We start from the raw sequence: 72,089 nt of genomic DNA on the forward strand, positions 1-72,089 counted from the left end.
TCTGTAGGTATTACGAGAAAACGAAGAGTTGAAGGGAGAGACCTTCCAGATGCAGGTGCAGGAGAGACAGACCGAGGAAGGAGTACAGAGAGAGGGAGGGAGGGAAGGAAGGAAGGAAGGAAGGAGAGAGAGAGAAGGAAACTGAGAGGATGGGAGACAGATTGACAGTGAGAGACGGATGAGAGAGAAGGATGGAGAGACAGACAGGTAGATAGATAGAAGTCCAGACTCAACAGACAGACAGATACGGAAATAGGGTAACAAAAAGAGACAGACAAACAGACAGACATCACGAAATCCCGTCCACATAACCACTTGGTCTTGGGTCTGTCACCAGGTGTGTGTGTGTGTGTGTGTGTGTCCGGGGTATGCTGTGTTAGGAGCCGCTACGTTGGCACATACATACATACATACATACATACATACATGCATACATACATATACTCTACACGCACATAAGGGTTAATAATAATAATAATAATAATAATAATAATAATAATAATAATAATAATAATAAAAGCCAAACAATAGAAATAACAACAGTAACATCAGAACAATTAAAAATAAATAATTCAGAAACAATACTACATCACATCCTTACTTATTTACTTACAAATATAACATACATATAGTGACCCTCTTAAGTAAACTAAAAGAGAAAATATAGAACTGTACTCATAGAAATGTACTCATAAACTGTACTCAGAAATGTACTCATAAACTGTACTCATAGAAATGTACTCATAAACTGTACTCATAGAAATATACTCATAAACTGTACTCAGAAATGTATTCATAAACTGTACTTATAGAAATGTACTCATAAACTGTACTCATAGAAATATACTCATAAACTGTACTCATAGAAATATACTCATAAACTGTACTCATATAAATATACTCATAAACTGTACTCATATAAATATACTCATAAAATGTACTCATAGAAATGTACTAAACTTCCACCACATAGTAAACAAAAGCTCAGTTCACATCGTCAAAGATATATAAAGTGTGTGAGCGGCGAACCTTATCCTTCCTTGTGTGACGACAACCTCTCTTAAGGTAGAAAGAGATGACGTCATTGTGGACCATCGTAAACATTACCTTAAGATGAATATAAACACCATGAATAAACTTTAACTACTTCCTTCATTCACGGCTTATTCATCATTATTATACACAGCCTCTGAATCACTAACCATACATTTAGCTGAGTGGTTTTTTGTTGAAGATGAGATCATATACCTGTAGAATACAAGTATTTCTCGGAATATTTAACGAGGGAGTGTTGCTAAGTGTTTATTAGAGTTTTTCATCTGTTTAATGACAGCGGGAAGAGTTAAATTACCACGTCATGTCTTCTACCATTAAATACGAGACACTTTTCTTAATTTTTCGGACATCTTTCAAAAACTTTTAACACTACAACTACTAGCTTAACAGACACCATCAGATAGTTATGATATAGCAAAATATAGAAATGATATATAACTCTTTATGTCTTGTTATAATGTGATATAGAATGTGGTTAAAAGAGTTTATAGTTGTTTAAGTGGAGTAAAAATTGTCAATAATATCACCACCACGACAAGTAAACTGACCCATGATCTCAGACTGTTGTTGTTTGAGGATAAAAATAGACAAGAAATAGCAGAGGACCAAAGACAACACCTTGTTTAACACCACACAAGTAACAAATGACTTCAACATTACATTCTTATTATTATTACTTTACAACATTACTTATGCCTCATATGATAGGAACAGGTAACTAGCAATTACTCGTCTAACAACACCTGCTCGATACGCGTTGTGGACAAAAAAATGCGGGTTTTTTTCGTATCAAGAGATGTTAAGAAATAGATAGTAACAGTGTAGTCAAGATCTTGTAAAGAAAGTGAAGCTATGTTGCTAAGTTTATTTTGTAAGTTTTGTTGTTGTTGAGAATTTCACTTAATTGGTTAACTTAAGCTACGGTACAAAGCTGACTATCGAAATGGCTTAAAAAATTACACCAAGACTACCGCAAGGAGGTGAATTATCTTAAAAAAATCAGTAATAAGTAAAAAACATATTAAAAAAAATGTTAGGTGTCTTTGAGAATATGAACACCATCTCCCCAGGACATTAGGAGGTTCACCCCTACACGTCCGGTTTATGAAAGATTCCGACGTCATTTTTTCTTTCTTTTTCGTGACTTGAAGTTTAAAAAAAAATGATAAAACGGAACCGAATTTATCCTCAGAGTAATTTTGGAACAATTTAAGCCATCACCATTATGTGTGTGTCCTGAACGAGGCGGACGAACACGTTCCCACAACACGCCTCTTACACAGGTGTAATATGAGAATGATTACACTACACTCACACTTGACTCCCGGTTCACTCCACTCCCAGTTTTCCTCACACCCGGTTCTCCTGATTCCCGGTTTTACCTACTTCTGGTTTTTCTCCACTCCCGGTTCCCTCCACTCCCGGTTCACCCCATTCCTGGTTCTCTCCATTCCCAGTTCACCCTACTCCCGGTTCTCTCCACTCCCGGTATAGGTCTCACAGAACCGGTGTGTCGGGAAGAGTCAGTCATCGCGGATCTCAACACTGGAGGCGAAATCCGGTTGTTATTAGTAAACAATGTGTTGACCAATGAGGTTCATTGTTGGGGGGCGCGGAGGAGGAAGGGGGAGAGGGAGAAGGAGGGTGGTGGGGACAAGTTAGGGAGAGGGAGAAGAAGTAGAGGAAGATAAAGGGGGAAAGGAATTGAAGACGAAGAACAGTGAGGACAAGGAGGGGAGGAAATATACTGGGGACAAGATAAGAGAAGCGACGGAGAGGAAGAAGAGGAGAGGAAGAAGAGGAGAGTGATGGAGGCAGGGAGGGTTAGGGGAGGAGAGAGGTAGAGGGGCGCTACATGGACCAAAGGGATGGTGTTATAATGTAGGATTGTCGTCATTACCGCCCACTGTGGTCAACTCAGCCATTGTCATGTACCGTGGTTCTGATCTGACAGCTGCTGAGGGTTTGTGAGTGTAAACAACAGAAATATAAGAGTTGTTATTGTATTTTTTTTTTGTTTTTTTAGGTTTGTGTGTGTCTCTCTCTCTCTTCATCACACCTATATAACACCCACCAACAATACTCCATCTCCAACACGCACACACACACACACACACACACACACACACACACACACACACACACACACACACACACACACACACACACACACACCTTCACCCTCCAACACCCACGTACACACACACACCATCACTACCTACACACAGCTCGCCGCCACAGACACGTGCAAAACAGACAAATGGACGAAGGTGTGGAGTGAATAGTGAATTAGGTGTCGCTGTGTAGGTAAGTCTCTTTTACTGTCAGGCTATACGCGCTCCTCTATGTATGTATGGATGTATGTATGTATGTATGTCCTTGCTGTGTACTTCAGGTAATCTTCAAACTGTGTAATAAATAACAAGAAAAATATTAACAATCACTTTTAATATATAGAATAACGTTTTTGCTTGCGTCAGTCAGACCAATGGCTGTCTGTTCTGAGTGACTGACTGTGGTTGTCTCAGAGTATTTTCTTAAGTATATCTCTCTAAACGCTGCCAGGCCAATACAGTCGCCGCGGGGGTGTGTAAGGCAGTCCCCAGGGGTAGATGAGTTAGCCCTCAAGGATGTGTGAGTTAGCTCCCAAAGGGTGAGTTAGTTAGCCCCCAAGAGTGAGTGAGTCAGCCCCCAAGGGTGAGGGAGTTAGCCCCCAGGGGTGTATGAGTCAGCCCCGGGGGGCCCACAAGTTACGGGGTGAGTGCACTCATAACTGTAACTCTGGGTGGGCACGATTACAGGTGTTATCAGGTGTAATAAATTGCAATTACGTTTGGATACCATTTCCGTAGGACCCGGAGTAGGATCTGGGGCCGCCAAGAAGGATCTACTCCTACACCGGCTGTGGCTCTTATGTTAAAACAGTTTATTCTCTGTGGCGGTGCTTCCGGTTTGGTCATAGAGTTTATTTATACAAAGGTTTTTCCTTTTGGGGGGTTGATAAATTTCCCTAATATACATCTCATAAGACCACTACACTAGACACGCTGGTTTGACGAAATCTCTTATCAGACCGAGTGTTAATATGCTCAATAAATAGATTCTTTTTACAGCGTTCACTAAGGTACAAACTATGATACGGTCTGTTAATTTGCCCTCTAGAACAAGTCGTTAACACAGGTACGCCAAGTTAATATACTCACCTGACCAACAACAATAACAACAGCGCCATAACATAAACAAACAGCACAAACCGCACCATTAAAATATTTATTACAATAATTCTGTTGGTAAAGACAACAATGAGCTCACACGTGACGAACACAAACATTATACCTCCACCTTGAGCACAAACAACACCTCCACCTTGAACACAAACACCACCTCCACCTTGAGCACAAACACCACCTCCACCTTGAACACAAACACCACCTCCACCTTGAACATAAACATCACCTCCAACTTGAACACAAACACCACCTCCACCTTGAACACAAACACTACCTCCAACTTGAACACAAACACTACCTCCAACTTGAACACAAACACCACCTCCACCTTGAACACAAACAACACCTCCACCTTGAACACAAACACCACCTCCACCTTGAACACAAACAACACCTCCACCTTGAACACAAACACCACCTCCACCTTGAACACAAACACTACCTCCACCTTGAACACAAACACCACCTCCACCTTGAACACAAACAGTAAAGCACACACAAACACTCTCGATGAATATAAGGCTACAGAGACCACACAAACAACTGGGCCACAAACACTGTTGATGATCCTGTAGACTCTGTTAATAATTTCCAACTATTGTTTTCACGTGTATAGTAACACACACACACACACACACACACACACACTCCATTACACCTCACCATCCAAACATGGAAACCAATTGTCGCTGGACTCAAATTGTCACATAAATTGCCTCTAATTGGGCTGTTATGGCGGGCCGAAATATTTTTTTAGCCAATATGTCGCTGTGTGGCGTTGGCCGGCCCACAACGCGCTGGTAACATTTAATTAACAAACACCAACTTCAAGCACTTTCCTACGATTCCAAGGCCACAAACACCAGGAGATTGTGTGTGTGTGTGTGTGTGTGTGTGTGTGTGTGTGTGTGTGTGTGAACTTTATTTTTATTATTTTTATCTCCCCAATTATTCTTGCCTATTCAGTTCTTTAATTATCATTTTACTTCTCATTTCCTTATGTATTCTTTACTTCTTATTTCCTCATTTACATCAATTGGTAGTGGAGTTAAAGAGAAAATCTGGATATATTTAATAAATTGTACTAAAGGAATCTAATAGCACGTATAAAGATTCTAATAGCATATAATTATAGATTCTGATTCCATAAATAAAGATTCCAATAGTATATAAACAATATGACCATGGGATTCGAACCCACCTTCTTTAGCATCAGGATATAAGTGTTAGTTAAACGTGGGTTATATTACGCAGAATATTGGGTGTAGAACAGAATATTACTCATAAGATAATATTACTCATAAGAGACAGAATATTACTCATAAGGCAGAATATTACTCATAAGACATAATATTACTCATAAGAGACAGAATATTACTCATAAGAGACAGAATATTACTCATAAGACAGAATATTACTCATAAGATAATATTACTCATAAGAGACCGAATAATACTCACAGTACCCAGAAGAGTTAGAATATTTATCCCATGACACAATATCACCTGATAGAATATTACTCACAACAGGAAATAACAGTCATAAAAGTATTGCTCATAAGACAGTATATTACTCATAAAACGGAGAATATTACTCACATGGGCAAATATTACTCATAAAACGAAGAATATTACTCACAGGGGCAAATATTACTCATAAAATACATCATATTACCCCCCCATAAGATACAAAACATAAGTTGCCAGTCTGTATTGCTTTTCTAGTGAGCCGACAAAGGAGAGACCGGATATGGCAGGGCAACAGTAAGTGAGTCAATTCGTCACGTCGCTAGCAAGAAAATTATTGTTCCGTCTGAGAACGGCTTGAATACTGCAGTGTTTATCTCCGTTGGGGGCTGGAGATGGTGGGGGGGGGGAGGAGTTCTGGGGATTGATGGGGGAAGGAGGAGGAGGAGGTCTGGGGATTGAGGGAGGGAAGGAGGTGATGGGGGAGTTCTGGGGACTGAGGGAGGGTAGAGAGGAGGAGGAGATATGGGGAGTGAGGGAGTGAGGAAAGGATGGTGGGAGAGAGGAATAGAAGGTGATGGGGAAGGAATCAAGCTAGGAGGAAGGAAATGGGGATAGTGATGGGGAAATTAGTGAGGAGGAGTGAGGGATCCATAGAAGTACTTTAGTGATTTAGGGAAGGTATTAGAGATGAGCTGGGGAGGAAATGGGATATGGGGAATATTTTATGGGATATGGGTGTTTAATGGGAGGTGAGAAATGGTGCCTAAGTATGGGTATGTATATGAGAGTAGTAGTAACCTGTAGACATGGGAGGGACATGGGTGGGGGGGTGCCATGGGTGGGTGGGGGGTGCCATGGGTGTTGAGATAGGGATAATTGATGGGAAGGTGGTGATGGGTGTTAGGTGGGGGAGGATGGGGGTCATATAATTGGTGCGGGCGTGAGAGGGGAAGATGAGGGTGGGTCATGGGGTAGTAGGTGGGGGTGAGGAGCCAGGTGATGGGTATGTATGTATGTATGTATGTATGTATGTATGTACGCTTTTGTTTTGGTGGGTAAAGGTAGGAGTAACCCTTCCTCACATCCATCAGGTGTAAACAATGAAACAATGCCCCTTCGTCAGGATACCATCGAGGTTCTTCTTCGCCATAAGCTGTGTTGGGGGATGGGGGGGGGAGAGGGGTAGGTCCTCCTGGGTGTGGGATGGGCTGACGACTGGACAACAAGACTGCTATTATTACTTTGTCTTTTTTTTTTTACCTTTCAGTGTGTATCGGTTTTATTTGTTCTCGGGTTTTTGTTTATACTCTGTTGTTAGTCTCGGTGTTGACGGGCGATGGACAGGTTAATGATAAAGGTGGATGGACGGACGATGGAGAGGTTTGGATGGATAGATGAGAGAAAGATGACGCACAGATAGGTAGAAAGACTGAGTTGTTGTCATAATCCATCCATCCATCCATCCATCCATCCATCCATCCATCCATCCATCCGTTACCGTCCTATTGGATTATTAGTGTGTAGGTGTCAGTCTACCTGTACGTTGTTGTGTGTGTGTGTGTGTGTGTGTGTTCTACCTAGACCAAGCAGCTAACAGTGTCTCTCTCTTCCAGCACTGGAGAACCTGGGGTTTCGAGGCGTCTTCAGCGGTGGTCTGGGAGGAAGCTTCGGCGGTCTAAGTGCCAGCCTAGGCGCTGCTCTGTCCATAGGTAGTGACCGCGGGGGCATGGGCAGCGGGGGCGTGAGCGTCAGGGACTCCACCATCACCTCGGGCGTGAGCCTGATCGCCGATGTCAGGAGTGGGCGCGAGAAAGACTCCGGGCTGGAGCTGGTGAAGACGTCTCTGGTGTTGGACATCGCCTCCCTCATCCTGTACGGCTGCCAGGCGCTCCCCATCCGTCTCAAGATCCTCCTCGACCGTCTCTTCTCGGTCCTAACACACGAGGATGTCCTGCAGGTCCTACACGGCTTCGGCTGGACTTACGAGGATTACGCCAGAGGATACAAACTTCAGGTGAGTTATTGCCGGATGAAGGTCTTAGGAATGAGAGAGATTCCTTCACCCTGAGTAATGAATGAGTCACCTGTACCTGTGCACGGAGGGTTTCATTCATCTCTCTGTGTTATTCATTGTACACAATTCTATACTTTATTTTGTGGGGGGGGGGATCACCTGAAGATTAGCCCCCCAACATGTTTCACCTTAAGATTTACCACCGTATGGCTAACCTAACCTAACCTAACCTAACCTAACCTAACCTAAACCTTTCCTAAACCTCTTCCAGGTAGTAGCATTGATTTGTTTAACAGGTGAAATACAATGGGGTACTTCGTCATTGATATACTGGTAATTTCTCTCTGGTTGGGATCGAGTCATTTTACTAACAGCAAGACTCCACTCTAGATATCCAAGAACGAAACAAAACAACTTCGACACCTACCACCACCACTACCACTACTATTGCCACCACCACCACCACCACTACCACTACCATTGCCACCACCACCACTACCACTACCACTTCCATTACCACCACCACCACTACCACCACATACCACCACCACCACCAGCGAGCACTGAACCATTGAATTACTGAACAAACCATTGAACAAACCGCAGCTCTCCACCACAGTGTCGCCGCCTCTCTCTCCCACGTTTGACCTGGGATTCAACTCTCTCGAAACAATACTCGAGCCAAGCTACCCTCCCTCCCTCCCTCCCTCTCTCTCTCCCTTTGTTCCTCCCTACCTCCCTCCTTTCCCTCCCTCCCTCCTCCTCCTCTCTCCTCCTCCTCCCTTCAACTCTGGCCTCTGTCCTGCAACCATTGTTAAGTGAATTGGTTGTTAGGTAGCCAGTTAGAGAGAAGGGTGAGATATATAAAGAGAAGGATGAGAGATAGAGATACAAGAAGAGAAAAAGGGAAAGAGAGAGAATGACAGGGAGAGCGATATAGAGAGAGAGAGAGACAGAGACAGAATGAAAAAGAGAGAAATAGAGAGAGAAAGAAACACAGAGAAATACAGAAAGAAAGAGAGAGAGAGAGAGAGAGAGAGAGAGAGAGAGAGAGAGAGAGAGAGAGAGAGAGAGAGAGAGAGAGAGAGAGAGATACAAAATTAAATAAGAAGAAATAGAGAGAGAGAGAAAGAGAGAGAGCGAGAGATCTATCAAGGACGTGTAACTAAAACACCATCATAAGCTTAAGGTTAATTACAGGTATACAAGAGGTCCATGACCTATCTAATGAGTGAAATAAGAACAGTTTACTGATGTGGTTGACTCAAATACCAAACACTCTTATAACAAATAATTATTCCTTAGTGCATTACAATTAATCTTTGTGGTCAAGAAATAAATGAATTACAATGGCGATGTGAATACGACAATAAAAAGAATATTTGCTAATTAATTTACTCTGAAAATAAAAATAATTACATACCTGTGGGTCTTAATTAGGAATATTATTTTGATAAGAGTTAATGATGTTCTGAATTAAGAATTATGTAACTAACCAATCAGAATATTTGTTGGAATTTACGACCAATCACAACTAAGGAAATATTAGCAAATATGATCAACCAATAATAATCCAAGTAGTATGACACAACCAATCATAACTAAAGAAGTGACATACTGGCTTAATTACTAACACATTAATTACCAGTCAGAATCCCGGTAAAATGACACAACCAATCAAAACTGAGATAGCGACAGTTGAAATATTAACATATGTGACTGACCAATCAAAATCCCAGTAGATTTACCCGACCAGTCACAATGTCAGGAGTCAAGTGCTAATCAAAATGCTGGGAATTAAACGCCGAGAAATAGACTCCAGTGGGAAATTATCAATATGTGAGTTTTATTATCATGTTCTGGTGAAGCCTCAGGTGGGGGAGGGGGGGGAGGACGTGTGTAAGTGTAGGTAAACAGATAGATGTGTGTGTATGTATATAATAATAATAATAATAATTAACGGTATATTGAAAGCGCATGGCAGTCAAAAGGCTTATAATATACAGTTACATAATTGGGAAATGGGTCACTTGATTTACAAATATTATACAAGTAACATAAGTGATACAAATATGATAAATATAATATAATAACAAGGTGGGGAGAAGGTCATACTACAGGGCATTTCAACATAGTAACAGTGCAGAAAGGTAAGATTGACTGTGTGTGTGTGTGTGTGTGTGTGTGTGTGTGTGTGTGCGTGTGTGTGTGTGTGTGTGTGTGTGTGTGATAAAGAGACAAGAATAAAAGACATTGACACACAGAAAGATAATAATAATGATTAAACAAGACAGAGAAGAAAAACGTATTAAAGAAACACTTGAACATAACAATTAACTCATTCTCACCTTTCTTCTCTAACTTAACTTTCCAAATTAACAATACTTAAGTAAACCAAAACTGTAAATAAAACAAACTCATCTCAATACCTTCATAAATCTCAAGTTTAGAAACACACCAGAATTGCACTTCAAGAATCAGAGCGAAAAACTGCTTCTGTGATCACATCTTGAAGGTCACACTTGATGTAGCCCGCTTACCTGTCATGCGATCACTATTAAAATGATTAGCATTATCAAGGGGCAATTTCCCAACGGTAAGTCACTGTGTGTGTGTGTGTGTGTGTGTGTGTGTGTATGTGTGTGTGTGTGTGTGTGTGTGTGAGAGAGTTTGGTCTTACGAAACTGAAACACAAAACTGTTTATTTCCATCATCACACACACACACACACACAAGGTCGGTGTTCCTGAAGGTGTGATGCTGTGGATGACTCTTATTGACCACAGCAGGCGAAGTCGTTCAGGTAACCAGGTCGTATCTCTCTCTCTCTCTCTCTCTCTCTCTCTCTCTCTCTCTTCGTCCAGACCTCCTCCTCCTTCTCTCCATCTCCTCCTCTGACCTCTTCCTCCATCCCTCACATCTCCTCCTCCCCGCGGGGTGGTTCTGGCCTATCTGTGTCAAGTAAGTCGTCCATCACAGCTCAGTACGACCCCGGGACGAGGTGAGTGGTCATTTAAGATATGACTTACGCCACAAGTAGACTTGGTTGACTTGCTTTGTGAAATTGCAACCTTGGTGGATAATGGGTTGCCTGCCTCTACCCTGTGCTGTTCTCGTCTCCTTCTTGGTGGTGGTGGTGGTGAGTGATGGTGATCATGTCATGGGGGTTAGTGTGAAGAAAGCGGTGATGTCTGTCTGTCTGTCTGTCTGGATTGGTCTTTTTTTTTGTCTGATATCTTTCTCTTTGTCCGGCTCTCTCTCTGTCTGTTTGTTTGTTTGTTCGGTTTGTTTGTCTTAGTCAATTGATTAATACGTTTTGTGTTGGTTCTTGTCGCAGCTCTCTCTCTCTCTCTCTCTCTCTCTCTCTCCGTCACTGAGCTAATCAGCCTGGCTGCTAGGTGGTCGGGGTCGGCGAGAGCTGACGCCATTACCAATGCAAGAGCGGCACCGCTACCTAATTACAATGGTGCCACATCACCTTCCAGTACAATGGTGTCACATCACCTTCCAGTACAATGGTGCCACATCACCTTCCAGTACAATGGTGTTGCGTCACCTCCCAGTACAATGGTGCCACATCACCTTCCAGTACAATGGTGCCACATCACCTCCCAGTACAATGGTGCCACATCACCTTCCAGTACAATGGTGTTGCGTCACCTCCCAGTACAATGGTGCCACATCACCTTCCAGTACAATGGTGTTGCGTCACCTCCCAGTACAATGGTGCCACATCACTTTCCAGTACAATGGTGCCACATCACCTCCCAGTACAATGGTGCCACATCACCTTCCAGTACAATGGTGTTGCGTCACCTCGCAGTACAATGGTGCCACATCACCTTCCAGTACAATGGTGCCACATCACCTTCCAGTACAATGGTGTAGCGTCACCTCCCAGTACAATGGTGCCACATCACCTTCCAGTACAATGGTGTTGCGTCACCTCCCAGTACAATGGTGCCACATCACCTTCCAGTACAATGGTGCCACATCACCTCCCAGTACAATGGTGCCACATCACCTCCCAGTACAATAGTGCCACATTACCTTCCAGTACAATGGTGCCACATCACCTTCCAGTACAATGGTGTAGCGTCACCTCCCAGTACAATGGTGCCACATCACCTTCCAGTACAATGGTGCCACATCACCTCCCAGTACAATAGTGCCACATTACCTTCCAGTACAATGGTGCCACATCACCTTCCAGTACAATGGTGCCACATCACCTTCCAGTACAATGGTGCCACATCACCTCCCGGTACAATAGTGCCACATCACCTTCCAATACAATGGTGCTGCGTCACCTTCCAGTACAATGGTGCCACGTGTCAGTCCCCCACAGCAGTGCCACGTGTCAGGCCCCCTACAGCAGTGCCACGTGTCAGGCCCCCACAGCAGTGCCACGTGTCAGGCCCCAGCAGTGCCACGTGTCAGGCCCCCACAGCAGTGCCACGTGTAAGGCCCCCTACAGCAGTGCCACGTGTCAAGCCCCTACAGCAGTGCAGTCCAGGCCCCCTACAGCAGTGCCAGGCCCCCACAGCAGTGCCACGTGTCAGGCCCCACAGCAGTGCCACGTGTCAGGCCCCAGCAGTGCCACGCAGTGCCACGTGTCAGGCTCCAGTGCCAGCACAGCAGTGCCACGTGTCAGGCCCCTACAGCAGTGCAGTGTCCACGTGTCAGGCCCCACAGCAGTGCCACGTGTCAGGCCCTACAGCAGTGCCACGTGTCAGGCCCCCACAGCAGTGCACGTGTGCAGTGTGTGTCAGGCTCCTACAGCAGTGCCACGTGTCAGGCCCCTACAGCAGTGCCACGTGTCAGGCTGCAGGCCAGCAGTGCCACGTCAGTGCAGGCCCCCACAGCAGTGCCACAGCCCGTGTCAGGCAGTGCCACGTGTCAGGCCCCCCCAGCAGTGCCACGTCAGGCCACAGCAGTGCCGTGTCTACAGCAGTGCCACGCCCCTACAGCAGTGCCACCCCTGTCAGGCCCCCCTGCAGCACACAGTGTCAGGCCCCCTACAGCAGTGCCACGTGTCAGGCCCTACAGCAGTGCCACGTGTCAGGGCACGGCCCCCACACAGCAGTGCCCGTCAGGCCCCCTACAGCAGTGCCACGTGTCAGGCCCCCTACAGCAGTGCCACGTCAGGCCCCACAGTGCCACGTACAGCAGTGCCACGTGTCAGGCCCCCTACAGCAGTGCCACGTGTCAGGCCCCCAGCAGTGCCACGTGTCAGCTCCAGTGCCCCCCTTGGTGTTATATGTATCTTCCCCAAACAGAGATGAGTAGTACCACCCTCCCCACCCTCCTCCCCTCCTCTACCCTTTCCCCTCTCCCCCCTCCTCTTTCCACCACTTTCTTCCCTCCCCACCTCTATCCCTCCCCTTCGTCTCCTCCCCCAACCCCACCGCTTCCTCTCCCTACCTCATCTCCTCCCCCACCTCGTCCTCCCCTGCCCTCCGTACAGTTGGCAGCAGTGATCGAGGTAGGTGAATAATACCGTCGTGACCAAGGTGTGAAGTTTGACAAACATTAATAAAAGGCGTCCAGGTATCACGTGACTACCACACCTGCGGGCGACGGCCATACTAGTTAGTGACTTACGATCTCTCCTCCCCCTTCCCCTCCCCTCCCACAGGCGCGCTCCACCCTCATACCAGCTGTCTTTTCAAGCTCAATCCACTACAGCTGTCCCTCTACCCCTGATACCAGCTGTCACTTGAGAGCTACCCAGACCAACTGTCATTGAGTACTACTAACTTTTAGATCAGTTGTTCCTAAAGCACTATCAGCACCTTCTGGAATCACAGCCACACACACACACATCAAAAGACTCTTGATGTCAACCCAGAAGTGATGTTTATGGAATTTATACACACTGAATATAATAAGAAATATAACTCAAAGTTTATATATATCCAAGAGTACGAATTATGTTACGACACACACACACACACACACACACACACACACACACACACACACACACACACACACACACACACACACACACACACACTTTCACCTGCATATTTATTCTCTCTACACATATGTATGTACTATAATGGGGGGTCGTCAACTCAGGGAGGGGGGAGGGGGGAGACTGTGAGTGGTGGTAGGGGTTTGAGAGAGAGAGAGAGAGAAGAGAACAACGAGAGAAAGAGACAGACAGATGGACGGAAGAATGGAGGGAAGGGTGGAATGGGGGATAGATAGATGGATAGAAGGGGGGATAGATGGAGGGGTGGATGGATGGAGGGGTAGAAGGAGGGAGGGGTAGGTGGAGGGAGGGAGACGCGGGGTACACTGTGGTTAGCCCTCCTGCATCATCATTACCTCCTGATCACAGACAAGGTAGCGTGCAAAGGAGAACGTTGTCGACTCACTGTCTTAGCGCGAGGTTTTCTCAGCTACTCCTCCCGGACGCTGAGCTCTGGGTAGGACTTCCCTGAGCGAAAACTGCTGAGAAGAAGAGGAAGAAGGAGGAGGAGGATGAGGAGGAGGAGGGAACACACCAACTGACTGGAGAGACTTACTTGACTGTCTCTGACTGGCTGAACGTTGAAAAGACTGGAAAAGTGACGTCTAAACTTTCTTTAAAGTACCACTCAGGAATATGTCTAATTTCTACTGGGTTCTGTAAGAGAAAAATAATAATGGAAAAGAAAATAGATTACACACACACACACACACACACACACACACACACACACACACACACACACACACACACACACACACACACACACACACACACACACACACACACACCTCGGGCTGCACCACCGTTGTAAGACACCATTTTTTCTTCACATAGACTCTGTCATTCTCAGAACTGTATTATATTTCTCATATTTTTTTCTCATATAAATTGCCGATGGCTTGTGACGTCATCATTCTATTAATAGCAATATTATCTTGTTCTTCTTGGAATCCATCAGATGGAGTCTCTCAAATAGTCTCAAGATCACACAGTCTCTCAGATAGTCTCAAGATCACACAGTCTCTCAGATAGCCTCAAGATCACACAGTCTCAGATAGTCTCAAGATCACACAATCTCTCAGATAGTCTCAAGATCACACAGTCTCTCAGATAGTCTCAAGATCACACAGTCTCTCAGATAGTCTCAAGATCACACAGACACTCACAAGATCACATAAAGTCTCTCAAGATCACATAGAGTCTCTCAATATCACATAAAATCTCTCAAGATCATAAGGAGTCTCTCTTAAGATCACACCGAATCAAAACACCACATTGAGATCAGAATTTTCATTCCTATTTATCAGATTATTGTAAAAAGAGCCAAGGTGGACGGGACGATTCTGCTACTCCCTTCACTCGTTCTGGTCGCTGGTCAACTCTCGCTCCACCAATACTCGTTTAAAACTCGTGTAATGTGAGTTAATAAGCGTTCCCGGTGTCGTAAACCACGGAACTGCCACTCTATCTGCCTAACACTCACCGGGGACCCACTCTCTATTTTTTTTTGGGGGGGGGGGATGGGTGGGGGTGGGGGGTGAGGGGAGGGGATGGTGTGGGGTGGGAGAGGGATGTAGGGGGAGTAGGGGTGTGTGTGTGGGGTGGGAGAGGTAGGTGGGGAGGGTGTGTGTGTGTGTGGGGTGGGAGAGGGGTGGGGTGGGGAGTAGGGGTGTGTGTGTGGGGTGGGAGAGGGGTGTAGGTGGGGAGAGGGGTGTGGGGTGGGGAGTAGGGGTGTGTGTGGGGTGGGAGGGATGTGGTGGGGAGTAGGGTGTGGGTGGGGTGGGAGGGGTGTGGGTGGGGAGTAGGGTGTGTGTGTGTGTGGGTGGGAGAGGGGTGTAGGTGGGGAGTAGGGGTGTGGGTGGGGAGTAGGGTGGGGGTGGGGTGGGGAGAGGGATGTAGGTGGGGAGTAGGGGTGTGGGTGGGGTGGGGAGAGGATGTGGGTGGGGGAGTAGGGTGTGTGTGTGTGTGGGTGGGAGAGGGGTGTAGGTGGGAGTAGGTGTGTGGGTGGGGGAGTAGGGTGTGGGTGAGGGATGCAGGTGGGGAGTAGGGGTGTGTGGGTGGGAGAGGGATGTAGGTGGGGAGTAGGTGTGGGTGGAGAGGGATGTAGGTGGGGAGTAGGGTGTGTGGTGGGAGAGAAGGGGATGGTAGGGGATGTGGGTGTAAGGGGAGGAGGGGAGAAAAGTTGGAACCCTCAAGAATCTTTCGCAAAACGAGTGTGTGTTATCTCTCTACCTGTATTGAAATATCACCTATATAAGCTCTACCTTTATCTTAATTGTCTCACCTGGTGTATTGATTGGTTTGTAAAGACATGAATTTATTCTATTTTATTTTAGTTATTTATTTTTTTAGTCTTTGATATAGGAAAATGTGTTTTGCTTTTCAATTTAATTAGTTTTTTTTGTGGTATAATTGTTACGTCTCCTTACTTGCCTTTGTTTACATTTTTAACATTTATCGTATCATCATCATCATCATCATCATCATCATCATCATCATCATCATCATCATCATCCAGGACCGTCGGCTGCAGTGCACATTATACGCGAGTCTCATCAACACCCACCATTCATCATATATACGTAACGATCTACCTACCTACCTGTCCTATATCTAATTACGGGCATTTACCTGGTCACCTGTTGGTTATACCGTATGTATCATCAAATGTTAATCTAGGAATCTGAATTTGTATGTAAATATAGACAGTCAGTCATTACCTCATATACTAGTTTATATACACGTAAATAAACAAGATATTTTTATTTGACATTAACAACCACGAGAACTTAATATTTTAGCGTTCTTAAAAGGTTTAAATTTTGACCTATAAATATGTATGTGTATATTTTTTTAACACTATATCGAAGAGGGTAAGACGTATGCTCTCAACACCACGCCCAGGTGACAGTCGTATGTTATCTGAGGGAGGAAATGATCGTGTGTACTGTAGCACCCGGTCAGCCTCTGAAGATGAGGTTAGGTTAGGTTACTATTGTGGAGGTCTGAGGAAGAATTGGTTGATGATACCTTACTATCGTTACTGCTGTTGCTGTTTCTACTGTTGTTATCGATACTGTTGGTGTTGTTGATATCTTTACCGCTGTTATCGCTCTTACTGTTGTTGTTGACATCTCTGCTACTGTTAACACATTTGCTACTGTTCCTGATATCTTTGCTGCTGTTACCGCTACTACTGCTGTTATTGGTGTTTTTCTCCTCTTTACTCTTTCTTTCCTGCTGTTCCTTCCTCCTCATCTCCTCTTTACTCTTTCTTTCCTGCTGTTCCTTCCTCCTCATCTCCTCCTTTACTCTTCCTTCCCTGTTGTTCCTTCCTCCTCATCTCCTGCTTTACTCTTCCTTCCCTAATGTTCCTTCGTCCTCATCTCCTCCTTTACTCTTCCTTCCCTAATGTTCCTTCGTCCTTATCTTCCGTTTCGTCTTCAGCGTCCGAAAGACAAAGAGACACGGTACAAATTCATCATAGCCAAGTAATTACGAGGGACGCGGCGGAGTGTTGGGTCAGGTGCCGGTGGCCTTCTGCTGTATAAGACACACTCAGTATCTCTACCTATCTAAATGGTTCGTGTCTTAGTACCCCCGTGTTAACCCTTCTGCAGGTGCGTCCATTCACCTGTACACCTTCGCCAGGAGGAAATTAGTGATATCTATGTCTAATAATCTTGTATATGTTTTTTTATGTATATGTATATTGTATAAGGTTTCATTACTGGTTTTATTGTATTGTTTTGGGGGTAATCTCTCTCTCTCTCTCTCTCTCTCTCTCTCTCTCTCTCTCTCTCTCATTATAAGAGAAAGAGAGAGAGAAAAATAGAATCGTTTGTCACATGAAGTATTCGATTTTTTTTATTTATTTATTTATTTTTTTGTCGTATTCATAAAATTAATTTTTATTTTCGATTTTTTTCTTATTTTTTTCACGTTACTCTGAGATGATTTACGAGGAATACTGACTAAGACTTTAAGGAAAATAAAACAACTTCACACCGCCATTAACACTCATTAACCCCTACAGAAGGTCATCATTACACCATCAGTAGGAGCCATTAAAACCCTACAGAAGCAGACCATCACACCATCAGCAGGAGCCATTAACCTGGAAATGCTAAAATACAATGATTATCTCCATTTCTCACACCTCCTTCACCCTTGACGACAATTAATATCTATTTCTTATTTCCGTTTATCGTTAATCTATGGTGAATATGTATTATTTTTCTCTCTTTTGTTTCTCTCCATTCATTTATCACCTCCTCCTCTTCCTCCTCCTCCTCTCTTCCTCCAAGTTTCGAAATTGTAGTCGTCAAGGCGCAGGTGACCCTCATGTTAATTACGTGCGTCGACCAGGTGTAAGAGTGATGAATGACGCCTTTATGATAGCCAGGTGTCGGTCGGGGCATGATAATTGTTTACTTTAATGACTCAAGATAGAACCCCCCACCCCCCCGAGTTGCTGTGTGTGTATGTACAGTATGTATGTATGTATGTATGTATGTATGTATGTATGTATGTATGTATGTATGTGTCTGATTGTGTATGTGTGCGTGTATAACCTCCCTCGTTATCTTGGTGTTACCTTACGACATGTGGCTTAGCTCAGGTGTACCTACAACACTTGACAGAACTTTCATAAGGTGTAGTACACTCGATACACTCTATATAATTTACACATACCACCAGAAGTAAGTCTTTAATTTACTAACTCACGCCAACAAGTCTTCCTTCACTGGTGCATGTCATGTCAACCGAGACACAATGTAGCTGCCCTGACACTGTTCGGCCCTGATGGTTGGGGGGTCAAATAGGGCCCTGAAATCCTATTAAGCCCTTGCTGTGATTGTTAGATCCTAACCTAACCTAACCTAACCTAACCATTAGTATTAGGTAACATCGGGAGCGGTACCCAATGAAACTAGGTACCTATGTTATTAGTTAGGTTAGGTTCGGGCCTATTTAGAATGGGGCCTTTTAGGACTGGGGCCTATTAGGACTGGGGCCTATTAGGACTGGGGCCTATTAGGACTGGGTCTCGTATAATCACTCACCACCGCCGCTGTTTACTACTTGTTGTGTGGCAAGATGGCCGCCAGCACTCGTCATACTGAGTGCTTCACCATGTTGAGTACAGCAATATGGCAAGCAGAGTACATATTACTACCTGCCTGCCAACTGCTATTCTGAGTGTGTGGCAATATGGCTACCACCTCACGTTTACTGCTCGCTCGTCAACTGATGCCTCTGGTGTAGCAATATGGTCCCCACTCCCAACACCCTTGTAAGTGAAGCTTTGGTGTGTACTAACATGGCGGCCAGGAGGCAAGACACAGCGTCACTCAGTTTGGTATGTCTTAAGTGCTTCAAGATGGCCGCCGGAAATGCTTGAAGTCGTGTGAGTGAGGACATATGTTTTTATACTTTAATTTGTTCCTCTCTCTCTCTCTCACCTGGTCCGTAGGTATAGGCAGGTAGGCAGGTGGCTCGTATTGACAGGTGGTGTCCGCTTATTATCTGCCAACGTCATCACTCGTACAGATAAAAAAAAAAAATACGAAATTTGCATACGCCTCTGTGTGTAGGTGCCTTGTCGTGATCCGTACTCATATTGTCACACTATAAAGGCTCATGTGCGTCTTTAATGTCATAGATATATTTTTATTTTATGTTTATCCAAAAGAGGTTCAGAGTTCACGTCATCATTACATCATTTGAGGAGGATATTGATAAAAGACGCGTATGTTTATTGAAGTTCTTTAAGAGTCAACATTAAGATTTTTTTTTAACAATAACATCTTTTATTTGTCGTTTTATTACTTCTTTTAAATTTTACTATTGTATTCTCTTCATTATCCTCATTTTATTCCACTATACCTAGATATTTACTCACCCTCGCTATCTATCCCTCCTGCTTCGTACACCGACGTTCCGTGCGACTTGAACGCGTTGACAAGGAGCGAATGGAGTTGGGAGTGCTCAGTGATATGCGCTGCAGGGTCGCCACAGCTGACAAAACACTGATGTCTTGTGATTACTCCCGGAGACGCCCACAAAGCGACCTTTCAGCCACCCGGAGATAACACAATCACGCATTAACGCTGCTGAATCCCGCCTCCACGTCCCACCGCCCACAGACAAGGACAGAGAGATGGGTGGTGGTGGTAGTAGTAGTGGTGGTGGTGGTGATAGTGTTGGCAGGTAGGGGTGGTAGGTGGTAGTGTGTTGGTAGTAGTGGTAGTAATAGTAGGCAGGGGTGGTGATGGTATGTGGGGATGGTAGTAGTAGTAGTGGTGGTGGTAGGGGTAGTAGTAGTAGTAGTAGTAGTTGTAGGTGGTGGTGGTGATAGTGGTAGATACGGGTGGTGGTGGTGGTGGTGTTAGTGGTTGGATGACTTGCTGCCTGGCGCGTTTGTTGACATTGTGACGAGGAGCGACAGTGGTAGCCGAGCGATCCACCTCAGCCAACCCACTGTATACCTGTCTGCCCCCCCCCCTCCTCCTCCCCCCCTCACACACATAGAGGGGAGGGGGACCTTGGTTTGAAAGAAAATGTTATGTTAATTTTTTTCTTTTCTACTCGGTGGCATAAGAGAAACAAAAGTGCGTCCTTAATCAGAAAACAAAGAAATGAACAAAAACAATTCAATTTTATCCACGATTGTAGGAATTTTATACAATATGAAAAAAACAAAAACAAAAAACCCCTCTGCATTCTGTATAATTTTCCAGAGGTGTTCAACCAATACTAAAAAAAAAACGATCAGAAATCCTCTTTTAGATGTTCATAATCCCAATAAAGTGTAAATACAATTAACCTAACCTAACCTAACCTAACCTAACCTAACCTAATCTAACCTAATCTAACCTAACCCCGGAGAGTGAAATCCAGGTAAACTATGACATTATCGAATATAGTGATAATTAATGACATTTGGAGACCTTAGGATAACCTTTGTGGCTGAGGAGGAGGAGGAGGAGGAGACCTTAAGATGGGAAGGGAGGGGGGTAGTGAAGGGGCAGGTGAGGGGAGGGGAGGGTGATGGGGCGGGGAAGGGAAGGATGAAGGGGTGGGGAGGGGGGAAGTAAGGGAAGGGTGAAGGGGAGTGGAGGAAGGGGCGGGGAGGGGGAGGGCTGACACACGTCGCCACCTCGTCATTACTGGCACCAATCAATACAAGTAAACAAAGCCGACGAAAGGTTGTGGCTCCGCTCCCCCCCCACCCCTCCCCCTCCCCGCCCCCTCACTAGTGGTGTCAAAATGTTGAGTGGGATGCACTGAAAAGAATAGTTGCAGACATTGATGATATAGCTATAGGCGTTAATGAGAATGAAAAAAAAGGTAACAATAACCTAACCTAACCTAACCTAACCTAACCTAACCTAACCTAACCTATCACTCCCTCCCCCAGATATCGTTAGGGTATGTAATCATCAGGTGAAATAAAGTAGGTGTGTCTAATAGTCATGTGATCCCCTTAGTTCTCACCGGAGGAAAACATTGTACACTTTCTGTCAGAACGAGGTGTAGACAAATGAATGTATAAACACAGGTGGGGGAGAAGGATCTGGGAAGAGGGGGGAGAAGGAAGGGGGAAGGGGAGGAGGGGGTAAGAGGGTGTTGCGTGTGTGAGGAGGTGCATCATTAGTCTTGTGGGGTGATGTTGGTGGTCCTGTCGTTAATAAGAGGTGGAGAAAGTTGTGAATATCTTACTATTTAAAGGCGATAAAAGATGATACGGATGAATGAATGATAAAATGCCATTGGTATCTGTTAGAATCTTAGGAGAGGAGAGGTGGGTTAATCGTAGGTCTATAGTCGTTACTGAGAAGTCGTCTGCATATGGTAGTAAGTTAGATCATCGAGGGTGTAGTAGTGGTGATGGTAGTAGTAGAAGTGGTGGTTGTAGTAGTATTAGTAGAAGCCATGATTATAAAAAAAGTAGTAGTAGTAGTAGTAGTAGTAGTAGTAGTAGCTGGTGTTGTCCGAGCACTACCGATCATCAGCAGCTCTCGGTTCCTAAGACAAACACTACTTTGATTACTCGGTCACGGCCCCCTAGACCTTGAGAAAATCCCAGCGGCTTTGGGCTTGAATTCTCTCTACCTCCGCCCTCCTCATCCGCACCGGGACCAGGCAGGTAACCGGTAATACTGACATGATTACAAGGTGGACCCAGGCAGGTAATGAGCATTTTTAGACCAGACTTGTTCCAGTTTTCAGTACAGAGAGGAACACTAAGACTTGAGAGGTTACTGTAACACAAGTTGAGGCGGACGTCGGGGAAAAGGCAATTTACCCTTTTTTTTTTTAATAAAGAATAGGGCATGAGGAAACAAACTTTATTTATGGTAGAGGACTTAGTGAAAGGGTTATCATATACAAAGGTAAACAAAAGTCAAATTACCTCTAGACACTAAGACTAATCAAACAACAAAATAATAGCAACAACAAAAATCTTAGAATGTCTTTACGGTCGAAATGTAATTGTTATATTTAAGAAACTCACAAGTACCGGAAGCATTAATTTAGTTAAGGGATAATTTCGACCGGATATTTGAGCATCCGGACAAATAAATCTATACTTTAGGGAGACATAAAACTAAAGGTTTATTCTGTGTTAGTGTGGTATTAGTGGTGAGGGTAGGGGGTGAGAACCTACCTGGGACACCTGGTGATAATCATGGTACCTGGTGATAATTGTCCGCCTGATAATTATAGCAAATAGTGATAATTTGGCGGGGTTATAATTGTGGCCGGTGATGATACGGATTATAAGATGGGGGGGGGGGGGGGGATTAGTGACTGGGGTTAACAGTCGTAACTTAATAGATGATTGGTGGTAATTAGGTGAAGCCAATTGACATTAGTATGAGTTTAGTTACAATTATATTCACTGCTAAATATAACAAATGAATATAATTGACCAAGTTATGACCGTAACTGATTATTTTACTAAGATTAACTACTGGTCGTTGAACTGATTAATAATTGTAACTCAGATAATTAACTGACTTTACACCTGTAACTAATTACATGATACAATTACAAGACCATGATATATTGTTTTCTGAATAATTATCATAGCTAATGGTGATACCTTCACAACAGGGTAATTATCATTCTCCTTATGATAATTCTATTTTACAACCGATTTTATTGATTCAATTTAAAAATGTATTCAATGCAAAGTGATATATTTCCCCGGGTGATAATTGTTAATTACAACAATATTAATTACTTGAATTATAATTTATTGCAGTTTGAACATGACTAATGATAATTTATGAAGGATTATTATACGGGTAAGGACATTAATAACGATAATTACAATGAGTTATGTCACTAATTACGATAATAATTACACTTGGAACTTATCAATAGACCAATAATTGTACATAAAGAAAATACATAAGCGAATAATATTGAAAAATAACATAATCTATAGAGAAATGTTTAAATATTTACATTATATCGTTGACTGTTATAGATGTAAATGAAATCGTTACCTGTAAATCATAATTACTTTAGTTTCTCTGCAATAATAATAATAATAATAATAATAATAATAATAATAATAATAATAATAATAATCAACATAATATCGTTAATGTTTTTAATTATGCAAAGGTTAACTGAAATTATAGATTAAGAAACTATTGGAATAAAATTTACATAATATTGTTAATAACTTTTGTCAACAGGTGTAAAGGTGTAACTTACCTCCACCCCCATTCCCCCCTCTCCTTTCACATCCCCCCATCTCCCTTTCCCTCTTGTCATCTTTCCCCACTTCCCCTCCATTCTCCTCCTCATACATCTCCTTCCCTTTCCCTCCCTCCTCTCACTTCCCTTCCGCTCCCTTCCCCTTCTCTCCCTTCCCCTTCTCTCCCTTCTCCTCCTCTCCCTTCCCCTCCTCTCACATCATCATCAGCAGTTCATTGTCCTCCCTACGTGTTATTAAACCAGGGAGAGCGACAGACGAGTCAGGGGAACCAAGGATGAACATATATCTCTCTGTGAACTGCCTCGGTCTCATGCAGTCTCTCCCACTAATGAGTCAAAACACCTTTTTTTTTCTCCTTTTGCTCCTAGTTCATATTTCACCTGATGCTTTTCTGATGTAAATTGTCTCCTGCATTCTTGTTCTTTCTTTTTTCTTTAATCCTTCTATCACCTTGAAAGAAGAAGAAAAAAGAAGGTTATCATACAGGATAGTGATGATATGTGAAGGTATCTTAAATGTTATTATTTGACGGTGTTTATACCTGAAAAATATCTACCTGTGAGCCTTAAAACTTCTCCAACGACACACACACACACACACACACCCCTATCTCCCCCCCTACCCCATCACCTCACCCCCCTACCCCATCACCTCACCCCCCAGGTCACCAGGATGTAGTCGGGGAAAATTGCCTCATTTCGAGGACGTAATCCCTAAATACTGGAGTCAAGCTGTCCAATTTGCATTTTAAGTCATGAAGCATTTACTTTTATACCATGACATATAAACCGAAATTTACTTAATCTAAGTGTTCACCGTGAAATAGTCGACATGTGAATAGGTTAAGAACTCTGGATGTTTTGGTTAAGACACCTCCCTCCCCCTCCCTCCTCCTCCTCTATCCCTCCATCCCCCCCCAACCCCTGACCCACTCCCTCTCCCCCCTCTCCTTACAGTCAGGATAAAACAAGATTTTCTTTTAGAGAATTGTAACTTGATATAAGTTTTCGGATCACTTGAACATTAGACACTGTTTTATTTAAGCTGAGGCTTAAATATTCTAACGCTAACCTAACCTAACCTAAAGCTAACCTAGCCTAACCAGGAGACAATACGGCTCCCATTTTCTTTAACCTGAAGATGAGACACCACTCGTCACGTCAACGGAAGCATGACGAGACAGATTTCTAAAATTCGTGTGTATGTTATGTATATATATATATACGAGTATACTCAAGGTGTGTATGATAATGAAGCTGTCAAGTAAGATCTTCATGTTTGATAAAATACACCCAGACTGTTTATTAACATCACACAGTGTACAGTAGGTCAGTCACACCTTGCCACCTTAATGGTTTCAGAAGTCTAGACTAAGTTTTTTATTGAGTATCATTTATATAACTCGATTCTTAATATATAGTGAGTTTAGATTCGTAGTTTTACATCTTATCGTAGTTGGTGATAGGAGAACGTGTCTTAATCGTGTAGAGTTTGAAGGTAGTTTTTGACACCATAACATTTCACCAACTTTGTGTCGTATTTTAGGATTTTTAGGTGATCCAGTGAGTTAACTTGTCTTAGTTATTAGACACGATGGTTTGAGAATTGGACTTTGATATGGATTTTGACGAATGGCCTGGAATTTATAGTCTTGTTATGATAATATCTCTCAGTCTCTCTGTGTCTAGCTCTCACTATCAAAACTTTCTCCAATGTAGATACCATCACTACCACCATCACACCTACAACAAACGCTAACAAAACCACTATCATCGTAACTACAACTACTGCTACCACAACAACAACAACAACAACAACAACAACAACAACAAAATAATCAAAAATTAAAAAAAATCAATGGAAGAAAATAACACACACATACACACACACACACACACACACACACACACACACACACACACACACACACACACACACACACACACACACACACGGATGAAAAAAAAAAGAATAAGCAAGCAGAAATAAGAGACAGTACAGCAGACAAGAAGAATAGTTGAGAGAGACTAACGCTGATTAATGATGCAGATCTGGATTACCTGCGTCCATTAATTGTGTGTTTAATTACCTGTCCCTCCTTCCTCCCCTTCCCTAACTCCCTCACCCCTCCCCACCTCCCCTACCTCCGCATCAGCCGTCCTTCCTCACTCTTCCACACCCTCCTCCCTCCTTCCTCCCTTACCCTTTCTTTCCCCTACTCCCTCATCAACCCTCCTTTCTCCCTCTTCCACACCCCCCCTCCCTTATCTCCTATATCCCCCCCTACCTTTCCTTATCCCTTCCTCACACCCTCCTTACCTCCACCCCTCCACACCACATCTTCCCTTCCTCCACATCAACCCTTCCTCACCCCCCCTCCCTTCCCTGGAAAAAAAATACACACGATAAAATAATAAATTTAGGTTTTAAGAATATTGTGAGACTAATTGTATTATTTCTGTATGTTTATTCTGCTTGAGTATATTAGAACACAAGAGAGACCAAGTTGTGTTACGTTGTAGTTAGGGAAAAATAAGACATTCCTCACATTTCCCTTCAAAACATAAATCGATAGGGTCAGAAAATGCGTATATAGGGCTAGCTGACGCATTCCCTCTCAAAAGGAAGGTCAGGTAGCTACGGTGTATGTGTTACAGTGTTCCTTAATATATGATGATATATGAAAGTATCCTGACATTTACCACAAAATGTTATGTAAAAATGTTATGTAAAAATTAATTAATAATAAACAAAGCCATACAAGGAAGCACTGTACTCAACCGCTTTCATTTCTACAACAGTAAAGTTAGGTACCTATTTACACTTAGGAGAAAAACTGCCCAGGGATCGATCCAGCGACCCTTTAGAACTGAAGATGAGTGCTCTATCTATTCGGCCACCGCTCCCTTATTTATGGTTAGGTTAGGTTATGACAATGTTGCCAGTGTAGGTGTTGCTTATGCCTGCCACTGTTGCCATATCAGCACCTGGTTCTTAAATATCTTCCGTCCCCTTTCCCTCTTCCATATATCTCGTCTCCCCTCTCCTCTTCCATCTACCTGTCCTCTCTCTCTCTCTCTCTCTCTCTCTCTCTCTCTCTCTCTCTCTCTCTCTCTCTCTCTCTCTCTCTCTCTCTCTCTTTGGTGCTTCATTCTCTTTACTCAATCATCGTCCTCTACAGTACTTCCTCACACACACACACACACACACACACACACACACACACACACACACACACACACACACACACACACACACACACACCCCATTACCAATCCCCCCCTCACTATCACCTCATCACCACTCATCACCACCCCCACCACTCCATCACCAGCCCCTCTCACAACCCCCCACCACCACTACCACTCATCACCACCATTTCCCCATCACCGCTACCCATCACCACCACAAACTCAGACGGGTAATTTCAAAACCAGTCAGAATATGTTTCCTGGCAGAGCGACTGATTGACTGACAAGCAACCCTCACCCTGACGACTGAGTGCACGAAGGGTGGGGGTAAGGGTGAGGGTGAGGGTGAGTGTGAGGGTGAGTGAGAGTGTGAGCATGAGGGTAAGGGTGAGTGTGTGAGGGTAAGGGTGAGTGTGTGAGGGTAAGGGTGAGTGAGAGAGTGATAAATATACATTGTGATTATTCAGTCCTTCTACTCAAACAGTTTTTAATAACAAAGTTTAGGACACAATAATGTTAGATGAACAAGGTAGAACACCTACCATGTTAAATATTAACTCACCTGAGTCATAGATCCACCAGGTTAAATTATCTCACCTGGATAGAAGACCCACCAGGTAAAGATTAGTGGCAGGTAAGCGTAATTAGAGCGATGCGTGCGACAGTATTTTCCTGGGTCTGTCTGCCACCCTCGACTCCTGCCTTCAAGATGGAGGTGTGATAGCGGTCGACCCTCGTATTTCTGGAGTAAAAATGGGAGAGGCATGTGTGGAGATGTGTGAGGGGAGGAAGGGGAACACACACACACACACACTCTCTCTCTCTCTCTCTCTCTCTCTCTCTCTCTCTCTCTCTCTCTCTCTCTCTCTCTCTCTCTCTCTCTCTCTCTCTCTCTCGTGTTAGTTTCGCTTTGCCGGACACTTTTGCAGGTGATGTGACTTAGCTTCAGGGTTGAGGTGTCTTTGATGTGTGTGTGTGTGTGTGTGTGTGTCTTTACCACACACACACACACACTTTTATACATATTTATGCAGACGAGTGGATACAGCACTGGTTCATCCCCGGGGCTCTCCTAGTCGACCCACCTGTGAATTGGTATCTAACTTTTTTTTTTTAGGGAGAAAGTGGTGGCAGAATTTATTTCTTATGTATTGAGGTTTAGTATGCAGTATCCTATATCCACCTTGTCGTTAATAGGCCATCATCAGGTGCGCGAGTTCCACTTTCCATTTTGTACAAGTTAACGCTAATTTCAAGTGTCTTTTCCCTAACATAACATTGAAGAAAAGTGTGAGAAAGAATGAATTACTTTAACACCTGTATTTTCCCTTCACACATGAGGCAAAATCTGTTTGTTTACGGTGTTACATAAACTAACATTCACACGTCTTTAGTAAATATTTTGATTGTGGCTGTTGGACTTGGTTGGGTGTCACAAGATGATGACATAAAGGTTAATTAACAGGAATGATGTAGTTATTGTATTTTCTACTTGTAAATTGGTGGTATTTCATTTCTGCAGTAATTGGCAAGACCTTGTTTTTGATTACCTAATAAAATATAATTCGGTTGGTGTTTTAATAAAGCTTAAGGCTAGACTTTTGGTCTTATTGAATGGGGAAAAATATCACCTATTTAGCAATCTTAATTACCTCCATTCTATAATATATTCATTGTAAATTTTTCTCTGATCATTGTCGATAAAATAAATTACTTAAACACTCAGTGACACACTAATTAAGGATGCGGGTAATTACTTGGTCTTAATGAGTATGGGAAATTTTTAGTGAAATCTTCAACCTTAGTTTCTCACCTCCTGTAATAGATAGAAAGACAGACGACAGACAGACAGACAGACGACAGACAGACAGACAGACAGACAGACAGACAGACAGACAGACAGACAGACAGACAGACAGACGTCGTAGGTTGCGAAAACAGAAATGCGTGAGAGTTTGTGATCTCTTCCCTCGCTGCCAGAAGAAGATGGCGTGACCATCCTGCTTGTCACCTGAGACCCGCCCCATCTTACCTCACCTTACCTACCTGGTTTATTTAGCCTCTGTTACCTGGTGAATGTTTAGTGTGTGTGTATGTGTGTTTACCTGGTGAATGTTTAGTATGTGTGTGTGTTTACCTGGTGAATGTTTAGTGTGTGTGTGTGTATGTGTGTTTACCTGCTGAATGTTTAGTGTGTGTTGTGTAATGTTTGTGTGTGTGTGTGTGTGTGTGTGTGTGTGTTTACCTGGTGAATGTTTGGTGTGTGTGAGTGTGTGTGTGTGTGTGTGTGAAGTGTGTGTGTGTGTTTACCTGGTAATGTTTAGTGTGTGTGTGTGTGTTTACCTGGTGAATGTTTTGTGTGTGTGTGTGAGTGTGTGTGTGTGTTTACCTGGTGAATGTTTAGTGTGTGTGTGTGAGTGTGTGTGTGTTTACCTGGTGAATGTTTAGTGTGTGTGTGTGTGTGTGTGTGTGTGTGTGTGTCTTTTTCTCTATTTATTCTTCTTCAAATCCTTTCTTTTAATTGTTTTGGTAATATTTCTTCCTTCCTTCGCTCGTTCCTTCGTTCGTTCGTTCGTTCCTTCCTTCGTTCCTTCCTTTCTTCATTCCTTCGTTCCTTCATTTCTTCGTTCGGTCGTCCTACCTTCCTACCTTCCTTCCTTCCTTCCTTCCTTCCTTCCTTCCTTCTTTCCTACCTTCCTTCCTTCCTTCCTTCCTTCCTTCCTTCCTTCTTTCCTTCATTTTCTCTTCGTTTTTCTTGCTTTCTTCTTACACAACGAGAGTTTATGAAAGGCTCTGGCAAAGACAAACAAATACGACCTGTATAATATTACTTTGAATATATATTTTTTCCAGGGAGTTTGAGAGAAAATGTTCCCCACGAATTCAGGAAAATGATGAAAATTATCCCTTCATTACGTTGAGAAAATGACGTTAAAGGGAATAATTTTGAGCTTTTAGGAATAAGGAAAAAAGGAGAAAAGAGAGAGAAAGAGATAAAGAGAATTACCATAAATCACGACCCACCTAAATCGTAATCATTTATATACAAAAAAAAAAGGAAAAAAAAGTTATACATATATATATATATATTACCGTAAATATAGTGCCGACCTGTAAATCGTTGTTCTCGGTCCTAATTTTGGGGTTTTGGGTCATCCTTCTTTTCTCTCCTCCTACCCCCCAAACCCACCCACCCCCAAACCACCCCCCGCTAATTATGGTTGCCTGTGTCATTTTATGTAATAATAATAATAATAATAATAATAATGTCAAGAGATTAGACAACACCTAATTTACCTTATATTTTAACATACTTTCTCGCATTATCATATTTATGTGCAGTATGTATGTATGTATGTATGAGCAGCGGGAGTATTTCAGTGTGTATGCTAATGCCTTATATGCTTGCGTAATTGGTTAATGTAGGTTTGATTAAATAAAAGAATGAGTAATTGATTTAGTGGTTGATAAATAAGATAATATGGGATGGGTGGATAGACGAATATGATGGCGAGGAGACGAGTGCATTAACGTTGTGTTTTGTGTTGACAGGACCGCCAGGGGAACGTTCTACACAGCTGGCACATGATGAGTACGGAGGAGGAGACACTGGTGCTCAGGCAGTTCCTCAGGTTCGGGGAGACGAGAGCCATCGCCCAGCAGCTGCTCCACCACGAAGGCAGCTCACCCAGACCAGACCACACCCCGTCTCTCAGGGAGTCTCACCGGGATCTACACAGAGATAGGGACGCTCACAGGGACTCACTGAGGGAGATGCACCGAGATACGCACCGAGACCTTCATAGAGACAGTCTAAGAGATATTCATAGGGAGAGTCATAGGGATCTACGAGACATGAGAGATAGGGATCCTCACAGGGACTTCAGGGATGAACTGAGGCGGGAGGAGAGCCGTCGGGAAGAGAATTCGAGGTCGCAACACCAGCAGCCCCACCATCACCAGCAACCCCATCACCACCACCACCACCACCAGCCGCCGCCGCAGTCAGAGATGTGCAAGAACATGGACTCCGACATGAAGAAATTTCTGGAGCGGACCACCATGTTGTTCAGTCCTTTCATGAGGGGCGATCCAAGCGCCCTGTTGCGACCGCCACCTCCAACATGTCCTCCGGGAATGCCTCCCGCACCTCCACCTCTGTCTGCAGCCTCCCTCGCCTCCAACATCCTGGCAGCAGCCAATCCCTCCCTCGCCACCTCAATACTCGCCAATCCCCAGCTGGCCTCCTCCGCTCTCTCTATGCTCCGTCTCCCCGTCCCGCCCGTCTCTCTCCCTAATATCTCTCCCAACGGTTCTCTTCCCAATAGTTTCGGCTCTCCCACGAGTCCCATGGGCGGCTCACCACTCAACAGACTTCAGAGTATGCAACCCTATGATATCCGGAAGGAGAGACAGAGCCCGAGTCCAGCGTCGAGGGGCGAGCAGTCCCTGGCTCACGGTTGTCGTGGGGGCGGGGTGACCAGCCCGGCCAGTAGTGGTGGCGGTGTCCAGGTCAGCGTCAGTAGCGGCAGTGTCACGCCGCTCGCTGCTACCGCCGCCCAGCCTCCACCACCCACACCTGTCTCCATCAACAGTGATCCACCAACAGACTACACCAGTGACGATGATGACATAGGCTTCTCTGCCTCCACCACTGCCCTCAATCTCTCCACCACATCGACCACTGTGTCTACCAGCGCCACACCCACCACCCTTCATATGCCCCCAAGACCACAGTCACCTGGGGGACCGAACACTCCAGGCAAGAGATCGTGGAACCCGATCAATATGGGCACCTCGCTGATCAACCCAGTGACGGGCAAAAAGCGGGTGCAGTGTAACGTCTGCCTCAAAACTTTCTGCGATAAAGGCGCTCTCAAGATCCACTTCTCAGCCGTGCACTTGCGAGAGATGCACAAGTGCACCGTTGAAGGTTGCAACATGATGTTCAGCTCACGGCGGTCGAGAAATCGTCACTCAGCTAATCCTAATCCTAAGCTTCACACACCGCACGTCCGCCGCAAGATCTCCCCTCATGATGGCCGCACCTGTGCCGCTCATCCTGTGGCATCAACGCACCTCTCAACACAAGGGTTCCAACCTCCAGCTGGGTTCCCACCTCTTGGAGCTTTCCCGGGCCAGTTCAGTAGCATCAACCCCCTCACAGGTCTGCCCTTCATCCCACCCTCAGCAGCAGCTACTGAAGATCTCCACAAGCAGGCACTGGAGCTGCAGCGACGTACCCTCGAGATGCAACATGCAATGGGCAAGACCTCACTCGACCTCAGTATGCGATGTCGCGAGGACGGAGTAATGTGGAGGGGTGACTACGGTAACTTTAACGCCGTGTCCGTCCACTGTGAAGACGTAATGGCAGGAGACAAAATGCATCACGACGGCGGGGACGGCAAGCAGAGAAGAGGCGACGACGACTACAATGCTAATAACAGTCTGGACGATGACATGGACGACGACAGCATGAGCGTCGACACCCAGAGCATGAAGGGAGAGGGAACGGCAGCCTCACCCTCAGCCAATAAGCGGAAACGCAAGAGCCAAAACCCAACGAAATTTGCCTTCAGATTAGAAGACGATGATCTGATATCAACGGATGATGATGATGACGATGATAACGACGATGATCTAGACGATATAGATGCAAAAGATTCAGAGGATGATAAAAACGAAGATAAAGAATTAGACGCCATGAGTGACGATGACGATGACACGAATGGCGCCATGAAGGAAAGTTCTTCCATGAACTCCGGTGATAAATCAAAAAACGATAAAGACTCGGACGGCAGCAACAGGAAGGTCTCCTCCAGCAGCTACGACGAGTCGGTCGACACATCCAACGCGTTAAGGCACCTGGAGGACCTCTCCAAAGGCCACTTCGCTCACCTCTCCGGCGCGATGCCCCCAAACGCATCGGCGTCACTCGGCCTTCAGATGGCGCCATCGGGAAATGGCGTCACATCTTCGAGTCCCAGGCCAAGTGACCGTGACAGCGATCGGGACTCGAACCCTGGATCCCCATCAGAGGATTCCGAAGGAGCTTTTCAATTTGGCGAGGGTGGGTTTCTGAGTAGCCTGGACATCCCCATAGATAAGGAGAACCCTCGCCGCTGTATAGCTTGTGGTAAGATGTTCCAAAACCACTTTGGAGTCAAGACTCATTACCAAAACGTTCACCTGAAGCTCATGCACAAGTGTACCGTGGAAGGCTGTAACGCCGCCTTCCCTTCCAAGCGTAGTCGTGACCGCCACGCCTCAAACCTCAACCTTCACCGCAAGTTACTCTCCACCTCCTCAGATGCGCCGGGCTTCCCCGCCATGGCCTTTCCCGGACTGCCCTTCAACCCTGCTCTCAACCCGGAGTTGCTGGCACGCCTCTACTCTGACCCTGGCACTCTTCCGCTCGGTCTCGATGCCCTAAAGGCCCACATCCCAACGTCACTCGCCGAGTCATTGTTCAACGGCGATCGTGGCAGTGGTGGCGGCGGCGGTAACGGCGGCAGTGGAGGCGGTGGCGGCTTGCCTCCAGCAGCTCATCCGCCTCCGCACTTCTTCCTCCCTAACCTCCTCCCTCATTTTACTGCTAATAATAATCTTCCGGGAACGGAACGAAGAGATCGCTCTAGTACCCCATCCCCTCAATCAACAACGCCCACCACCACGGGGCCGCCCACCACAGACGTACCCTCTCCGCCGCCCCCTGAGCCTGCCGCCCCTACAACCACCACCTCCAACAACACCACCACCAGCACCACCAGCGAGGACATGGAGACTGACTGGATATATAACCTCGAGGACGATCTCCCCTCACCGGACCGTGACGGCAACATGCCCTGCAAATTCTGTCACAAGACCTTTGAGGACGGCGTTGGCCTGAAGAACCACTACGACGATGTTCACGCCTCAGAGTTGTTCCGGTGCACGGTGGATGGTTGCAACAAGGTGTTCAGTGCCCGTCGTAAACGTAATGCCCACTCCCTCAATGACGCCGTTCACCAGCACCTCTTAGAGGGGGCGGCAGCGGCGAGGACGACGTGATGTCTTCGCCTCCCTCAATTGCGGCAGCGGTCCCGCGGGTCGGGTCTCCCCGACCTCTCCCCCTCTGTATAAATGTATAAATGTGCCAATGTTTCACGTCTTATTTATACGTAGTGGTGTTAGAGTGCCCAGTGTTGCCCGCGTGTACATAGCAGTGGCTCCAGCTGCCCAGGACCCAGGCGGCTCAGTGTAGAGTAGTGGCTCACCAGCTGCGCGTAATGGTGCGTCTCCCTACACCGCAACCAGGGACAGTGCGCTCTCTAGGGACATTGTGCGCCCCGAGGGATCACACACACACACACACAGACTTAAAATGTTTTTGAGGATAGTGTCGTAAATCCTCTGTAGTGACCGACCACCAGGTGTGTGAGACTCTCCCTGGCGGTGATGGAGGTGGTCGAGGAGCGCCAAGACAGTGACTTGTGTTTCTCACGTGGTTATCCAGAGGTGCTGTGAGCCATCTTAACGCTGAATGACTTAGAGCTGCATTAATGTTCTCAGGATTCTTTGTGAATCGTTTTGCATACCAGTAATTTGGTATCCAAGAGTCAGTGTTCAACTTCATTGTGTATTTGTATTATTATTATTTTTTTTGTTTATATTGCTGTAAATGTCGGTTTTATACTGTGACTCGCTCTGTCATCTGTGTAAATGGTGCTATATTTTAGTTGGCACATCCATGTCTCCATTTACGTACAATTTTGGTTAGTAAGTTAATTTTTTCTTCGTGTGATCGTAAAGTCGGCGTCTTCCACTGTCTTCATTTTACCGTGATGGCTGAGGCGGACCAGCAGCAGACGCGCCTCCCTTAAACTCTTACACAAGACCAAATATTCTATTAATTGTCCTTCTCAAACTCCTACAGCATATTGAAAGTGTCCGTAGAGGCGTATAATACCTTATTTAAACACTGAGACCATTCCTGTAATCTGAAAATTGCAAGAAGTTAAATTTTGAGAGATTTATTGAAACAAAAATACGTTTCCAAACACCTGTGTGCTCTCCCATTGACAATATTTAGTATTTAAACAAACTTTTTAAGCTTATTTGGGGAGGGAGAGGGGGGAGGGGGAAGGGACCCAAAACAACAGCTCTAAGACAACTTTCTTAACTAAATAGCCACAGTGTGATTTTAATCCTGGCAATGACTTCAATAAAGATAATCCAGGGAGGTTCTTAAAATCTCTTTCACATCCTTCAAGGAGTGTAGGATACTTAAGAGAACTATCACGATTAAATATCCTTTGCCTCATGTTATACCTTCAACAAGGAGTTAAACTTAGGAAGGAATTTTATTTATTTTTCCCTAAAACACCAAATTCTCAAAGACGTCTCTCATTCACTCCAAGACTCCTGTAGTGTTGTGTTGGAGGCGGTCTCGTTTGCTGAATTTTTTTTTTTTTTTAATTTTGTATCGGAGTTTCATTCGGAGGCGTCTCTTGCTGCTACACCTGCCCGAGCGTGTCTCTTGTTGCTACACCTGCCTGAGCGCGTCTCTTGTTGCTACACCTGCCCGAGCCAACACCCTAATTCCCTGCAAAGTTTTGGCTTAATTTACTGTACTGATGGTCACATTCACCCTCTTTTAACACAAACCAAGAGATTGAACTACGACAATCAACAGTGTGAAATTGCCAAAGATATGTTATTTTTTTCTCTTTTTATTGTTTTTTTTTTCTTATTTTATTTCTCTATCTCTCGAATGTGTTCTTTCACCAAAACGCTGAATGATATTCTCTTGTGGCCTCCAGTTCAAAATTGGAGGACACGACAAAAACATCCAAAATGAGGTGTACGTAAGGTAGATATCTGTGTACTCTCTCTCTCTCTCTCTCTCTTTGTCACATACATACTGTCTCTACCACTACCTCTCTCTCTTTTTCACACATACACAGTCTCTCTCTCTCTCTCTCTCTCTCTTATAGGGGCTGTGGATCTAGCCACATACCTGGTAGCCAATTTGAACCCGGACCGATACGGATTAGGTTTTTTGATATTAGTACTTTAGTCATACTCTGTAAGGTTTTCATGAAAGGTTAATACTACTTTCAGCCAGTAGTTTATAGACCATCTCGCGTTATCATCATCATCATCATCATCATCATCATCATCATCATCATCATCTCAATTTGTAATAAAAAACAAACTCATGGAGAGATAAAGGATAAGAAAGATAAGATAAGATTCATATTATCCTCATCGTGTTGTTGTTGTCGCCGACGCTTCCACCATTTTAGTTGAGTCTTATGAAATTGATGGTCTTATAAAAAAAGGATAAAGAAAATACGATATATAAATCTCTCACTTTATTTTTTTTTTTAGGAACTAACTTGAATTTCGACCATCCTGATCCCTTCATCTGGTCCGGAGACTATCTCTTTCTGTTTTTCTGTCTCTCTCTCTGTCTCTCTTTCTCTCTCCCTCTCTCCTATTCATCCTCCCTCTTTACCCAGTGACTATAAAGGAGGGGGAATAAAGTTGAGGGAGAGAAGGAGGGAGGGAAGAAGAAGAAGAAGATAATGCCATAATCCATAATTCACTCTTTTTTTGTTTCATCATCTCAGCTCAAGGGGGACAAACAATAAATACACAAATGGTTTAGGGCCAACTGTACTTATGAATAATGATAATACAATACATTACATTACATGATATATATAAAAAAAAAAAAAAAAAAAAAAAAACAGAATTTATGGTGTCAAAAGTTTGTACGTTATGTCAGTACATTTGGTCCACAGGCGGAGTTAGGCCCTTCATGAGCTGTAAAAAAAAAAAATATTAATAACCTGTGTAGTTATTAGAGTGGTTTGTATACTGGAGGAACGAGAGGATTGTGTTCTTATACGTGTCTCTTAACCCTTTATTCCCCCCTCCCCAAATCCCTTATATTTCCCTAATACCTAGTCCCCTTATGTTCTTCCCCTTACCCCAAGAACCCTCCTGTGCTTCCTCTCTGAAACTCATACCAATCTTCTAGTTCCTTTACTTCCTTTCCTCTCCCCACGAACCTTTGAGCTTTACCTTCTCCTCCTTCTCCAGTTTATCTTCCTACTTTTCCTTCCTTCACCCGATTCCTCCCCTTACCCCCCCTTACCCCCCCCCCACCCCACCTTTCCCCCAACCACCTATCTAAGGGTACCGATGTGTAATGGTCTATTATTGTAGGCTACTTCAGTGGGCCCCTAACAGTAGGCTCCTCTAGTAGGGGCTCCTCTTGTGGGGGGAGGGGGGGGGGGAGGGCTCCTCTTCTGAACTCCTCTTGTGGATTCCTCTTGTAACTGCTATCACTGTCTGCTCTTGTGGACAATTTCAATTAATTCACCATCCCACCACCATCACCCCCTCCCCCCCTTAACCTGCTGCATTATTCTAGCGGTTCCCCCTCTTGTCGTCTACTGTCGAGGTTCACACTCTATACAATAGCCTGCTCTAGTGGTCCTCCTGTTAAAAGGGATCTTGAACCGCTGGCACAGGATTTCTCCCGTACTGTAATTAACTCATAATGACAATTTAAATAAATAATAAAAAAAACTTGTTGTTACCGTCTCGTGGTGATCTAGCTGTAATTGTTAATAAACCTGGTTATATGTGAGTTGTCTTTCCTTTGTAAATAACCTTCAGTAAAATAAAGTGTCCCTGATGACTCCTAGCGTCTTATGTACTTTCCTTGTGTGTGTGTGTGTGTGTGTGTCTGTCTGTCTCTCTGTCTGGCTTTTTGGTTACAGTTACTTTCACTATAAAACATTTACTGAAGAATGATGCGTAACGTTCCAACCCACACTAGAATGATTTTGTGGACTTATGCACATTTCTTAAGTTCTACCTGGATATAGAATGATACTGAAGAATGATATGAAAAAACAACTAAGTTTCTACCTAGGAAATACAAAACGAAAAAGTTACAATATAAACGAAACATTACATAATTATTTTGTTCATAGTTGAAAGTAAATACATATCTCAATGATTATCAATGAGTAAAAAAGTACAGATGATGTTAATAATTAAGAAAAAATTTATATAAAGAAAAACACAATGAAAACGAAATAATAAATATGATTAATAAACTTATACATAAATTAATAACATAAATCAAGTACATACATAAAAAAGATGAATGTATAAAGGACAAAATAGCATGAATAAATGTATACATATGAATTATAAGCCCCGGAACTAAATGTGTTACTTACCAATACCTGGAGAAACGGAACACACGACAACAGGTAACAACACACAATTATATCAGTGAGAAAATTTACCAAACAATAAACAAGATGGAGAATAACAATGTATATGTCTGTTCGTTAGTTTCATTCAGTCTGAGTCAGTCAAGTCAGTTAGTCACTCTGGTGGTAAATCAGTCAGTTAATCGTTCTCAGTTAACTAGCCATTCTTAGTCAGTCATTCATTTATTCATTCAATCAGAGGAAGAAAGAGAGACGGATATATACGATAAATTATATATATTAAGGAAATAATAGAATCATAAACACGAGACACAAACAACAGTGCAATAAGAGAGACACAGTATAACTCTTAGTAATATGAATGAACTAGGTAATGAGTGTATGGTAGTTAGGTAGTTAGCCGAGTGAAGCCCATACCACTGTGACGTCACTGAGTCTTGAGTAGTTTTGATTGGCTGGTTTTTCATAAGGTATAGAGTGATTATAACTAGTTCAATTTAGCATGTCAGGTGAATAAGTTAATGAAGGAAGGAAGGAAGGAAGGAATAGGTTTGTAACTGGGGAAAACTTATAATTAGGGGTGAGAGGAAAAGAGCAGATATATGAATAGGTAAAAATTGAGGATAGACGGACCAAGGGGAGAGAATAGACTCGGATAGATGAATAAAATTGAAAGATTTGGTTTAGTGAGATTTCTGATATCTAAAACTGGAACAAGATAACCCCTGATAATATTTGCTTGGAGTGAAAACTTATGGTCGCCAGCCCTAAGACAACAAGAATGGCAAATTGGATTGATGGATGGATGGATGGGGCTACGTGGTCGCCAATCCTAAGACAAGAAGAAAGATAAACTTGATTGATAAATTGATTGCGTGAACCTACAACCACCCACACACACAGTCTATCCAATCCAAATTCTTTAACTCTCTAGCCTTAATATCACGGTCAGAAAACCACACAAGGAAACAGCAGTGATCGTAATACTTCCGGAACAAGGAGGAAAACCTGATAATTGAACTTAACTCAGAGGTCGGCTTCAGGTCAACAACACGAGTCAACATAGTGCTAACCCTCGAGATTTAAGCTCAAGTTGTACTAGAGATATCGAGTTCATGCTTCAGATAGATAGATAGATAGATAGATAGATAGATAGATAGATAGATAGATAGATAGACAGACAGACAGACAGACAGACAGACAGACAGACAGACAGATAGATAGATAGATAGATAGATAGTTAGAAGGAAGAAATCAAGTAAGGAAAGAACGAAAAAAGAAAGGAGGGAATGAAGGATGGAAAGAAAGAAAAAAGGAAGGAAGGAAGGAAGGAAGGAAGGAAGGCAGGAAGGAAGGAAGGAAGGAAGGAAAGGAAGGAAGGAAGGAAGGAAGGAAGGAAGGTAACTAGACAAGAATCAAGCCAAGGAGACAAGTGCCCGTGTGGTTAAAGGTTTGTACACTGTCTCTCAGCTGTTGACTATATTTATGGACGGGTCAGTACGTGAGATGAGAGCGACGGCAGGTGAGCGTGTGGCCAGGTACAGACACCTTGGCCCTCGTAGGTGTGTGTGTGTGTGTGTGTGTGTGTGTGTGTGTGTGTGTGTGTGTGTGTGATTAATTAGTGATTCAAGTCTTATAACCAGGTAAGGACAGGTAATACAGCCACCTTAGAGAAAACAATTAGAATAAATCACAGAAGGTTTAGATAATTTTTACTGAATTATAAAGAAAACTACGAATATTAAACAAAAACTAGACCAAAAACTTACCAATGAAAACGAACGATGAATTAGGAAAAGTTATTGGAAATAGAGATACTAAAATATGGTGAAAAAAATATAATTGAAATGAACGACGATAATTATTGATATAGATCGCTTTAATTTGACTGGTATTGGTAATTATGATTGTGAGGTTCATACACTTGTGGTTCCTTATCACCTGGGGTCACCTGGGGTCAGAGGGTCCAGGTAATTAGGTCATCAGGTGGGTGGTAAGATATTAAGAGTTCAGTCTCGTTATGTTCTGTGTGTGTGTGTATGTGTGTGTGCGTGTGTGCGTGTGAATGTGTGTGTGTGTGTGTGTGTGTGTGTGTGTGTGTGTGTGTGTGTGTGTGTGTGTGTGTGTGTGTGTGTGTGTGTGTGTGTGTGTGTGTGTGTGTGTGTGTTTTTAGGTTTGTGTGTGAGTGTTAAAGGTATGTGTGTGTGTCAGGTAGAAAGGCAACCCGAGTTCGATCCCCATGCAGGGTGAAACTATGGGAAGGTTTCTTTACAATATATAACACAACTTTAATAGTCGTTTATTCAGGTGGTCGAGGAAGAGGTACAGTCATCATCAAGTATGGTCAGGTCTTATGGAGTTTCTGTGCTAAGACAAGGTATGTGTTTGGAGGTGGCAACTTAGCTGGGAAGACTTTAGACGACGGCGCTGGGACAAGCTGGTGTGTTCAGCGATCATTTTCTCGGCGTTGAGAAAGATGGGAAGGGTAGAGAAAGATGGGAGGGGTAAAGAAAGATGGGAGGGGTAGAGAAAGATGGGAAGAGGAGAAAGATGGGAGGGGTGAAAGATGGGAGGGGGTAGAGAAAGATGGGAGGGGGTAGAGAAGATGGGAGGGGTAGAGAAACATGGGAAGGATAGAGAGACAGAAAACAAGAAATATTAATATATATCAAATCCTCGCTAATAAATGGCCAGATTTTATTTAGTTTTGTAGTAAATTTGGGCAATATTTTTCTACCGATTTTGATTATATTTACGTGTGAACCTTTACTATAAAAAACAATGTTTATTAACCCATCACCAAAAAAACAATATACATCAGCATTAACCATCAACCCCCCACCCCCAAAAAAAACTGAATTACACACGCCAATAAACAACAAAAATAAGGGTAATATTTCAGGACATGTCAGAACGTGTGACTAATAAATAGCACAAGACGATGAAGACGATGGATGGATGTAAGATGACAAAGCTGCCCTCAACAATGACCTCACACACAGTCAACAAACAAACAGACAGACAAATTGTTTGAAGGTATTTTTTTGGGAGGAAGGGAGGGTGAGTTTGTTGACATTACTCCGTCGTTAACTGTACGATAATTACTGGATTGCTCGTAAACTGGACCTTTACTACGTTTCAAATTTAACTTTTATTTTTTGTTGATAATATTTTCTATGACATAATGCTGTAGATTTGTTATATTATTTATTTGTTTATCGTTTGTATGTTTTTGTCGGGGGTGAAAAAATATATATATAAATATACACAAATAAGCTGGGATCGCTAAGCCTCAGTGAGATAATCGGAGATGACTATTCTTCAAGGGATATAAGCTGGGATGACTAATCTTCAAGGGATATAAGCTGGGATGACTAATCTTCAAGGGATATAAGCTAGGATGACTAATCTTTAAGGGATATAAGCTGGGATGACTAATCTTTAAGGGATATAAGCTGGGATGACTAATCTTCAAGGGATATGCTGGGATGACTAATCTTAAGGGATATAAGCTGGGATGACTAATCTTCAGGGATATAAGCTATATTTTTGTGGTTGGGATATAAGCTGGGATGACTAATCTTCAAGGGATATAAGCTAGGATGACTAATCTTTAAGGGATATAAGCTGGGATGACTAATCTTTAAGGTATATAAGCTGGGATGACTAATCTTCAAGGGATATAAGCTAGGATGACTAATCTTTAAGGGATATAAGCTGGGATGACTAATCTTCAAGGGATATAAGCTAGGATGACTAATCTTTAAGGGATATAAGCTGGGATGACTAATCTTCAAGGGATATAAGCTGGGATGACTAATCTTCAAGGGATATAAGCTGGGATGACTAATCTTTAAGGGATATAAGCTGGATGACTAATCTTCAAGGGATATAAGCTGGGATGACTAATCTTCAAGGGATATAAGCTGGGATGATTAATCTTCAAGGGATATAAGCTGGGATGACTAATCTTCAAGGGATATAAGCTAGGATGACTAATCTTCAAGGGATATAAGCTGGGATGACTAATCTTCAAGGGATATAAGCTGGGATGACTAATCTTCAAGGGATATAAGCTGGGATGACTAATCTTCAAGGGATATAAGCTAGGATGACTAATCTTCAAGGGATATAAGCTGGGATGACTAATCTTCAAGGGATATAAGCTAGGATGACTAATATTTAGGTGAAATTATATATTTAAATTTCAAACTGCGGTGACTGTTAGGCATTCGCGGCCGCCAGTCAGCATGTGAGGCTCATAAGTGGCGGAGACTGCACAGTACACAGAAGCGAGTCGTTATATTATCATCTGTTATTATCATACATATTGGCATTATAATTACTATGAGCTGAAACAATTATTCATGCCAATATTACCGTGAATATTATAGATATCAGTAGGACTTTATTATTATTATTATAGCTACATTGTTTCCTGTTTTAAGGTCGTTTCACTGGGTGCAAAGAAGCTACCAAAAAGACTGGGAAGAAAATTAAGTGCAATAAATCACCACAAGCTGGAATAGGTGATTGTCCATATACAACTGCCGCCCCAAAACACAGGTTAACCAGTAATTTTGTTATAAACTCAACACGATATTTCACAATGACAGGGGAAACAATCTCGTAAATAACAACAGAGCTTCCTTGGTTATCAGAACAAAATGCCTTAAAAATAACAGTGATTTGAGTCTACCATGGCGACCACACACTACGCAAACAATGGATACCTCGGCTGCAGTTTTACGTGACCGTGCATAGTAATGTTCTCTCCACCAGGTGTTCATATCTGTTTCACGTACCTTTCTGTGTTTTTTTTTTTTTTTTTGCTTTATTTTATTTTTTCTTCCATGTTGGGTATTTTTTTTTTGCAAGGTTGTTACATTTTTTGTTTTATTCCCATGGTGTTTTTTTTTTTCCTGTTTTTCTCTCTCCCTGGCTGTTTTTCTCGCTGTTTTTTCTCTCTCAGACTGTTTCTCTTCCTCTTTTTCTCTCGTCTTGTCTCTTTTCCCAGTGCTATCTCACTCTTGTTCCTGTCCAATCTTACCTGAACGTCTTTTGTGGTTCACCTGTACCTATGAAGTGAAGGAAATATTTAGTCTTGTCTAATAGTAATTTCCTTAGAATGAGTACAAGTATTTTGACGTTTTTATGACCATTAGGTTATTAAGGGGAGATTTGTGGCTTGTGTGGGAATATTTTTTTTGTTTTTTTGTTAAGTATTGGATTTTAGTGGATGAAGTCATTATGTTTTTGTTTATTTGTTAAGTATGGAAGATGTGTGTTTTTGTTTTTTTGTTTCTTATGTGTTACGTAGAGGAGTGTTGGTGTGTGTGTATCTTGAAGGGCTTATGACACACACACACACACACACACACACACACTTGCTGTCAATTCCATGTCGTCACCCATCTTCTTACAACACTGTTACCACCTCTTAGTTCAATGGTCATGAAGTATCTTACATTGGCCCAGAGATGCTGTTCCTTAGACAATGTAAACACCACATATTCTCACATGGCCATATTTAGGTGGCACTCTGAGAATATATATAGATGACACTCTGACATCACAATCCAGCTGGCTTCTTGACATCCCTGCAAAGAAATTAAAATGAGTGAGGAAATACAATATGATACAAATAGGATATATTTGAGTACTATAAAAGAACATATTAATATACCTGGTAAATATAACAGAACGGGATAATATAAAATAGCTGTTTTTATTTCCTTAATATTAATGAACTTCCTGTAATGTTTCAAGAATAAAGTATAGGTTAAATAATGAATAAGGAGGGAAATAATATATGTTAACGTGTTTGGTTGGTTAGCACTGCCTTGCCCAGGTCGTCACGATGGTCGGTGCTCCTATGCTCGTAAATTTAAAGACCGAAGGACACTCTGGTCACCTGTGTAATTATTCTCCAGGGTATTTTTGTACGAATTTTTGTTCTTCATTATTTCCTTTTGAGATTGTATAACATTTGGGTGACACACCGTATACTGACACTACTTAACATGATACAGCGTAACTGATGTATTACTGGAGAACTTGAATTATTTGTCACTGTATGTGTTTATTATGGTTAGTTTACTGTGTGTTGTGATAGTGGTGTACACCCCTAGTACCTTCACCAGGTCAACAACAGGTGGTGTACACCCCTAGTACCTTCACCAGGTCAACAACAGGTGGCGTACACCCCTAGTACCTTCACCAGGTCAACAACAGGTGGCGTACACCCCTAGTACCTTCACCAGGTCAACAACAGGTGGTGTACACCCCTAGTACCTTCACCAGGTCAACAACAGGTGGTGTACACCTAGTACCTTCACCAGGTCAACAACAGGTGGTGTACACCCTAGTACCTCACCACCAGGTCAACAACAGGTGGCGTACACCCCTAGTACCTTCACCAGGTCAACAACAGGTGGCGCACACCCCTAGTACCTTCACCAGGTCAACAACAGGTGGTGTACACCCTAGTACCTTCACCAGGTCAACAACAGGTGGTGTACACCCCTTGTACCTTCACCAGGTCAACAACAGGTGGTGTACACCCCTAGTACCTTCACCAGGTCAACAACAGGTGGCCTACACCCCTAGTACCTTCACCAGGTCAACAACAGGTGGCCTACACCCCTAGTACCTTCACCAGGTTAACAACAGGTGGCCTACACCCCTAGTACCTTCACCAGGTCAACAACAGGTGGTGTACACCCCTAGTACCTTCACCAGGTCAACAACAGGTGGTGTACACCCCTAGTACCTTCACCAGGTCAACAACAGGTGGTGTACACCAACCTTCACCTGGTAGGGCAGTGTTGGTCAGGGTCAACATGGGTGGATCTACTTGGTTTTTTAGTCGACAGATGAACACATCATGTTCCTGAGAGGACGAGACCTTGTTAACTAATTTGGTTCGTTCTTCATGTTAGAGATCCTCCTGCAGAATGTTTCTACTGTGTTCAGTTTGGATCATCTCTGGTGGCGCTGGTGATGGTCAGATCATTGACTTAGTGAGGATGTCAGCGTTACTAGGAAGACTTTTGACCACATGATAACTGACCAGCCGGAAGTCATCCCCAGTCCTCGGATTTAGAGTAAGTTGATATAATCATTATTGTCAGAAACCAACTCATAAACCCGGATTCATATTCATATGCGTAAACGTGTATTTCTGTACGAGCATGTACGTATGTGTGTATGTGGGGGGGGGGGTCATACATACAAACACAAAACCACAGATAATTACATAATCCTAAACATACTCCCAGCCCAGAGAAATATCCCTACATAAAATGCGACTTACAACGACGAAAGCCTCCACCAGGGCAGTAAATCCAGCTGGCAAAAACAAACGCCTCCACCAGGGCAAGTCTTACCTCCTCGTTTGTATTCCATAAGCATGTTGTTGTTGCTCTGGGATCCTGATCACCCGACCAGTCTGGACTTGTCAATGGCACGTCGGTCACGAAGTGTAAGTCCTCAAGCGTATCACGGCCAAACTCTGCGTTTTTTACACCTATCCTGTTACCACCACTCAAACCCTAGCCCCTCAAACCCTCTCAAAAACAACACAAACACTTGTATACATCACTGTTCTTGTGTATTATTTTTGTTGATTTACTAACTCTTCTAAGATGAGTTTGTATAACATGAAGCGTAGTTGAAGCTGGGACAAGGAACCTGACTGTATTGCATGAGATCGTATCGGTAGAAATCGTGTGCTAGCGATCTTTAATGGTCAGCCTCTTAAAAGTCTAACAATAACCCTCCCGAATGGTACTGTACCTACTTGGTCGATATTATTTCTCTCTTCTCTTTTTTTTTCTCTCTTTTGAGACGATTGTTCTCTTTTGTTCACGTGAGGAGTGGAGATGTTGTCTCTCACACCAGCCAGCAGCCTTCCTTCCTTCATTCCTTTCCTGTTTCTAACACTGTCTTTCCTTGCATTCCTTACTTCTTCCCTTCGTTCCTTCATTTATTCATCATTAGTATCCATCCATATTCTTTTTCTACTTTATTGTTTCAAATGACCGGCGCACACACACACACACACACACTCAAAAACACGCACACACACACACACACACACACACACATTTACTCCCTTTAAACATGAATCATCACATCACTACACTCTCATATTTCTCCCAAACTTTAAATAAAAACTAAACAAAGATAACGTGTCTCTGTTCTTCAATTTCCTCATGAAAAAAAAAACCCCTAAGATGTCAGAGTTATTTATAGCCATCGTCAAGGTAATAATATTGGGAGTGGATTAACCTGTAAATTACCTGAATAAAAATAACTGGCCTCCATTATCGTATTAGGCAAAGGACGTCTAATATTTTCTACTTGGTTAATTCGTTTATAAAATTCAATTGTGATATTTGAGACGATTTTTAAGTTATGTTCTGAAAATGAAACTTGGTTGGACGGTTGGGAGGGAGACAGGGAGACAGACAGACAAGAGGACAGAAAAACAAGAGGGACAGAGAGACAGAAGGATAGACAGATAGAGAGGTGGGACAAACAGACAGACAAACAGGGGAGCAGACAAAGAGAGAGAGAGGGAGAGATAGGAGAAAAAGATACACACACACACACACACACACACACACCACAATATCAAATCTTTCTTCGATTCATAGGCAAACCTAAAAGAGCTACACCGGGACAGATTTGAGACGGACAAAACCCACCAATAATTATATATCACAACTCATGTATATTTAATTATGTTTTTGTTCTTATGTGAAAAATCCAAAATGACTTTATCAATGAAAGAAATAAAACCACATGAAAGTTATTTAATTAAGTGGTTTTATTTCTCCGTTTCTAAAGTCATTATACGTTGAATTGGATCTCATATCCGGCACTTTACTCGACCATCTTCATTTCCTCAATTGTATAGGTAAGTATCCATTCACAGCTGAGTGGGCCTTGGAGTTTCCCTGGATCGAACGAGCTACCCTTAGGACGGGAAGTGAGAGGTTGTAGCCACTCGGCCACCACACGCCCTGAAAGTAATAAAGAAAGTCAAAGTAATTGTAAGTTTGGTTTCTAGGCACATAAAAATTAATAAATTAAATTATAAGTTATAAAAATCAACTAACAGGGTTTCCCCATGACAACAAATATAATCGGATCCCCCCCCAAATTATCCGAATAAAAAAAAATTTTTTATCCGAATAAAAAGCAAACAAATAAATACTACTAAAACTCATAATAACGTCAGATTTATTCTATTTTTCATCCTTTTAAACTTTTATGGCAACTATGAATTTTTCTCGTTATTTTATCTATAACAAAATATAACAGTTTCTGAAAAGGTCATATACCACCTGTGAAAATACCTAAGTCAAGAAGAGGCAATAACTCTGGGTTACAAACACAGAAAACATTAATTATTTACCTAAATGTAGATATATACAACATGAAGCTACACATAGAATTTCAACTTGATTCAGAAACATTTGGTCAAGTTATCAGACAAAAACGATATTTCTTAAAGACGAACGAGAGTAGAAAAGTCACATACATCTTCCCCGTTTTCTAAAGATGAGGGGAAACGATAACAAAACAAAATAATCTATAGAAATACATAATAAAAGCAATTGAAAACTCACCCCATACAAAAAAAAAACACCAACAAAAAAGCACAGTTACATTTTCCCCACTGTCCAGCCAGCCATCTATCTCTATCTGTCCACCTGTCTGTCTCCCACTTGCTCACTTTTCCAGTTTCTACACAAATAAGGTATCAGCAGTGGAGTGTGTGTGTGTGTGTGTGTGTGACCAGCGTTGAGCCGCCCACCACCGCTCCCTCTCGCTCAAGGACATTTACCAAGGCTGGGGGGTGTGGGGAGGGTGTTGGGGAGGTGGATGGGGGGTGTACAGGAAGGGGTTGCTGCCAAGCGGTCGAGTCCCGTTACTAAATGTGTCCGGGCAACTGCTTAGTGAGATGAGGAGAGATGTAGACCTGATAGTAAACTGGGTATAAAGATGATGAGGATAAGAGGAAGAAATGGAAGGATGAGGGTGGGGGAGGAGAGAGGGTGGGGTGTGGGAGGGTAGAGAGAGGGGTGTGGGGAGGAAGAGGAGGGGTGTGAGGAAGGAAAGGATGGGAGAAGGGAAAAAGGAAGGGGTGTGGGGAGAGGTGGGTGGGGTAGAAGAGAGGGTATAGGGTGGGGAAAAGGTGGGAGAAGAGAGAAGAAGGGGTGGGGAGGTAGAGGGAAGGGTGTGGACGAGGGGTGTGGGGAGGGTGTGGTGTGGTGGAGGGAAGAGGGTGGGGTGTGGGTAAGTGAGGGGTGGGAGGGTAGGGGAGGGGTGTGGGGAGGTGTGGAGATGGATGAAAGTGGGGGTGTAGGGAGAGAAGTGGGGTGTTAGGGGTGATAGAGGGGTGCGGTAGGGACAGGGGGTGTGGGGAGGGAAGAGGGGTGAGGGAAGGTAAGAGGGAGTGGAGTGGGGAGAGATAGAAGGAAGGGTGTGGGGAAAGAAGGAAGGGGTGTGGGAAGGGAAGAGAGAAGGGATATGAGGGGAGATTTAGAGAGAGGGGAAGTAGAGGATATTTAGAAGGAAGAGATAGAAGGAGATAAAAGAAGTAGAGAACGAAAGAGACATAAAGGCGATATAGAATAACAAAGGGTAAAAACGTGGACAATAATGGTAAAATAGGAAAAAGAAATAGGTAAATAAACCAACAAACCAGTACACACACACACACACACACACACACACACACACACACACACACACACACACACACACACACACACACACACACACACACACACACACACACACACACACACACACACACACACCACCACCACCACCACCACCATAAATAACCACCGTCTCCCTCATCAACCAATAAAAACACTTAGTGAAAACACGAAGCCAACACACTATAAGGACCTCCACCATTACACACCAAACACCCATCTCCAGGTACCACGGGGCCTTTAATCTTACACCTGTGGACCATAATCTTAATATTTCTGATTAATTACCATATTTAACCTTGAAGATACCTGTACTCATGTTTGTTTTTATTTGTTGTTATTTGTGTATTTATTCTTAATACCTGAGACATTATTACAGGTGTTTAAGGTGAAGGGAAGTTTAGTGGTTTATTGTTGGTTGTAATGCAGGTATTTTCTCTCCATTTGTAATATCAGGAGAATATTTTTGCCTTTGTGTTGCGGAAGGAAAGGGGAAAAGAAGGAATTTAAAAATCAATGGTATTTTGAGGTTTAAGGATTTAGTTGTTAATTGCAAAGGTTGGAAACAGGTGAACATAATAGGAATGGCGTTTAGTATAATTTGGTATTTTTCAACACGTGTTTGTGATAAAGTTTCTCAACTACGAGACGCGAATTCAAGCCTCATACTGCAACCAGGAAATAAAGACTGTGTTTAATCATCAGGTGAAGAAAGATTGTGTCTTATTTCAGGTGATCCTATATAGCAACAATTACCCCCATATACTAACTACTGCAAAAGACACTTAAGTGATAATAAGGAATTAAAAAACAAAGTCCATTCAGAAGCGTTAATTACAAAAAAAAAAACACCTATTCCTACCTGTTCCTACCTGGCGGTGTTATTTCATTCTTTCTTAACAAACAAAAACCATAAAACAAAAGATACAAGACGATTTAATCTTATATTTTTATCAATTTTAATTTTTTTTCTTTATTATCATCGACAGGATATTGTTAGGTGTACAGTACAGGTGTGTTCTGTGTGTTCCTCTGACTGGTGTTAGAGTCAGAGTGAAGTTTTTTGGTCAATGTTGCTATGGTTGTGGTGGTTGTGGTTGTTATGGTGTTATGGGAAACTAAACATATTTATCTTTATCTTTAATTATACTGATGTCTTAAGGTACAGGTGGTACAGGTAGTTAATTAAAGGTGTGAAATTTTTTTTTTTTTTCGTTTAAGATACTGGTTTGAGTTTTTCTGCCTTCATCTTTGTCTTCAAATATCCAATGCTTAGGAGAGGGCGTAGCTGCTGACCTGTGAGTGTGTGTGTATGTGTGTGTGTGTGTACCTTGGGTCAGGCTCCAGGTACCAAAACCGGATCTGTAAAAGGTGGAGTCTACAGATAGTTATGGAATTATGACATCACTCAAAGTTAAACCACAAAGAAACGTTCAACGTCTACAAGAAACGTAGATTTAAAACGCACTTAAAACACCTTCCTTTTTAAACGTTCTGATTGACTGTAACGTTTAGGAAGCAGCCCCCCCTCCCCTCCCTCCCCAGTCCCTCAAAAAATGAACGAAAAAAGAAGTCCAGACCTCAACTAACCAAACCAAATTCTGCTTTAACTTTTTTCGGGGTTCTCATTGGCTGATTTCCTCACTTGTATCCTCAGTTACCAATAAGGTAAGGTAAGCTGCTTCACTCTTCCCTCCTAGCCAATGACTCGAGAGCAAACTTGATTTATCACACACCCCATAAAGGCACTTTCACATCCTTCTAACTGTAAGCTTACAACACAACACAACACAACATACCATGTCTCGGGTTGTGAGGTGACGGGGTTATAAAAATCTTTCATTGTTGTGATATTAAGAGAGAGAGAGAGATGGTACACACTCTCTCTCTCTCTCTCTCTCTCTCTCTCTCTCTCTCTCCTTGTTATGAGATGACGACACAACAAAATCTTACTGTGTTGAGCAAGTAGTTCTGGAGACAGTGTAGTGTAGTTCAAAGTCCCCGTTGGTGTCTCGAGGCCACGTGACACCAACACAGACGATAAAAACAATGACATATTATCCTACTGATTCGACAAGTTAAACTGTTTGTATTACTTATGACAGCATGACTTGTTTTATGATAACAATTGACAAATAATAGTAATGTTTATATTGTGTTGTTTACTAACATTACTGCAGGGGATGTGTTTTACACCTTTTACCAACATTAAAGAAAGTTCAGGGTGCGGTGTGTTATAACGTAAAGCTCACACTATTATGTTAAATTTGTCGTGAGTATTGGATGCCTTGTCGTGTCGTATGCTCATAACAATAAGAGTTTGTTATAAGAGATACGTTACAGCACTAATGAGCTCACAATGTTCAGTGTTCATGGACTTTGCTGTGCCCTAAGCTCACACCAGTATAGTTTGCCTTGACGATAAACTTACAGTAATACTTTAATATGGTGAGGTGAACACAACCTAATCTTGTTATGATATTAGCTCACAACACTTAAGGAGTTGTAATGACGTAAACTTACAACACAACTACAGTTTGTTATAAGTTCAAAATATTACAAGAGCTTATTGTTAAGTCAGCTCACAACACCCTGGGAACTTGTTATAAGGTGAGCTCGCAACACTCTCGGAGGTTGTTACCATAAGCTCACAACACCCCAGAAGGTGTGTTGGGGGAGAGGTTACAACACCCTGAGTGCTGCTGGGCCCACGACACTGCCTCATGACAAGCTCCGTTAGGACTGTGAGTTACGACTGTTAATTTGTTCACAACACGACCAGAGTTTGTTATGAGGTAAGCCCACGACACTGACGGTGGCGAGGAGGAGGAGGGGGGGGGACGAGGAGGAAGGGGACGAGGAGAGGGGGACGACGAGGAGGAGGAGGCCACACGACTCGTCCTTCTGTCTTCTCATCCGTGAAGGCTGCCGACAGTGTTGCCAGATCGGTAATTGTATCTGATCACTGGTACCAACATCACCATTAAACCCACGACAACAACACGAGCAAAAAACACAAACTCTTACAAAAAAAATACCCCATCAACGACACACACAAAAAAACCCTCAAATGGGAGAACCGCCGTGTCACTAAACGACAATTTTAAGTGGATTTGTGGGTCAGTTATAGAATAATCACCATCATCACCACGTTGTCGTCCGGAGTATTACAAAGAGGAAATCCCATCTTGTTGGTTTTACCGTGACAATGACACAAAATAATTCACTGTTAAAGATGTCATTACCTGCCCTGGGAGTGTCAGGGACATATAATACAGGATATTACTATTGCTATCTCAGGGGCGTTTACCAGTGAGCAGTACATCTGTCGTAGGCCCCTAAGGGACATAAAGTGATGAGGTAAATATATCGCCACGGTGGACTAGCCCTTAAGGGGGGACCATATGAGCAAGTCTTTACACGTATTAATTTCTAGCCCTTAACATATGACCAGCCCTAAATTTATTACCAGCTTGATCCTTATCGCCTCTTGGTCCAGTCCCTAAAATGTCACCAACCAGCCCCTTAACGTACCCTTATTGCGTCACCCCTTAGGCCAGGAGACGCATTTAACAGTCCAGCCATTAGTGAGTCACCACCCCAGCCCTTAATGTGTCACCATCCCTTATCTTGTCACCAATCTAGCCCTTAACACACACATAATCAATCCAGCCTTTAATCAAGTCACCAGTCCGTCACCACTTAAGAGTCACCAGTCACCAGTCCTACACCACTTACGAGTCACCAGTCACCAGTCCTACACCACTTAAGAATCACCAGCCACCAGTCCTACACCACTTAAGAGTCACCAGTCACCAGTCCTACACCACTTAAGAATCACCAGTCAACAGTCACCAATCCTACACCACTTAAGAGTCACCAGTCACCAGTCCTACACCACTTAAGAATCACCAGTCACCAGTACAACACCACTTAAGAGTCACTAGTCCTACACCACTTAAGAGTACCAGTCAGTCCAACACCACTTAAGAGTCACCAGTCACCAGTCCTACACCACTTAAGAATCACCAGTCACCAGTCCTACACCATAGAATCACCAGTCACCAGTCCTACACCACAGTCACCAGTCACCAGTCCTCAGAGTCACCAGTCACCAGTCCTACACCACTTAAGAATCACCAGTCACCAGTCCTACACCACTTAAGAGTCACCAGTCACCAGTCCTACACCACTTAGTACGGATCAACAAACAATTTTCCTCCCCCAGGACGTAAAGTAGATTAAAGCGATAACGTTGGCGTAATGTTGAGAGGAGCACACACACACACACACACACACACACACACACACACACACACACCAGCCTCCAGAAGGTAATGATCTGTGACGGCGCTTCTGGAGACATTGAGATCCTCGCCCCTCCAGACTTCCTTTTGTTTTCCCTCCCTCCTTCCCTCCCTCCTTCCCTCCCTCCCTCCTTCTGGATCTACCCTTCTTCCCTCCTTCCCTCTTGGAGTTACTCTCCCTCCCTCCTGAAACTACCCCCTTCTCTCTCCCTCTCTCTATCCCCCTAACACTCCATCTAACCCCTTGCCCTTCCCTACTTCCTCCCTCTCCCTCCCTTATCCTCTCTACTTCCTCCTACCCTCCCCTCCCCATCACTCCATCTATCCCCTTACCCTTATTCCTTACCCTTCCTCTCCCCCCCCCTTTTCCTCCTCCTCCCCCTACCCTCCCATCGCTCGGGCGTTAATGAGCGAACGCGGTAGTTGGCGGTAGTTACACATCCGCTGGCCACGCCCCTCATTTTTTCATTTCCCTTTGGCTTGTGTCATTTTACTTGGTCTACATCCTTCCCTCCCTCACCCCGGCCGACATGTCGAGGAAAACACGAAGAGTTGTGAGTAGCGAATGGACGTACACATGGACGCCCGAAAGAGAAAATCCTCGTGAAAGAAAATTGATTTTGGTGGGACAAGTTCTCGTTGTTCTGTGGTGATGAATGCTTAATTCCGTGTGGACTATTGCTGTGAGGGTTCCTACGGCGACCTCTCTCTCTCATACATCTCCTGCAGGGGTCTTTCTGTGGGCTGGCAGGCGTGTGTAAGAGGGTGAGGGAGGGGTGAGGGAGGGTGGGAGAGGGTAAGGGAGGGTGGAGGAGGGTGAAGGAGGAGGATAAGGAAGAATACGGGAGAGTGTAGGAGGATGAGGTAGAGTTTAGGGAGAGTGGAAGAGGGAGAATAAGGGAGGGCAGGGAGGTCCTCGTTACCAGCTCACCATTCTGGGCAATAGTAGCCCCTCGCCTTCATTGTTTTGATCGCTGGAAGGTTTTTGATGACAGTGTCTGGGTCATTTCTTTTGATAACTTGTTTAGGTCATCATTTCAAAGTGTGTGTGTGTGTGTTTGTGTGTGTGTGTGTGTTTGTGTGTGTGTGTGTGTGTGTGTGTGTTTGTTTCTCTTTTTTTGTTTTTCGTCGTTTGTCTTTTGTCTGTTTTTTCACACACACACACACACACACACACACACACACACACACACACACACACATTCTATGACAATGGATTCAAAATAAAATAAACAGATATAAAAATCAACCAAACTGACACACACAAAGTCACCTGCCTCTTTGTGACCTCACCTGACCTTGATGTCTTCTATCCAACAAGTGAAAGTGAAAAGAGTGTGTCTGGCTGACTCCATCATGGTAAACACACCTCAGCTATCACGACACAATGACGTCACATAATATCAACCAATCAGGGGTGAGTGTTGACGGGTAATTAGCGATGACAAATCAGAAACGAGCACCTGACTCATCATTATCCAATAGGAATGATAGATGGCGTAATAATATACCAGAATTATATTACCTGAAGATTAGACACCTAAGATTATAGTCTTTTTTTAAGTGAAGATTAAACACCCAAATGCTTCCTACGGGGATTAGGTTAGTTTAAGTTAGTTGAGGTTAGACTAGGTGATTGGATTAAATTAAATTGGTTTCGCTTGGGTTAGGTTGGGTTAGGTTAAGTTAGGATAGGTTAGTGTTAAGATATTCACTGATCAGGTAAAATAAACTGGGGTGTGTAATCTTCACGTGATCCCCAGACTGTTGAGTAAACCATTAAGGGAAACAATGTGGTTCCGTTTACACAAACAACACCTCTTTTACCTTTAAATTTAATTATGTAAATATAAATAAATGAATTTCAATATTTCCCCTAATTGACGTCATTCTACCTTGCAACACTAATTAACCTTTGACTTCTCCCCCACCAAATCTACCTGCAAATGACCTCCCCTCACCCTCCCCCCCCCTGACGCTCACCCAAACTACCCAATTACCTTGTTGTGGTTTCTTGTGTTTGACTCAATTAACCTGGAGATTAAGTTCTTGTCCTCTCTAATTGCTAACGCGACAACTGTCATCGTCTTAATTAGGTCCAGCCATGATAAATAAATTGAACCACGTCTCTATTAGCGTAGTTGACTTGGTTTGATGAGCTAATGAGGTTGATGTAGTTGTCAACACGAGACGATTCATTATACTATTAGTTTATCATTATACTCTCACGCCCTAATGCTGTACGTCCACTTTGTCAACTGAGGTCCTGTCTATCTTTCTGTCTCTCTGTCTCTCTGTCTTTTTGTATCTGTGTCAGTCTACCTATCCATCCATGCTCTTATCTATTCGGCCATCCACCTTTTAAATCTATCTATCTATCTATCTATCTATTATAACGTGGGTCTGATTGTCTATCCATTTTTTCTGTCTACATGTACTGAGACACTCCTGCCCGCACAGCAGCTGGGTGACCCGTGCAAAGTGTGTTCCTTTCTGTACCCGGGTGAGCAACCACACCTCTCTCTCTCTCTCTCTCACACACACACACACATCTCTCACTCACTCACTCACTCACTCACCTACACTCTCACACTCTCCCTCTCACCGTCGTTTTCACTTACTTACCTAATTTCTCGGTTCTATCCCTCCTCCACCTATTCTACATCCTACTCCTCCTTCACCACCACCTATCCCTCCTCCACCAACACCTATATCCTTCTCCACCATCACCACCACCCACCCACCCACCTACCTACCTACCTACCTACCCCCTCTCTCTCACCTGAGCCAGCAAGAGACAGGAAGAGAGAGAGGAACTGGTGGTAAGCGTTGCCAAGCACTCTCCTCCGGGCATGACAGCTGTTGTTTCCTGTCCAATGTAAAATGAAAAAAAAAAGAACCAGCTTGACTTTGGGACAATTGCCACTTGCAGTTGTCGTTCCAGTAATTACAATGTTGCACAACTATCAACGGAATGTTTCAAGATATTTATTCAATTAGAGGGGTAGTACGGGATATGTGGGTGGTGTGGGTGGTGTGGGTGGGTGGTGTGGGTGATGTGGGTGGTGTGGATGGGTTGGGTATGGGTGGGTATATTCATAGGTTGGATGGGTTTTCTTGAGTGTAGATTGGTGGGTGGGTGGGTGGTGGGTGGGTGGTGTGGGTGGTGTGGGTGGTGGTGTGGAGTGGTGTGGGTGGTGTGGATGGGTTGGGTATGGGTGGGTATATTCATAGGTTGGATGGGTTTTCTTGAGTGTAGAGTGGTAGGTGGGTGGGTGGGTGTTTTGGGTGGGCGAGTGGATGGGTGGGCAGTAGATGGGTGGGCAGTGTGCTAGGATGGGGATTTGTGTGACAGGAAATAGATAGAGACAATGTGTGTAATGTGTGGGTAGTGTAATGGGTGAGGGTAATGGGTGGGGTAATGGGTGAGGGTAATGGGTGGTAATGGGTGAGGTAATGGGTGAGGTAATAGGTGAGGGTAATGGGTGAGGTAATGGGTGAAGGTAATGGGTGAGGGTAATGGGTGTAATGGGTGTAATGGGTGAGGTAATGGGTGAGTGTAATGGGTGTAATGGGTGAGTAAGTAATGGGTGAGTGTAATGGGTGAGTAATGGGTGAGTGTAATGGGTGAGTGTAATGGGTGAGGGTAATGGGTGAGTGCAATGGGTGAGGGTAATGGGTGAGGGTAATGGGTGAGTGCAATGGGTGAGGGTAATGGGTGAGGGTAATGGGTGAGTGTAATGGGTGAGGGTAATGGGTGAGGGTAATGGGTGAGTGTAATGAATATGGTTGAATGTAATAAGTATGGGTAAGCAATGGGTATGGGTAAGTAATGGGCATGAGTTAGTGTAATGCGGCATAGAAATGAAAACGATGGGTTCTACATAGGTAATAGTTACATGGGGAGATGGGTAATGGGGGGGGAGGGGTAATGGATGGGATTAATGAAGTAAGCTGTGGAAATGGGTGGGTTACCTGCTGTTCACGAGAGACACCAAGCGGTCACTTCCAGCGTGTCTCTCTGTCCACCCTCTCCAGGAAGCACCGTGAGGGTAGGGTAGGTTAGGTTAGGTTAGGTTAGGTTAGGTTAGGTTAAGTTAGGTTAGAATAAATTAATCAAGTTATCAAATGATCAAGATTTACTGTTTACGGGTCACGTTTTAGAATAAACTTGTTACTAGTAAAGTGGCTTAGTTTGAGAATAAACTAGTGACATTACAGAAGAAACTGGTCACGTTATATACAGGTTCCAATACAGAATAAACTAATAAACATTTAAAGAAACCGGAATAAAGAAAATGGGCAGGAGAAAAGAATAAACTGGTAAGAGTATAAAATAAATTGCTCACATTTCAATATAAACTAATTAAGCTTTAGAATAAACTGTTTACCTTATAGAAAACCTTCCCCTGCATAGAATAAATTAATTATGTAACATCAATATACTGGTCACACAATATTATGAATTAGTCATCAGGAATAAATTAGTCACGCCGAAGAACCTTATTAAATTATAGAATAAATTGTTGTGAAATAAACTGAAAACTTAAGAAAATAAATTAACCACTTTATAAAATAAACTAATCACATTGTAAATAATGAAAATTAATTAGTCACACTGTGGAATAAATTGACCAAGACATAAAATAAAGTGATAACGCTATTGAATAAATCGGCCACAATTTAGTAGAATAAATTTGCCACGCTATACGATGAATTAGTCGGGACTTGGGAGAAAAAACCGACCACACTATAGAATAAATTGACTAAAACACCAGTCTATAAATAGGTCTTATGAAATAAATCGGTCCCGTCATGATTTAGTCTTGTATTGAAATAAATTAATTACTTTTTGAAATAAACCAATTACCTTATGAAATATTGGTATGGTATGGAATAAATTGCACAAGAGGAAATAAAAGCCTAAAGTATAAAGGAAAAAATAAATAAAAATAATTAAATAAACCGATCAGGCTAAAATATGAATAATTGTAAATCTCTCTCTCCTTCCTTCTTTTCTCCCTTCCTTCCCTCCCTCCTTCTTCCTACCCCATTTTCCTCCCCTCTCTCCTTCTCCTCCTCCCTCCTCTTTTCCCTCCCTCCCTCCCTCCTCTCTCACCCCCCCCCCCTTCCGTCTGGCACATCAAGGAGGAACCCGATTAAGGGGTGCCACAAACAGTGTCTCCGAGGCATTGTGCGGCACTGCCCGGGGAGGAGGCCTTTGTCTAACCAAATAGGAGAGAAGAACATCAATCCCTCGAACGACTCTTCTCCATCTCCCACTCGGCCTTTTCATGAGAGAGGGGTGAGAGGGGAGGGACGGGAGGAGAGGTAGAGGAGGGAGGGACAGGAGGGAGAGGCAAGGGGGATGGAGGAGGAGGAGGAGGAGGAGGGGAGAAAATATGAGGACACACAGAAGGGTGAAGAAAAGAGAAATGGAAGAGGGAAATGTACAAAGAGGGAAAGAGAGAGAGAAGAGAAGGAGAGTAGACGAGGGAGGGAGGGAAGGAGGGAGGGACAAAGAGGGGAAGAGAGAGAGAGAGAGAGAGAGAGAGAGAGAGAGAGAGAGAGAAGAAGAAGAGGAAGAGTAAAAGAAACAGGGTGTAAAGAGGGAAAGATGGAGAGGAAGGAGGGGGGAAGGAAGGAGGGAGGGAAGGAGAGAAAGAAGGAGGGGGGAAGGAAGGAGAGAGGGAGGGAAGGAAGGGTTGGTGTTTGACGGTGGTATGTAAGAAGGAGAATTGAGTGGTGATGATGGTAATAGTGTACAGGTGATGGTGATAGTGGTGGTGTGGTGGTAGCATACAGGTTATAGTGGTAGTGATACTGGAGGTGGTGGTAGTGATGATGGTGATGGCTGGTAATGACATCTGTTAAGTGAGTGAGTGAGTGAGTGAATGATAGTAGAACAGGTAGTGATAGTGACGGTAGTGAAAGTACGCGTGAGGAAGTCAATCTTTGCTTTGATCTCATAAATGATGGTGGAGGAGAAGATGAAATTGGCTCTACATGCAAAAAAATATTGAATTGGGAACACGTCAGACACCAGGCGTGAGAAGGTCCTCAGACCCCCTCGAGTTTATTTCACGTGACGATTAAGCACCCTAACCTAACCTAACCTAACCTAACTCCTCAGAGCATATACCCCAGCCACGAATAGAGAACTTGGAGAAATAAGAAACTGGCAGTGAAATAGGTAAATCGATAAAAACTGCAGATGATATAGTGGAAGAATAGGTTGGAAAATAGGTATGGTTGTAAATTGGTGAAGAGTTATAATGAAAGGAAAGACATTTAAGAATATGGTGAAAAACAATCCATAAGAAAATAATATAAATTTAATATAACACACATAGCATTACCTATAATCTGTCAAATATATAAAAATATATATCTATATTTCGTCAACAATATTCAACTAGATAGAATAAAAACACCAATAATCAATATAATTCGATAAAAATAATAATAAAAAAACATATACTAAAGTTACACATTAAAAAGAATCATAATTTCTAAATGTTGTCGCAGTTTACCATTAAGAGTGATCGGATCTTTCACAAGGTTTGATAGGTGTTATGGAAGGAGGTAGTAGGACCCCTGTTGTGTGAAGGAGCTGTCCTGCCGTAGAGATCGCCATCCTCACCCGATAATAAATCCCCCAAGAGCATGAAATTAAGGCAAAAAAGGATTCCCGCGGCAGCTAAGGTGGCGCCCCAAGTCTGATTTACGAGAACACCCCTGAACGCGCCCTCCTCCACCTCCACCCTCTCTGATGTTCTGTGTTTTATTGATTTTTTCCAATCTTTTTTTTTTAGTAATGTTTGTTTGTGCAATGTTGTGTTTTATTTTTGTTTGTTTTTGTTTTTTTCCTGTTTGTCCTTAATTATTTTTTTGTTCTCAATTTAGTCATCTATATACTGGTATTTTTGTTACGTGTTTTTTCCCTACGTATAGAAATCCAGTGTTTTATATAATAATTGAAAAAAAATAAGAAATGAATAACGTAAAGATGACAAAAGAATGAGAAAAATAAGATAAGACAATAGAAGATAAAGATGGAATTAAAGACGAAGACGATAATGAGGATCTTGGCTAATAATGACACACACACACACACACACACACACACACACACACACACACACACACACACACACACACACACATACACACACACATACAAAAAAAAAAAAAAAAAAAATCACTAAAAATCAATACAGGAGGAAGAGGAGGATGAGTTACACAGGTGCTTCATCAAAGATCTTCAGGTGTCGTGGTCCCTTAAATTCCTCCTCCTCTCACCTGGTCTTTAAGGGCGGGCGGAAGACAACACCAAGGACATATTGGTGAAATTTATTCCACCTTAACCCTCATATTATACAAGTTTATTTCCCTAAAGAAGACACTATCTCGCTACACATTTTACCTCACCTGATATAGTGTCTGTCGATAATATATATATTTTATTTTTTTTGCTATTTTTTTTATGTTTTTATATAGCACGTATGGGTGATATATTTGTTAGTATTTATTAGAGGTTGATTTTATTTAAAGGTGATGAATATTTTAGTTTATAGAGTTATATTGTACTTTGGGTTTTGTTAATATATAATATGATGTTGAAAATAATGCTTAGGTATAAAGTTTATTACTGAATAATATAGAGGTTAAATTTTAAATAAAGATAAATAATTTAGCTAAAGATGTAAATATATACATTTTATTCAATCGTTCATGTAAATTTATTTATTTATTTCTATTTCAAGTACATTGTAAATATACTATAGGTGAAATAACTGAAATATATTCCTTCCTATCTCAATATAAATCCAGAATTTTTCACTCATATACATTAGACTTTTTTTTTACTTATATAAATTTTATCTTTCTCATCTCAATACAGATTTACCTTTTTTACTAAACAATAAAATACACTTAAAAAAAATCTATGGGTAAATTTACTAACAGTCTAAGTAAAAGATTAATTTTCAATCAAGATATTAAACACAAATATCAACTTTTAACTCAAATACATATCATCAGTGATCATTTATGGCGTTGAGAATTTACATAAAATGCTCTATTTGAGGAATGTGAGGATAGTAGAGAATTTATGAGGTGAGACACTTGTGGGTTTGGGAATATTTCTTTTTGTATGAGAGAGATGAGAGAGAAATGAGAGAGAGAGAGAGATGAGAGAGAAATGAGAGAGAGAGAGAGAGAGAGAGAGAGAGAGAGAGAGAGAGAGAGAGAGAGAGAGAGAGAGAGACTATTATATCTACTCCTCCTCCTCCTCCTCCACTACCCCTTCCTCCTTCTCTACCACAACTACTACTACTACTACTACCTCATCCTCCTCCTCTTTCTACCACCTCTCCTCTTCTTCGTCCTCCTGCTCCTCCTCCTACCCACTGAGACGGAGTAGTCAGACTGTTTCCAATGTTTAAGGTGAAAGCTTTCATGGCCTCACTGAAAAAGAATCATCTCACCTCTTCCTCCTCCTCCTCCTCCTCTTTCTCTTCCTCTTTTTCCTCCTCCTCCTCCTCCTCTTCCTCTTCTTCCTCCTCCTCTTCCTCCTCCCTTTGTTCTTCGTTTTATTTCACTTCTCTTGCAGTTTAAACGAGTGAAAGTGGTCAAGTGACTTTTTCCAGGGAAGAAAAATACGAGAATAATGTACTGAGTAGCGAAGACCCTGGAAATGTGGTTGAACTAGAGTGCTTGTTTTGGTTGGGTTTGTGTGTTGATTTGGTTAGGTTAGTTGGTTGATTTGGTTAGATTAGTTGGTTGATTTGGTTAGATTAGTTGGTTGATTTGGTTAGATTAGTTGGTTGATTTGGTTAGATTAGTTGGTTGATTTGGTTAGATTAGTTGGTTGATTTGGTTAGGTTAGTTGGTTGATTTGGTTAGGTTAGTTGGTTGATTTGGTTAGATTAGTTGGTTGATTTGGTTAGATTAGTTGGTTGATTTGGTTAGATTAGTTAGGTTGCTTGATATGGCTGATTGGGTTAGGTTGTTTGGTTGATTTATGTGAGGTAGCTGGTTGATTTGGTTGGATCATCTGGTTGATTTGGTCCAATGAGCCGCACTCTGTAGAAATAAACGTGACCACTCGTACATAACATCTACTCAGAAAATCTACCTTGAAAATCTACCTGAAAAAATCTACCTTGAAAATCTGCCTGGAAAAATCTACCTTGAAAATCTACCTGAAAAAAATCTACCTTGAAAATCTACCTGAAAAAATCTACCTTAAAACCTACCTGAAAAAAATCTACCTTGAAAATCTACCTGAAAAAAGAGTCTACCTGAATCACACATTTCAATCTTACCTGTGTTGTAATGTCTTCAATTCACATGTTGCAAGGAAGGTCACACGGTTGCAAAGACCTTTTACACCACGCACGGTGTCCTGTTGATAAAAAAAGTGGTTTAAAATTCTTCCTTAAAGACATATAAGAAATTAGGTTAAGTCTACTGTCATAATATTAGTGTAGTACAAGGACGAGACACAGGTACATACATACATACACACGACTTCATAAATTGTTTCACCTGAAAATTTGACTCACCTGAACTTTACCTGTTGATTAAACACCCTAAACTTACCTGGGGGAGTAAATTGGGTTAGATTAGATTAGATTAGGTTAGGTTAGGTTAGGTTAGGTTAGATTAGATTAGGTTAGGTTAGGTTAGGTTAGATTAGGTAAGGTTAAGTTAGGTTAGGTTAGCATCAGAGGTGTTTAATCAAGTGAAACAAGCTAGGATCTCTAATCTTCAAGAGATCCACGAAATCCATTGATAATCCTATGTAGTACAATTATCACACACTGGGATATAGAATAAAGTGCACAAGATAGCGAGATCCAACCCTCCCCCTCCCCTCCCCCCCTCAAGCTTTCTCCAGATCAGAGTAATGCTTAAGTATATATTGACGATGAGAACTACACTGATGGATATAGTAATGGAAATATACTGAATATATATATAGCAGTAATAATCTTTTCATAAGGGGATATTTTTTCTTCACCTCCAAAGATGAAAGTATCAAGACTGTGAGTAATTATTCTAAGATCAAAGTTTATTTAAGAAGGAAATTATATTAAGTTTATTGAAGAAAGAAAGAATACTTATTGATCTTTAAAGGTCTTAAGAATTTTGTGTTTAAATTTCGTTCAACTTTTATCTTACTGGTAATATATAGATTAGATTAATAACCAAATGAAACGATAGAAAGAAAAAAAAAGATATTGAGATGTGAAGAAATAAAAGATAAGAGAGAATAACACCTGAGATGCATAACAGTAATTGGAATTATAGGTGAAAATATTGGTCTTTTATTAAGATAATTGATAACACTTTGCGATTATGTGTTAGAATAAAATCAAGCTTATATGTAAAAAGCTGATTAATATTGATGATCTTGAAAGCTTAAAATATCAACCAAATTCAACTATATTCCACAATAACAAAGGAATACGGTGGCCGAGTGAATACAAAACTCACCTATTGTCCCAAGGGTCACCAATTTCACGTCCGGGGCACCTCCAGTCCACCTAACTGTGAATGGGTACCTAACGTTACAATTTGGAAAGTGAAATATCGAGCTCAGTGTCGGCCAAACTACATCCTTATACGCTGAAGGCTTTAGTATACTGTTTCCAAAGAGCAAATGAGACCCACTTTCACATTCCAGTCACATGAAGACACACAAACGTCAGAAAAAAAAGTCACCTCAAGGAACTCAAGTCATTAAGACATATCCTACAGGTGATAAATTTGTCGAGCGTCTACACCATAAACAGTGGTTGAATGGCTTAGGTTATCCAGGGTGATCAAGGCAGGTAAACACACCTCACCTATACAACACCTGGACTGATCTCAAACATTCCACGTGATATGCATTTTCTCTCTCCCTCCCTCCTGACCCCCTCTCCTTCCCCAGGAGAGTTGCATTAGGAAGAACAAAGAACTGCAAAGAAAATGGAATCCACACGTACTTGTTATGCACGTTTTCCTATTGCTTTTTAATTTTCCTTTTGTATTAAGTATTGGACGGTAAGAGGACAGTCGGAGAATATCTCAAGAAAACACGGATCTGGAAAACACGGTTCTGTGACAACACGGCTCAGCATAATACTGCTCTGGAACACACGGCACAAGGGAAACACGGCTCAAGAAACCACGGCTCAGGAAAAACACGGCCCTGGAAAATATGGCTCAGGAAAAACACGGCTCTGGAAAATACGGCTCAATGTTGGTCCTCTTTTCAAGGCCCCGTATTTACCTGTGTTAAGTGATTGTGCAATTTTCAGGTGAGATTGTCGGGTTGGTGTTTAGGGTGGGAGAGGGGAGAGTAATGGGAGGGGAGGGAGGGGAGAGGAAGGAGGGGAGAAGGAAAGGAGAGGGAGTAGAGGAGGGAGGTGTAAAAGGAGAAGTGGAAAGGAAGGAAGGGAGAGATGGGGAAAGAAGGAGGGGAGAAGGAAGAGAAAAGAGAGGAGAGAGGGAAAAAGGGAAGGGTAGAAAGAGAGGGAGAACGAGGAGGGGGAAAATGAAGAAATCTGGAATGGGTAAAGTACGGAATGGACAAAAAGAGGAATGAATTACATGAGGAAATAAATAAGATAATTGAAAGTAGAATAATATTGGATGAACGAGAATGTGGATTAGGATGCAGGAGCCATTAATTAGTCTCTATTACCCTCCTCCCTCCTACCCCACCACCTCTCACTCCTCCTATCCCTACCCTACTCCTTCTCCCACCTCTTTTCCCAACCCTCACTCCCTCCCACTCCTTCTACCACCACCCAATCACATTTCCTCCTCCCCAGCCCCAACTTACCCCCATCTCCCCCACCTCCTACATCCACCATAGCCCCTCTCACTCCTATCCACCCCACTCCGTTTCCGTCTCATTACCCCAACACCACTCTCCCTCCCCTCCTCTTCAAGCCCACTCCCTCCCACTCCTCCTATCCCTACTCCCCCTCCCTCACAACCCCCTCCTCCTCCTCACCCCTTCTCCACCTACCTCCTCCCTCTCTACCATCTTAACACTAGGAGGACCTTGAGGAGGACCTTGAGGTGGACCTTGAGGAGTCACTATTGATGAGCAAGTATCCAATCAGCGAACAGCATAGTGAACAGGAACCAATCAGCGAACACCCCGGTAATCAAGGACCAATCAACACACATTATGGTGTACAGGTGTTGTTATGTACGAATTACAGAAGTCAATATTAATGTTTCATGCTTCATAACACCTGTATATGAGGGGAGTGGGGGGTCTCTTATGCATCTGTATTGAACATGTGTAATCTTATGTTCGTTCACGTTGATTTAAAATAACACCTGTAGTTTTACGCTGATCATCGGTGACTAAACACCTGTAACCTTATACTAATTAACACTAAAACACCTGTACCAAACACCTGTAACCTTATACTAATTAACACTAAAACACCTGTACCCTTATACTAATAACGTTTAACACCTGTATCTTTACATACATGAATTAAATAATCCTCTGTATCTGTACATCAAATTACACCTGTGTTTGAACATTTACAAACATCAGCTTAATACTTGCATATCTAAGCACTTGTTGTTAAAAAACTTGTCTGTACCTAGATATACACCAACGTTAAAACACCTGTGTTCATCCATCAATTCGCGTCAATAAAACAGCTGTATCTCTACGTCATTTAACACCTGTAATCCTGAACACATAATATTTACACTTTCTTCCTCTCCACCTTTCACTCTCACTCATCATCATCTTCCTCTTTCTCCTCTTCCTCTTCCTCTCTTCCTTTCGTGAACATTTTCCACCCAAACCTATTCTCTCTCTCTCTCTCTCTCTCTCTCTCTCTCATACCTTGTTTGTTTAATCCTCTACCACTTCCCATCTCCCTCTTTCCTCTTATCGTCTTTCCTTTCACTATACAGTTCCTCCCTCGGATTTCATCGTTCCTCACTTTATCAGCTCTCCTATCCCCCTCCTTCATCCTCTACCAAGCCATTTCAGTTATCCGCGTTTCCTCTCGTTATTCTCATATATAGTGTAGTTCATTTCTCATATATGTGTTTGTCTTATATGTAGTTTCCTATAGCGTCCACCACGTCCATATACACAAGAGGTAGTAAGTCTATAATTTAGGTTAATCGAGTATAATTGTTTTTCTTATATAATTTGTCTACAGTAATATTATAGTGTTTTTTTATATTCTGTTTAAGGTTTGATTATGGGATTTTTTGCCACAGTATTAAACATATATTTTGCTGTGGTTTTTTTTTAATCTGAACTTGAAGTCATTTTGTAAGTTATTAATTTTTCACTCATTCATTTAGCACAATCATGTATAATTTTCATAGTAAATTATAGTTAAATAAATATGTGTTAATAGTAATAATAATTTGTGTATATAATCCAATAAATAGCAATGAATAAATAATATAAAAAAAACCGGAATTATCTATTATGAATAACTAATGAAAAAAACACAACAGCAAATCTACCTTCCTAAAGATAAAATAAAAAAAAATGACCCATGACAAGTTTTCGGCACAAAAAAGAAAGAACCCCCAAAAAATATTGTGAAAGTCTATCATTTCATTATAAAGTTTTGCTCGGTAACAATGTGGAATTCAGTGATGAGTGATTGACGTGTAAAAAAAATTCCAGATCACCTGGTTTGGAGAGGCGGTCTATCTGGTGTCATATTTTTCTTCATCTACCACAAAGGTTTACGTCATTGAGCAATAAACCAAAGATTCTATTATTTCATTAAAACCTAAAAAAAAAAAAAAATTGTAAAGCAAAATGTCTGTAGTGAACAAAATCGAGAATTATTTGTATTGTTATGGAAGAAAAAAAATTCCTGGGTAGTTTCTGGTATTTTTGTTTATTTAACATCCGTAAGTATGATGTTTATTTATTTTTTGCTTAAGGGGTTGTAATATTGTACTCAAGGGGTTAAGTCATTGTACTCAAGGGGTTAAGTCATTGTACTCAAGGGGTTAAGGTATTGTACTTAAGGGACTAAGTCATTGTACATAAGGGGTTAAATCACATGTTGATTAACCACACACACACACATACACACACACACACACACACGTCACCCACCCTCTTTACATAATATCATAAATGTCGAGGTAATTTTATCAACATCAGCTATGGACCAGATCATCAAAACAACATCAGGAAGACACCAACAAGAACAACACAAACCACAGATTACTTACGGCCAGTTGACTTTCTGAATAACAATAAGTAAATAAACAAAAACAAAAAAGCTACAGAAACAAACACAAAAGGATTGAATTCCGACTATAAAGGCTTTAAGATAAAACACTCTTGGTATTATTATTCTTCTTTAAGTGTTTATGAATACCTGCAAAATACGACTCCCCCCCTCCTCCCTCTCCCCTTTTTCCGCCTTCCCCCTCTCCCCCCTCCCCCCTCTCCCCTCTCTGATCTGACCACCTAACCCTTGACCCCTGATCTCATGACCATTTTAATGTTTAGGGTTTTAAGTGATTTTAGGGAGTCTGGTGTTTAAAGATATCATTTCCCTTCCTAAAACTCGATGATTTCCCTTAAAATTTGACTTTGGGGGAAAAAAAACACAATAAAACACCTCCATCTACTTTCCCTCTCCCTCTAAACACACCTAACGCCTACCCCTTCCATCTATACACCCTACCCTCCCACTACCCCCCGCCCAGAGGTTAGCAGGGTTTTTTATAATTACACGAGGGTTTTTGTGGTTTAGATATGAGATATTTTTATTTATTGACGAATACACAACAGGAAGTGTTTTATACAGGTAAGAACAGGTGATAACAGGTGAGCACAGATGATAACAGGTGAGAACATGTGAGAATAGATGAGAACAGGTGAGAACATGTGAGAATAGATGAGAACAGGTGAGAACAGGTGAGCACAGATGATAACAGATGAGAATAGATGAGAACGGGTGAGAAATAGGTGAGAACAGGTGAGAACACGTGAGAAATAGGTGAGAACAGATGAGAATAGATGAGAACAGGTGAGAACAGGTGAGAATAGATGAGAACAGGTAGGAACAGGTGAGAACAGGTGAGGCGTGGAATGTAAATCACATGTACAAGAGTTTCTTTTTTATATAATGTGACAGACAGTTATAATGAAGACGACTTGACTACCGGGTCGTTCACCAAGAAGTCAGTCAGTCAGTCAGCCAGTTAACAGACAGCTGAGTGAGGGTGATGACCGAGTACCACAAACTGACTGGGAAAGACTGGCTAATCAATTGACTGACTGAGGGTGATGACTGAGACCCACTAACTGACTGGGAGAGACTGGCAAATCAACTGACTGACTGAGGGTGATGACTGAGTACCACTAACAGACTGGGAGAGACTGGCTAATCAACTGAGAAAGGATAATGACCCGGAACCACAAGCTGACTGTGGGAAACTGACTACCATTCATCATAATATTTACAATCAGTAAAAACAAACAATACAGTCATTTACAGTTATTTTTTTATTAATTTTATCCCAAATCAATAAAAAAATTATTCAAAATACTCACTTTGTTTATAACCACAAAATCACAAAGTTATTTACCATATTTTTTGATAAACTAAAAAAAAAAAGGAACAGATACATGAATAAAATGATAAATATAAAAACACACAAAAAAAAATATATAAGATCCTTTAAGTAGAAGAAGAGAGAGTTAATTAGTGTCACCTGTCTACACCTGCTCGTTAGCTCAGGTGTCATCAATCATTGTCAAAGTAGCGCTATTTTAATAATTTCTTTAATACGAAATAAGACTATCTATTTCCTACGTGTTTTAAGTATAAGTGAATATAAGTATAAGTGAATATAAGTATAAGTATTAGTTCATATAAGTATAAGGGGCTGGAATGGTTTTTAAAATGTAAATATAATTCATTTGTGTCAATGTGACTTGAGACTAACTTCTACTATAATTGCAATGATAACAAAAAGTAAAATCATCATCATCATCATCATCATCATCATCATCATCTGGTTATTGCAAAGTGAGTCTTGGTGCTAAGTTTCCTTTCTTTCCCCACTCACCCCCCCCACCCCCCCCTCACTTACCCCAAGTTAGCTTTCTTGCTCCCACTCATCCCCAACAAGACTTCATGACCCCTTCAACACCCCCTTCACAAAGACTTCAAAACACAAACCTCCCCTCCCTCCCTCTCTCTCCCCTCTCACTCAAACTTTCTATTTTAATATGAAGCGGCCGCGTAACTGCCCTTTTCCGTAATTACTATTGTTGCTCGGCTCTTAACGATGGCAGCGGCGTCTTCAACAACTGGCTCGGGGTGTTTTTTACGATGGATTTGCATGTGTTGACGGTGACAGCCCGGCCTCGAGCACCGTGTCGAGACGGGCAAACCTTGGCCACAACTTCAGTAAAGATTCGTCTATTTTGTTTTGGACTTTTTACCTGTTCGACTCACATCCTGAAGCCTTACATCGTCGCATTCTAATTAAAAAAATTCCTCTATTATCAGTTATATTTCGCGTATGTTCTAGTGTACATGTGATACTCTGTGTATAATACGTAGTGAAGGAAGCGTTAAAATCCTCCATGAACGAAAAACTAGGGCATTAACCTGTGGAAGAAGTGTTAGTACGTTCGCCTAGTACACCACACCCTCGGCCCTCTAGCGGCAAGCGTGGGAACCTTCACTGTAAACAAAACCACAAGCCCGTTCGACTACAGTATGTCAGCCCGTATTCGGTGTATGGTTCTGTACCTGTGTCCGAAAGTCATTATTATTAGTATTTAACTTTGGACAGTTTTAATACTTTTAAAATGTTTGACGATTTATGTTTAATTGTTGAATTGTTTTAGTGTTAAATACAACATGATGTTTTCGTTTGTTTTATTTTTTTGAGAATTAACTATGTTTTCACTGTTGCCTATTAGATAAATCAGTTTTTCAATGTGTTTTCTAATAATTAAATCAGTTTTCAATGTTCTCCAATACAAAAAATCAGGTTCTCAATATTCTATAACTAAAAAAAATAGTTCTCAATGTTCTCTAACGAAGTAAATTAGTTCTCAATGTGTTCTCTAATAAAACGGAAAAAAAAATTGTGTTCTGTAATATGAAAGAAACGTCACCCTAGTCTTCAACTTGGACGCGATTAAGGTGTTTACTGTGTTCTATAATGAAAGAGAACAAACTTGCGGTAACCTCGTAATTACAGGACGAAATGAATTACAAAACAGACAGGTAAATCATCCAGGTTAGTTCCTTCACCTCTGCCTACCTGTATCTGTACCTAAGACTCCCAAGGCTATCAAGATTCCCAAGATTCTCAAGACTATCAAGATTCTCAAGATTCCCAAGACTCCCAAATCTCCAAAAGACTATCAAGATTTCTAAGACTCCCAAGACCAAGACTACCAAGACGCCCAGAAGGTAATTTCTCCCTACCACCACTACAACTACCACCACCACATCCTACGTTAATGTGAAAGCGTATTAAATTGTTTGTACTTGAATGACGTGGCCTAAATGACGACGGAATTAGGTTAAGTTAGGTTAGATTAAGTTAGGTTAGGTTAAGTTAGGTTAGGTTAGGTTAAGTTAGGTTAGGTTAAATTAATGGTGATTTATCTTAAGATGGAATAAACTGGGAGGCTAATCTTCAATTGATTCTTCTGTTGTAATGTGTAGGTCCTGTTATATGTACTACACAGTTGGTCCATGCTGTTAACTGTACCTGACTGATTGACTGACTGCTTGACTGACTGATTGACTGACTGATTGGCTGACTGGTTTACTAAGTGTGGGAAGGTAGCGTAAATATTTGACAATTTAATTCGTATTATTCTTAAGGTTTTGCTGTTATTTTTTTTTTATTCAATGGAAGGAAAATAAAGATAAATTTGTAATAATAACTAAATGGTTGGATACTTATTTACCCTCACATATACCTGTACATTCGTGTAAATATGTAAATAAATAGACGAAAATATACATAGACACACAAATACTAAAGTGTATACATGCAAGAGGATATGTGGAGACTCATAATTATACATAAAATTTTAAACACACACACACACACACACACACACACACACACACACACACACACACACACACACCTCTCTAACGCCATTTACTCATAATACTTAAAAGACACCGTCGGTATTACCTTTAAAAGCCCACTGACCTTTGACCTCGAGTACATATTGATAAAAAATCTAATTGGGTATCACACATGATGGTCAGGTCTCAGAAGGTTAGATTGATAGTTTGAAGGCTATCACTCCAAGCTTTATGTAGTGAATCAAACAGCACACAGGTCTAATTAGTGGCCTTTTTTTTTTTACCTGTCCAAATACACCCACCTGTAAGAACACACACACACACACACACACAAACACACACACACACACACACACACACACACACACACGCACACACACACACACACCTTCGTTAAATATAAGTTATAAACAGTCGGTTTGTGGGTCATGAAGTTACTCATTTTTAAAAGTATTTGTTGTGTAGTAAATTTATAACAACATTTACGTCTCTTGTCGTGTAAACTCTCGGTACTGGACGAGTTTACTCTATTATGTGTCACAAGATTACGTCACTGATAGAGAATTTAATTATCTCTATCACATGACCAAAAACACACCACGCGTATGTTGTGTCCTAACCCCACAACACAAGAATGGTGTAGGTGTGTCATAAACTAACCCCACAGAACTAAGAAGGAATTTATCGTACCCAAAAGCCACGACATAGAACGAGTTTACACTGTCATAAACCTACAACAAGAAGTATTTGGAGAGTATAATAGAAACGTGTTAAGTCAATTGTGTTGGTTTGCGTGTCGTTAAGAAAGAGACAGACAGACAGACAGACAGACAGACAGAGGACAAGCCAATTACCGATGCAACATCTAACAGGTGGTGGTGGTGGTGGTGATGAGGACGACGATGATGTCTCCAGAGTCGATTTCCATTTTCACTATTCAAGGAAAAACCACCATCATGACTTCGACAGGTGACTTAGTACTTTATTGCCCCGAGATTGACATATTTGGGGGATAAACTGCCTGGG

The 72,089-nt window shown here is 42.3% G+C and overlaps 1 protein-coding gene across 1 annotated transcript; it reads left to right on the forward strand.

Annotated features, from left to right (window-relative positions):
- Positions 1-7,351: 7,351 nt before the first annotated feature.
- Positions 7,352-37,327, forward strand: LOC121863669 (zinc finger protein basonuclin-2-like). Its single transcript, XM_042362420.1, has 2 exons — positions 7,352-7,769; positions 30,235-37,327. The coding sequence occupies exons 1-2, from the start codon at positions 7,482-7,484 to the stop codon at positions 33,733-33,735; spliced, it is 3,789 nt and encodes a 1,262-aa protein (XP_042218354.1). The 5' UTR covers positions 7,352-7,481; the 3' UTR covers positions 33,736-37,327.
- Positions 37,328-72,089: the final 34,762 nt, after the last annotated feature.

Source organism: Homarus americanus, unplaced genomic scaffold (assembly GCF_018991925.1).
Source record: "Homarus americanus isolate GMGI-L3 unplaced genomic scaffold, GMGI_Hamer_2.0 scaffold43308, whole genome shotgun sequence".
NCBI lineage: Eukaryota > Metazoa > Arthropoda > Malacostraca > Decapoda > Nephropidae > Homarus > Homarus americanus.

What these genes read in the sequence shown, in the direction of transcription:
- LOC121863669 (XM_042362420.1), top strand. Translation starts at nt 7,482, where the DNA reads ATGGGCAGCGGGGGCGTGAGCGTCAGGGACTCCACCATCACCTCGGGC. An exon ending in CCAGAGGATACAAACTTCAG is followed by an intron (nt 7,770 to 30,234) that starts GTGAGTTATTGC and finishes TTGTGTTGACAG; the next exon opens with GACCGCCAGGGGAACGTTCT.